Below are 72,089 nucleotides of genomic sequence, written 5' to 3' on the forward strand. Positions count from 1 at the left end.
GACTGATTTTGATAGACTTAGTCCTACTCAGCAACTCATGATGGAAAATGCCATCCACATGCAGAAAAAGAACTATGGAGTCTGAATGCAGAGTGAAGCAGACTATTTTCTTTTTTTGTTTTGTTTTGTTTTTTCTCTCGTGATTCCTCCTATTTGTGCTAATTCTTCTTTACAACATGACTAATGTGAAAATATGCTTAATAAGAATGCATAGGTAGAGCCTATATCAGATTGGGGAGGGGAGGAGGGGAGAGAGGCAGGAAAAATTTAAAACTCAAAGGCTTATGGAAGTGAATGTTGAAAACTAAAAATGAATTATTTAATTAAAAAAGGGAAATAATCTCTTCTTTAATATACCTTCCTACTTATTCACCTCTCTCCTTTCTTCCCTGTCCCTCCTTATTCCCTGTTGATTGAAATGTATTTCTGCACCCAACTCTGTTAGCTGCTACCATCATTCCCTCCTCCGTGTGTGTGTGTGTGTGTGTGTGTGTGTGTATGTGTGTGGTCTTCTACTTTCACACCCAAATTATGTGAGATAATTTCCCCCACTCTTTTTCCTCCTAAGGTATTTTTTTTCCCTCCCTTTCCTTTCTTCAAGATCATCAAAACAAAACTCCAAGGACCTCTGTCTTATTAGGCTGCCTTTATGACCCCTGATGATAATAGGGTTCTGAGAGGATACATATAGTATCATTTCCCCATATTTGAACGTAAAAAGTTCATCCTTATTTAGTCTGTTATGAGGATTTGCTCATATTTACCTTATTATGTTTGATTCTTGCATTTAGATTTCAAAGTTTCAACACCCCAATTCTGGTCTTTTAATCAGGAATGCTTGGAAGTCCTCTATTTTTATTAAAAATCCATTTTTCCCCTGTAGGGTTATACTCAGTTTTGCAGGGTAAGTTATTCTTGGCTGTAAACTTTTATCTTTTGCTTTCTAGAGGATTTCATATTCCAAGCTTTCCACTTCATTAAAGTAGTGACTGCTAAATCTTGTGTGATCCTGATTCTGACTCTTTGGTACTTGAATTATTTCTTTCTAGCTATTTCCAGTATTTTTATTCACCTGAAAGCTCTGGATTTGGGCTCTAATGTTCCTGGGATTTTTAAAGGTTTTTTTTGTTGTTTTTTCTTTTCAGGAAGTGACTGGTGGATTCTTTCTATTTTCACTTTGCTGTCTAAATCTAAGAGGCCTGGGCAGTTTTCTTTTATGATTTCTTGATATATGAAATCTGGCGGAGGCTCTCACTCACTGGAAGAGTGTCACTAGAGGAGACTCTGGGCAGCCACTGTTAAGAGCCTCCCCCAGCTTGAAAACCCAGATGTTGGTGTTTCCCTGGTAACTATGTACTGAGATGTTGGACAGAAAGCTAGAAGCCTGTCTACTGGTTTTTGAAGAACGCTTCATCAGTCTCTTTGCTTTGGAACACTGTGAAGGAAGAGAACTCCATTTAGGAGATGCGATCAACTCAATTCTCAATAAGGATCTCTACTTCTACATACAATCAGTGTGGGTAAAAAGTGGATTGTGGATTGCTTATGAAGGATCTAATTTCCTGGGAAGACAAATTTTTCTGAAGCCTAGTGAAATTTCAAACTGGTCAGCATTCAGTGGTTGGAAAACAATTGGTTCTCTCCACCCCATCAAACAGCCTTCCGTATACATCAGAATAAAGAACCGAGCCCAAGGTGACTATCTAACAGTCACTGGAAATCTGACTGATTTGAGGGCAATGTCAGTATGTATTTCTCCTTATGATGGAAAAAATACCCAAATGTGGTACTACTGTCTAGGACTCTTTAAATCCAAGGCAAATGATACATGTCTTGATGTTATTGGTGGAAAAGATGTACCTGGAGCTAAAGTAGCTGTATGGAATGAACATGGGAAGCTTAGGCAAAAGTGGAAGATGAACAAAAACGGAACCATCAGTTCTTACCGTAATGACCAGCTTGTGCTTGACGTTAAAGGAGGAAGTTATTGTGATAAGACCCATATAATAATAAACGAGCCTATGGAGGGGGAACCTACACAGCAATGGGACATTGAAATATTATGAATAAAATCACCATCATCACCAAGAGGAGTTAAGGAAGGTGGAACTGTCCCTCATTGTCTTAAGCATGTGAAAAAGGAAGCTACTGAAGTCACAGGCCACTTGAACATAAGCAGATAATGAACTTATAAAAAAAAAAGAAATATGGGATCACTTTTTTTTTTTGGTCATGGCTTTCAGGTAGTCCAATGATTCTCAAATTTTCTTACATTTATCTGTTTTCTGGGTTTGTTATTTTAGTTGTGAGATACATTATGCTTATATTTTTTTCAGTCTTTTGACTTTGTTTTAGTATTTCCTATCTCAAAGAGTCATTGGCTTCTATTTGGTGTATTCTAAATTTCAAGGAGACTTTCCCCAAATTCACAAGGAAGGTGAATTGGAAATCAGCCATACTGAAAAGTTAGCTTTCTCCTATATATCTGTCTTCTAAAATTGGTTCTCTCTTTCTGTGGTCGTTACCTGAAGAGAGTCTGAAACTGCACATGTCCTTTCTCAGAGCAAGAATGAAGTCTGTCCTCTTTCAAGCTCTCAAATGAACTTCATCTCTCACAAAGGCATTCAGAGAGTAATCATTCTTTGCACCAATCCAAAACCATGCCTTGGGAGCAGCAGATGAAATGTCACTGAGCAATCCAGGTTAGATTTATTATAGTCATCTTTCAACCTTTAAGTCATTTTCCCTCTCTCTTCAATGATAGTATCTGGCTCATGCTTTTCCTCTTTACTTCTCCTTTGTGGCTTCAATATTCATGTGGATGATCCTTTGAATATCCTGTTCTCACATTTCACCAGCCTCCATAACTCCATGCTGTTTGAGAGCAGGAACTATCTTACTTTTTTTCTTTGCATCACTTAGCATGATGCATAGTATATACTAAGTTCTTAATAAATCCTTTTCCATTTATTCCAATTTATTCCAGGGACATTTCATGGAATTTTACTGCATGTCTTTCATTCCATTTTATGACTTCTATCTCTACTCTACCTTGGCTACATCTTGGACTTTGCCATCACCAAAAGCTTTTCCATCTCCAACATCTTGAATTCTGAAACTGTTCTCTCAGAGCACAATCTCTTACCTTTCTACCTTTTTCACTGCCACATCCTTCCTAGAGCTACTCTTTTCTCTTACTGGGATTTTTGCTTAAACTAGCTGTAGATAAACATGTTGAACAGCACAAGGTCAAACATCCCTGGGACACTCCATAAGTGACATCTGTACAAGTTGACATTGACCCATTAGTGACTATTCTTTGAGTTTGGCTAATCATTGAGCTCCTAATAGATGTCTCTCCATCTTTTTTCAAAAGAATAGCATGAGAAGCATTCTCAAACTTACAGCATCGCCTTTCTTTACCAACCTAGTAACACTGTCAGAAAAAAAGAAATAACATTAGTTTGGCACAATCTCCCTTTTAAAAAAATTATTGATACCTTTAGTTTTATTACATTTCCAACATTTACCCCAGTATCCTTCCTTATCCCCCCTCCCAGAGAACTTTTCCATTGAATAAATAAAAAAGTAAAGAAAAAAAAGAAAAATAAGAGAAGATCACCTAAACTGAAAAAGTCTGAACATATGTGAAATGTACCATAGTTGGAGATATTATACTTCTGCAAAAGGGTGGAATAAGAATACCTTCTCATGTAGCTTGTTCTTTGTTATTTTACGATATTTAATTTTGGGTTTTCTGTGGTTGTTCTTTTCATTTACATTGTTGTAATCATTGTTTTGGTTGTTTTCTCATCTGCGCTTACTTAGCTCTGCATCATTCTATATAGATCTTATCATGCGTCTTTCTATTCATCTAGTTTGTCATTTCTTACAGCATGGTAATATTCCATTACATTTACTACTGCGACTTGTTTAGCCATTCCCCAGCTGATTGTATCTACTTTGTTTCAAATTCTTTGCTATCATGAAAAAATGCTGCATATGAGACTTTCTTCTAATTAATGGCTTCCTTGGGATGGATATAAGCCTAGCAGTCTAACCTCAGGATCTAAAGGTATGGACATTTTAGTTACTTTATTTGCATAATTCCAAATTTTGTTCCAACATGGTTGTGCTGATCCACAGCTTTATAAACAATGCTTCAGTGCACCTATTTTCTCACAACCTTTCCAGCATTGACCACTGTCATCTTTTGCCATTTTTGTTAATTCGAAGGATGTGAAGTGAAAGCTGGGAATTGTTTTGATTTTATTTTTCTTATTATTAGAGACTTGGAGCATTCTTTCATATGGCTGTTAATTATTTCTAATTCTTTTGAGAACTGTTTGTCTATACTTTTTGCTCACTTATCTCTTGGGGAATGGCTTTTGCATTATCTGTTCCTGATGAAGTTCCGCTGGTACTTAGTGATCACTTCTTTTTCTAAATATTCATTAACCATCCTTTTAATAATATATATATGCTAGAATTTTGCCAAGAAAAAAAGCAATTATAGATTGCTAAATCTGTTCTCTTATTTTTTTTAGGCTTTACATGCACATTCTTATTAAACATATTTTCACATTAGTCATGTCGTATAGAAGAATTAGAACGAATGAGAGTAAGCATAAGAAAGAAAAAAAAACAAAACAAATTTTAAAAAGAGAGCAAATGGTATGCTTCAATCTGCATTCAGACCCCATAGTTCTTTCTTTGGATGTGGATGGCATTTTGTATTCTGAGTCTTTTGGAGTTGTTTTAGGTCCTTGCATTTCTGAGAAGAGATAAGTCTATCAAAGTTATTCATCACATAGTGTGGCTGTTACTGTGTACAGTATTCTCTTGGTTCTGCTCACTTCACTCAGCATCAGTTCATATAAGTCTTTCCAGGTTTTTATGAAGTCTGCCAGCTCATCATTTCTTATAGCACAATAGTATTCCATTATATTTGTATACCACAACTTGTTCAGCCATTCCGCAATTGTTGGGTATGCCCTCAATTTCCAACTCTTGGCCACTGTAAAAAGAGCTGCTATAAATAGTTTTGTACATGTGGGTCCTTTTCCCATTTCCCCCCACCATTTATTCCATTCTCTCTCTCCTTTCACCCTGTCCCTCCTCAAAAATGTTTTGCTTCTGACTGCCCTCTCCCCCAGTCTGCCCTCCCTTCTATCATCCCCCTCCCCTTTCTCTTATCCCCTCCCCCCCACTTTCCTGTAGGGTAAGATGGATTTCTATACCCAATTACCTATGTATGTTATTCCCTCTTTGAGCCAGTTCTGATGAGAGTAAGGTTCACTCACTCCTCCTTACCTCCTTCTTCTTCCCCTCCATGGTAAAAGCTTTTTCTTGCCTCTTTTATGTGAGATAATTTACCCCATTCTGCCTCTCACTTTCTCTTTCTCCCAGTACATTCCTCTCATCCCTAATTTTATTTTTTAAATATCATCCCTTCGTATTCAACTCACACTTGTACCCTCTGTCTCTATATATTCCCATAATAATGAGAAAGATCTTATGAGTTACAAATGTCATCTTCCCATTGTTGCAACAAGCCAGCTAGCCTCTACTGTGGGGGTGTAAAACCAACAACAACCAGGTCACAGTATGCTGCAAGCCCAAGTTCTTTTGATCTGCTTTACTAAGGAAAGCAACATTAAGGGGTTAACAATCTCAATTTAATCCAGCATACAAATATCATTCACTTAGTTCAGGGGAAAAAGCCAGCACCCTGAACTTCAGAGCAAATACAAACAAATTACAAACATACATTTATAAACAGACCAAATACAATTCATAGTTACCAACATCTGAGTTCAGCCGGGAGCTCGATAATGGCTGGCTCAGTCACGCATCACTACTGCTGCAGGTCAGAGCTCTGAAAAAGAGAAAGCCAACCTCTGGTTTTATATCTTTTTCAGGGTCAAGGGTGAGTTGCACACGTGACTCACCCACATGACCTAAAATCATCACAAAAACGTGACTTAAACCCAAGAGTGGTCTAAAAGCCTCTGATGTCACAAACATGTCACTAAAACCCATGTAAACTAGGCTTTCCCTTGAGGCAAGGAGTTCATCGAGGACTCCTAATTTAATCAAGGAAATAAAAGCCAAACTCTTCAAGGGCACTTGGCTGAATTAAGTGCTAAGAGCCCGTTTTGATTGCCAATACACCCAAGTAGATATAAACAGTTTAAACTTATTAAGTACCTTATGATTTCCCTTTCCTGTTTACCTTTTTATGCTCCTTTTTAGTCTTGTATTTGAAAGTCAAATTTTCTATTCAGCTCTGGTCTTTTCATCAAGAATGCTTGAAAGTCCTCTATGTCACTGAATGTCCATTTTTTCCCCTGAAGAATTATACTCAGTTTTTCTGGGTAGGTAATTCTTGGTTGTAATCCTTGCTCTTTTGCTCTCTGGAATATCACATTCTAAGCCCTCCAATCCTTTAATGTAGAAGCTGCTAGATCTTGTGTTATCCTGACTGTGGCTCCATGATACTTAAATTGTTTCTTTCTGGCTGCTTGCAATATTTTCTCCTTGACCTGGGAACTCTGGAATTTGCCTCTAATATTCCTGGGAGTTTTCATTTTGGGATTTCTTTCAGGAGGTGATCATTGGATTCTTTCAATTTCTATTTTACCCTCTAGAATATTAGGGCAGTTTACCTTGATAAATTCTTGAAAGATGATGTATAGGCTCTTTTTTTGATCATGGCCTTCAGGTAGTCCAATAATTTTTAAATTCTCCCTCCTGAATCTGTTTTCCAGGTCAGTTGTTTTTCAAATGAGGTATTTCACATTGTCTTCTATTTTTTCATTCTTTTGGTTTTGTTTTATTGTTTCTTGATTTCTTATAAAGTCTCATAAAGCTTCAATTTGCTCCATTCTAGTTTTTAAGGAATTATTTTTTTCAGTGAGCTTTTGGACATCATTTTCCATTTGGCCAATTCTGCTTTTTAAAACTTTGGCTTTTTGGACTGCTTTTACCATTTGGTCTAGTCTGTTTTTAAGGTGTTATTTTCTTCAGTATTTTTTGTCTACTTTATCAAGTTGTTGGCTCTTTCCTCATGATTTTCTTGCATCACTCTCATTTCTCTTCTTGATTTTTCCTCTACCTCTCTTACTTCATTTTCAAAATCCTTTTTGAGCTTTTCCATGGCCTGACACCAATTCATATTTTTCTTGGAGTCTTTGGATGTAGGAACTTTGATTTTGTTGTCTTCTTCTGAGTGTGTGTTTTGATCTTCCTTGTCACCATAGTAACTTTCTATGGTCAGAGTTTTTTTTTTCCCATTGTTTGCTCATTTTTCCAACCTATTTCCTGACTTTTAACTCTTTGCTAAAGTGGGGCTCTGCTTCTAGGGTGGAGGGAGCACTGTCTCAAGCTTTAGGGATTTTGTGCAGCTGTTTTCGGAGATACTTCTAGGGACCTGTAAGTTTTCAGTTTTTCCAAGGTGGTATGATTTAAGGAGAGGTGTTTTACTACTCTCTTGGCCTGAACTCTGGTTTGTGAGTGAGTGACCACAAACATTCTTTTATACCCTGGAACTGTGAGGAGGGTCTCTCCTCCACTGTGGACACAAGCTCTGCTATGCTAATGCTTCTCTTTGCCCTGGGACTGCCACCCAGGACCTGGATCTGAGTATGGGCAAAGCAACAGAGTCCTGCCTCAGTGCTAGCAAAAATACCCCTGTAATCTCCTTCTGACCAATTTTTCAACCCCCTTACCATTCATGGACTGAGACCTCTGGAAGCAATCGCTGCTAATTCAGTTACTCCCAAGGCCTGTTCCTGGTTTGCTGTGGCCAGCGCTGTGCTGGAGTGGCCTGTGCTGGACTGGGCTCCACTCTCACCCAGGTGCAACATACCTTTCCTGCTGACCTTTTAAGTTGTCTTTGGCATCTGTGGGTTGAGAAGTCTGGAAACTGCCACTGCTGCCAGTGATTCAGTCCCCTGAGGCCTGCTCCAGGTTTGCTGGGAGCCATTCTATGCTGGCAAAGCCTGTGCTAGACCATTTTCCTCTCTCACCCTGGTACAACAGACCTTTCCTGCTGACCTTCCAAGTTGTCTTGGGATGGAAATTTGTTTCACTCCATTTTTGTGGGTTCTGCTGCTCTAGAATTTGTTTAGAGTAATTTTCAAAGGCATTTGGAGGGGTTTGGGGGAGAACTCAGGTGAGTCCCTGACTTTACTCCACCATCTTGGCTCCGTCTTTCTTGTTCATATCTTTTGACCACTTATTTATTTGTTGTTTTTCAGCTGTGACTGACTCTTCATGACTCCATTTGGAATCTTCATTGTAAAGATACTGGAGTGGTTTGCCATTTCCTTCTGTAGCTCATTTTACAGATGAGAAAATTGAGGCAAACAGGATTAAGTGACTAGTCCAGGATCACAAAGTTAGTAAGTATCTGAGGGCAGATATGAGCTCAGGAAGGTGACTCTTCTTGACTCCAAGCCCAGCATTCTATTCACTGTACCCATAGCTGCCTCACTTATTGAGGAATGGCTATTAGTCATATATATGCGTAAATGTGTGTATGTATTTTATATATAATATACACACATATATACACACAGATGCATATGCACATATACACACACAGGCATGTGTGTATGTGCATAGTATCTTGATACCAAAACCTTATCAAAGAAATTTGATACAAAGATTTTTTTCCCCTTTCTACCACTTCCTTTCTTATCCTAGATGCATTAATGTGTCTGTGCAGAAGCTTTTCAATTTCAAGTAATAACATGTATTTTATCTCTTGTAATTGCCTCTATCTCTCATTTTGTTAATACATCTCTTATCCACAGTTATGAAAGGTACATGATCTGTTTTTCTTCTAATTTTTTTTATAGTATGATCTTTAATATTAAGGGTACATACTTGTTTAGAATGTGGCTTAAGATGTTTATCTAAGCGTAATTTCTGCCAGTTTTCTTTTCAGATTTCCTAGCAATTTTTGTTAAATGGGGAGTTTTCCCCTAGGTGATTTATATTTTCCAATTTTTCACACATGCATGCGTGCGTGTGTGTGTGTGTGTGTGTGCGCACGCGCGCGTGCACTTGTGTGTGCATAGTATCTTTTATCAAGCTCTCCTTGGATTTGATTGGCATAGTATTAAAAGTATGAATTAATTTTGGTTGTTTTGTCATTTTAATGATATTGGCACATCCTGGACATAAACAATGAACACTCCTTTAGCTATTTAGGTTGTTCTTTATTTCTTTATGGAGAGCTTTGTAATTAAATCTATACAAGTCTTTTGTGTGCTTTGGGAGGTTGTTTCCCAGATATTTTATGGATTTTGTAGTCATGTGGAATTGAATTTCCCTCTTTATTGTTGCTTCTTATGTTTTACTATTATTATATAATAATGCTATTGACTTTTGAGGATTTATTTTGTTGCCTACAATTTTGTTAAAGTTATAGTCTCAATTAATATTTTTGCTGATTCCCTGGGGTTTTCCAAATAAGCCACTATATCATCCGCAAACAGGAATAATTTTATCTCCTCTTTACTTATCTTTATTCCTTTAATTCCTTTCTTTTTTCTTATTGCTAGTACTAGCATTTCCAGAGTGGGCGTCCTTGCTTCATTCATATTTATTGGAAGAGATTCTAGTGTATCTGCATTGCATATGATGCTTTCTTTTCATACTTTTTATGATATTTTAAAAATATACCTCTATGCCTATACTTTGTAAGGTTTTTAGCATAAAAATGTTGTACTTTGTTAAAGTCTTTTTTTGAATGTATTGAGATAATCATGTGGTTTGGAATGCTTTGGTTTTTAATATGATTATGTTGATTGTTTTCCTAATATGGAACCTGACTTGCATCCCTGGTATAAATCTTACTTAATCACAGTGAATCATTTCTTGGCTAAATCACTGCAGTTGGTTTGATACTTTGAATTGATGTTCATTAATGATATTGGTGTATAATTTTCTTCTATGTTTTATCTTTCCCTAGTTTAGTTATTAGGACTATACTTGTTTCATAGAAGGATTTTGGTAGGGTGCCTTCTTTCTCAGTTTTTCAGAATAATTTGTGAAATATGGGTACTAACTGTTCTTCAAAAGTTTCATAAATTCTCCTATGAATTCTAGGTTTAGGAATTTTTTTTTGGTTGATCCTTTACAATTAGATCTATTTCCTTTTCTGAGACCTTAGCCGAAAGGAAATGGGAACTTCCTGAATACCTCCAAGGGGAGAGAAGGACTTCTGGCAATTAGAAGCTATGAGTTACCCCCTATGAGCCCACTCTCCCCTTGTACTCCATCTGTACTAATAGGAAAGTGTGTCAAGTCAAATAAAGTAAACAAGCTTTTATTAAGTACCTACAAGTGAAAGGCACTTTGCTAAGTGCTAGGGATTAAAAAAAAGGAAAAAAAATCCCCCTCATTTTAAAAAAGCTCACAGTCACAGGGAGAAATGTTATGCAAACAATACAAACAAGTTATAAACAAACAGGATAAATTGGAGATAATCTTAATGGGCCTTTAAGGCCCTTGTATTAAGGGAGAATAGGAAAGGTTTCTTGAAGAAGATGGAATCTTAGCTGGAAAGATAAGAAGGAAACGAGCATTTATTAAGGTAACGTTTATATAGCATGTTAAAGACAAAAAACAGTACATATATGCTAAATAGACACATGGGATTTGAAAAGACAATAGCAACTGGGGAAGGGGGAAGGGAATCAAGAAAAATTTCATGTAGAAGTTGGCATCTACTGAGTCTTAAAGGAAAGTAGGGCATAGGTGAGGAAAAGTATATTTCAGGCATAGGGGAACAGCCAGTACCAAGGCACAGAGAAAGGGGATGGAGTATACTACATGAGGAAGAACAACCAAAAAGTCAGTTTAGCTAGATTGTAGAGTTTATGAAAGTGTGTGGGTGTGTGTATGCATGTATATACACACAAACACACATACACACATTTTATACATATATACATACATACATATATATGTATATATGTGTGTGTGTGTATATATATATATGTATATGCATATATATATATATATATATATATATATATATATATATATATATGCACAGTAAGCCTGAAAAGGTAGGTTGGAGCCAGCTTGTTAGGAGCTTTAAATACCAAATAGAGGAGTTTGTATTTGATCTTTGAGGTAATGGGGAACCATTGGACATTATTGAGCAAGGGTGCGAGAAAGATGGATTGGAGAGGGGAGAGGCCTGAATCAGAGAGATCAATAAGGAGTCCACTGCAGTAGTCTCAGGAAAAGATGATGAGGACCCAAAATAGGATGGTGTCTGTGCGAGTAGAGAGAAAAGAATGGATGTGAGAGATGTTGTGGATATAGAAATGACATAATTTAGCAACTGATTGGATATGTGGAATGAGGGAGCTTGAGAAGTTGAAAATGACTGAGATTAAGAACCTGATTGGAAGGGTAGTTTTTTTTTTTTTTTGGAAAGATAATGAGTTCTATTTTAAGTGCTTGGAGTTGGAGATGGCTATAAGGCATCTAGTTTATAATGTCCAGTAGGCAGTTGGCAGGCGAGACTGGAGCTCAGAAAAGAGACTAGGACTAGATATATAACTCGGGGAAATACGATTCATAGCGGCAATAATTGAGCCAATAAATTCACCAAGAAAGTGTAGAGAGGAAAGAGGCCTGAGGACAAAGCCTTGGGGTTATACCTACAGTTAGAGGGTATCTAATGGTTATCTAGAAAAGGAGAATGAGAAGTAGTTAGAGAAGTAGGAGAATCAAAAAAGAGTAAAATCCTAAAAAAAAAACAAACCCTAAACAGACAGATAGGAGAGAGTATTTAGGAGATAAAGACCAAGGTCAAATGCTGCAAAGAATGAAGACAGAAAAAGCCATTGTTCCAGGAAATGCTTATCAGGTGTTTAGCAGATTTGCAGATTATTCAAAGACAGGAGGGATAGTTAATCTGCACTGGATAGATGGATCAAGATCTTCACAGGCTGGAATGTTGGACCAAATCTAATAATTAGAAATGTAATGAGATAAACATAAGTCTTCCATTTGAGCTCAAGTGGTTTTTTAAAAAAAAAAATCATCTTTACAAGTCAAGAGGAGTTCATCTGGGAAAGATCTAGGACTTTTAGTTGGACTGAAAACTTAATATGAGTCAACAGTGAGATATGACAGCCAAGGCTTCCAGGGATAAGGACATGCTAGTCGTGCTACATGCTGTTTCAGAGCACATCTGGAATGCTGAATTCAGTTTCAGGAACCACTTTGTAGGAAATATATTGATAAACTTGATTGGGTCCCAAGGAGAGTGCCCAGGATGATGAATGTCCTATGAGGTTTGGTTATAGGAACAGTGGGTGTTTAGCCTGGATGAGAGAAGATTTAGTGGGGACCTGATAGCTATGTTCAAGTATGTGGAAGGGGGATTCCTCTTGTTCTCTTTGGCTTTAAAGCAGAGGTGTCAAAGAGCTGAAGCTCAAGGGCCCATTGCAGACCACAACCCTTCTGAGTGTGGCCCCAACCACATCAAAATATAATTGGAAAATATTTGACAAAAAAAATACGATAGAACATAGATAATGTAAACAGATAGTATTAGGTTAGATAGATAATGTTAATAAGTGGTTTTCTAAGCTGATATGCCTCCTATTTGAGTTTGACACCACTGACCTAGGCTAAGTAGAAGGTAAAAAGAGGTGGAAGTTAAAAAGCTTTAAATGTAGGTTTTATATAAAGAAAAAACATTCCATCAAATTGGCAATCAGAATTTCAAATAATCATATGTCAAATTGGAATGACTGCCTTGGGAGGCAATGAGTTCCCCTTCACTGGATGTCTTCAAACATAGACTGGATAGCTACTTGTCATGTTTGCTGTAGTGGAATATTCTTTTCCAGGTATACCTTGGCTTAGATGGTCACTGAGATCTCTTCCAACCCTTGAAATGCTGTGAAATTCTGTGAATTCTTGTTTCCCTCACCATATACTGTTTGCCAGGTTATACTGGTTGCTATTTTCCATGGGATCTGGCTCTTCGCTCTAATTTGGAACCTTAAAAATTAGATTGCAGGCCTTGGATTGCTACCAGTGATGGAAATGTAGTGGTCAGATATACCTCTTCTAGTCTCCTTGAATAGAAAATTGAGGTTCAGGGAACTTGGAAATCACTGTTTAGCAAACAGTAGAGGTAAGACAGAGAGTGTGTGGGGGGGTCTCATAATGAGGAAAGAATTAAGGGAGAAAATGTTGGGAAGGAGAGCAGTCCACAAAACTGGAATTTTCTTCCTTTTCTGTTTCTAGCCAAACCTACAAAAATAGCCATTTGTAGTCTATAATTTTTCATAGTTTATCGAAAACTTTCTGTGCGGTAGGGTGATGCAAATGTTATTATTCCCCACTTTACAGATGAAGAAACTGAGGCTTGGAAGATGAAATGACTTGCCCCCAGTCACATAACTGTTAAATTTAAGAGCAGAGACTTTAACCCAGGTGCTCTGATTCAGTCCTGTGATCTTTTCATTGACACTGTCCTGCTTCGTACTGAATTGGAGGATGGTAGGAGAAAGCAGAAACAAGTTTGCTAAAACCCAGGCTCTTCTAAAATATAAGTTCTGAACACTGGAGTCCTAGGAATCAATGTTAATATTTCCTCCTTCTACTCTGAAACTCAGTCAGTTTATTTCTCCTCTCTCTTCTCACTTCTGAGCACATAGTTGGGTGCCTAATACATTATTGAATTAAAGTTTCAATTATAAGTGTGAGATTTTTTATTTTTAAGCTCAGATCATCTATCAGTTAATTGATGAAGTATATTTCTCCTTCACCTATTTGAGTCTCAATGTCCTCATATATAAAATGGGATTAGTAATATTTGCTTTCTGTTCTCAAGACAGTACAGTTTGCTTTGGGGATATGAAGAAGTATAAAAGTCACCTCTCTCAAGGAGCTTCCTCCAGAAAACACAACCAGTATGCAAAGGCCCATTCAAAAATGTGATCTTCCTGGAAGACCTGTTCTAATGCCCCAAATTAATAGGGTCCAGGTGGCACAAGTTTAAATCCTTTGAATAGAGAGGGCCACCATAAAACAAATGGAAAGGTAAGCACAATGGGTAGGAAATTAAGACACTAAATTACTATGTGATATTGCATTCGCTCAGCAAAGAAGACTGTCTTTGGAATTTTATTATGTTTCATGTACAATATTTTAAAGATATTCAGTGTAAGTTAAACTATGATGGGGAAAAAAAAACGCTTGAGAAACAACAATAACAAAATGGAATTTCCCCTAGTCTAGCTGAGAAAATAAGACCAAGGCACAATAGGCAGAAAACAAGAGTTTAAAGAACACAGGTGAATTACAGGCAGATGGGTGGTCAAATGAATAGAACATCGGACATGCAATGAAGATCTCAATTAAAATTTTACCTCACACATTAGCTGTGTGACTTAACCCTTCTTTGCTACAGTTTACTCACCTATAAATGGGGATAATAATAGCACCTACCTCCTAGAGTTGTTGTGAGAGTAAAATAAGATGGTATTTATAAAGCACTATATGCGGCATTCCAAAGATCTTGGTGGAGTTTTAAGCTATGTAATCTTTTAAGATATCATAAAAAGATTTTTTTAAAAAAAGATTCAAGATATCTTAAAGATTAAAAAATTAAAGATTTAAGATATCTTAAAAAGATTTAATAGCTTAAAACTGCATTGAGACACCCCGTATAAATGCTAGCTGTTATTATTATTAAATTTTTAAAAAACTGTATTTTTTCTAATGATATGTAAGAACAACTTTTAACATTTGTTTCTTTAAAAATTTGAGTTTCAGATTCTCCCTCCCTCCCCTCCCCTCTTCCTAAGAAGGCAATCAGTTTAATATGGATTATGCATGTATAGTCATGCAAAACATATTTCCATATTAGCCATGTTGCAAAAGAAAATACAGGCAAAAAAATAAAGTAAAATAAAGAAAGTAAAAAAATATATACTTTGATCTGCATTCAGACTCTGTCAGTTCTTTCTCTGGAGGTGGATAGCATTTGTTATCTTTCTCTTCATAATTGTCTTAGACAATTTCTGAGAATAGCTATATATCATTATATAATGTTGTTACTGTATACAATGTTCTCCTGGTTCTGCTCACATCATTTTGCATCAGTTCATGGAAGTCTTTCCAGGTTTTTCTGAGAGCATCTTGCTTGTTGTTTTTTATATACAATAGTATTCCATTATGATCATGATCATATACTACAACTTGTTCAGCCATTCCACAACTGTTGGGCATCCCCTCAATTTACAATTCTTTACCATCACAGAAAAAGTTGGCTAGCTATTATTATTAAAAGGTTCTGTGTGGCTTCTGCTGAAAAAAAAAAAACAAAACCTTGGACTTTTCTCCTTCCATTTGAATCTAGAGAAATTTCCTTTTGGAAACAAGGAGAGGAAGAAGTGAGTCAGGAGAGCTTGAGAGAGGACTCAGAGGGCTGGGGAGACACAGAAATGAAAAAGCAAGGTGGGGGTAGGGAAGTAGAGGTTGGGCGGGATATGCTGCTTAGTACCATGCATCACTGTCACTACCCTAACCAGGGTTGAGCTCCCACTGCTAGCCCTGGTTGGTTCACTAAGTGGATTCTGTCCTCTAGGTCAGGGGTCCTTAACCTTGTTCTCTCTCTCTCTGTCTCTCTCTCTCTCTCTCTCTCTCTCTCTCTGCATCATAGATCTCTTTGGCAATCTGGTCAAGTCTCTGTATCCCTTCTCAGAATTTTATTTTTAAATGCATAAAATAAAAGGCAGCTAAATGGTGCAGTGGATAGAGCAGAAAAAGCTGAATTCAGATGCAGCCTCAGACGCTTACAAGGTGTGTGACTCTGGGCAAATCACTTAACCTTTGTACCTCAGTTTCCTCAATTGCAAAATGGGGATAATAATAACACCACCTTCCTTCCAGGGGAGTAGTGCTTAAGGAAATGTTGGTTTATGGTTTCTTATCAATAAAATGAAGGATTTGAATTTGTTGTGAAGATCAAATGAGATAATAGCACTTAGCACAATGCCTGGCACATGGTAGGTGCCTGGCACATTTAATAGATGCTCATTTCCTTCCTAAAAGATTACAAATGGAGACCAACTATACAGAAATAAAGATGTAATTATTTTTCCTATCCAAGTTCAAGGGACCCCATGAAGCCTATGCACATATCCCCTGAGGGGCTGTGGACTCCAGATTAAGAACTCTGCTTCTTGTCTCCCATCATACATTATGGACAAGGTAATGTATGAAGTATATTGGACTAGGAAAGTATCCTGGAGTCATTTAAGTTCTCTGCCTGTGGGTTTCATCATCTGTATAGGGCTAATAATGTCCCTTCTGTTTACTTTATAAGGTTATTGTGAGGGTGTTGTTGTTCAGTCACTTCAGACTCTTCGTGTCCCACTTTGGGTTTTCTTGGCAAAGATACTAGAGGGCTTTGCCATTTCCTTCTCCAGTTCATTTTACAAATCCAGAGGCAAACAGGGTAAAGTGACTTGTCCAGGGTCACACAGCTAGTAGGTGTCTGAGGCTGGATTTGTCAGGAAGATGAGTCTTCCTGATTCCCAGCCCAGTGCTCTAGGAAAATATTTTAAAATATTATACAAATGTATGCTTTTATTGAATTCCCTTTCCCTGAGAGGGTCCCCAATGCTGGATTCTCTCATTCTTCGGGCTTGGGAGGAGAAGTTATTTTTTTTCCATCTGTGGAGAGAGAAAATTAGAATGTTGACCCTGGAACTCATCACTAGCAGGTGGTTACTGTGACTCTGAAAGGGCATATTCCACCTGGGCAAGGTCTCACCTGAAGGCAGCCTATGCCTGCCTGTTGGGTTAGGAGGGCAGCTCATTGCCCTCCCAGTCCCCTACAGCCAGATGGAAGAATCCTCCACCTGCCTCTCTAGGCAGGGAGGGAGTCTGCAGTTCCAGGGTCATTTGGGTTCCAAGCAACTCTCCATTCAGGAATATGGTAAACTCAGGCGCCCCCCTGTGGTTCTGAGTGGAATGGTTCTAGCTGACTATGGGGGACAGGCAATGATGGGGAGGAAGGGAAATTGGGTGTGTGTGTGTGGGGGGGGGTGTGTGTGTGTCCATCTGAGGTGAGTAGTGCTTAAGGAAATGTTGGTTTATGGTTTCTTGTCAATAAAACGAAGGATTTGAACAAGATAATCTCCAGGGTCCTTTCAGCTCTGATGCCTTATGATTCTTATGCATGGAGATTCTTTGATGTGTCTCAGTGGATAGAGCGCTGGTCCTGGAGTCAGGATGACCAGAGTTCAAATCCACCTTCAGATACTTACTAGCTCTGTGACTCAGGACAAGTCACAGACCTCTATCTGCCACAGTTTCCTCAATTGAGGAATGGAAATAAAGGTAGTGCCTATCTTTCAGGGTTATTGTGAGGACAAAAAAAAAAAGATAACATTTGTAAAGCACTTTGCACACCTTAAAGTGATACATAAATGCTAGCTAGCTATTATCATTACTACTACTGTTATTATTATTCAGTGACCCTTCTATCCTTGATCTGAGGGCACATGCTAAGGACTGGGAAAGAACTTGAAACTTGACACATGAGATCTATCCTCCTTGGGCTATGTAAGAGTTGGGAGTAGGGAGGAGACAGGGAGAAAAAATGGTCCATAACATAATTGAAGACCAAAATTTGATACTCTGACCCATTTCTAGATTTAGTTTACCTACAACAGCATTTGTGTTTCCTTTGGTCTTGGATCTAGATAGGGAATGCTGCGTACCCATAGGTGGAATTGCTTTGGGGTAATGGCCTAACCTCACCTCCAAACAATCACTGTAGTTTTTTCCTTTTGCACAAATAAATCCCCTTTGCAGCAGAGGGCCTGAGATCCAAAGGACTTTGTCTGCTTCACTGGAGAAAACTGTTGTAGGAAGGCTTGCTGGGTTGGCAGTCACAGTACCGAGGTTTGACTCCTAGCTTCATCACATACTACTTTTATAATAATAGGCAAGTCAGGTAACTACCTTTTTTTAAATTTTTTTTTAATTTTTAGTTTACAACACTTGGTTCTACATAATTTTGAGTTCCAGATTTTCTTCCCTCCCGCCCCAAGATGGCATGGAATCCCATATAACTTCCATGTATAACTTCGTATTGAATTAATTTACACACTAGTCAAGTTATGGAGAAGAATTGTGATCAATGAAATGAATCATGAGAAAGAAGAAACAGGACCAAAAAAAAAAAAAAAAACAAACCCAACCCAAAAACAAAAACAAAAGAGAGAAAAAGAAAAAAAAAGGGGGGGGGGGAGGGAAAGGCGAGCATGAAGTATGCCTCCATCTGCATTCAAACTTCATAGTTCTTTCTCTGAATGTAGATAGCATTCTCCATCGTGAGTCCTTTGGAGTTGTCTTTGTACCTTGTGTTGCTGAGACGAGTGAAGTCTGTCAGGGTTGGTCCTCATGGAATCCATATATCTGTGGTTGTGTATAAAGTTCTTCTGGCTCTGCTCCGCTCACTCAGCATTATGTCGTGTAGGTTTTTCTAGGCTGTTATGAAGTCTGTATCATCCCCATTTCTTATAGCACAGTAGTATTCCATTACTTTCGTATGCCACAACTTGTTCAGCCATTCCCCAATTGATGGGCATCCCTTTGATTTCCAAGTCTTAGCTACCACAAAAAGAGCTGCTATAAATATTTTTGTACATATGGGTCCTTTTCCCACTTGTGTGATCTCTTTGGGATACAACCCTAGAAGTGGTATTGCTGGGTCAAAGGGTATGAACATTTTTATAGCCCTTTGGGCATAGTTCCAAATCGCTCTCCAAAATGGCTGGATCTGTTCACAACTCCACCAGCAATGTAACAATGTTCCAATTTTCCCACATCCTCTCCAGCATTTATCATTTTCCTGTTTTGTTATTTTAGCCAATCTGACAGGAGAGATGTGGTATCTAAGAGTTGTTTTGATTTGCATTTCTCTAATCAGTAGTGATTTCGAGCATTTTTTCATATGCCTATAGATATCTTTAATTTCTTCCTCTGAAAACTGCCTGTTCATATCCTTTGACCATTTCTCAATTGGGGAAGGTAACTTTATTCTTTATTCTTTACTCTTTATTCTTCTTTACTTCTTTTTTTTTGAGAGGGGAGGACAAGGCAATTGTGGTTAAGTGACTTGCCCAAAGTCACACAGCTAGCAAATGTGTCAAGTGTCTGTGGCCGGATTTGAACTCAGCTCCTCCTGACTCCATGGCTGGTACTCTACTCACTGGGTCACCTAGCTGCCCCCATGCCTTACTCTTCTTTCCTGTAAAATGAAGGGATGGGATAATAAAGGGAGACTTTCTCCTTCTAAAGCCTTTGACCTTGTATGCTTACTTCCAGAGTAACCTGCAGCTGTTACCTCTTTCCAAGACTTGTACATCATACGCTTGTGCAGGTTCTACCCAAATTGCCTAGGGAGCTTGGATTTTCCTAAACTACCTTAAATCTCTGGGCAGAATCTGGGTTCTGTTCAGGAAGGTGGGGGCTTTTATGATGCTCTGGAAAGAACCAAGAACCATAATTTCAACTATCACCTAATTTCTCCTTCTCTTCTTTCCCACCCACATTTTATCTCAATCCTCTACCCCTTTCCCTATGCCCCCAACCCTCCAAGTAGCATATAGAAGCGATTTTCTCTAGCAAAGATATTGCCCTAAAGGAGTTTCTACTGGTTAAGAGGTAGTTCATTTGTGCCAGGCAATGAGTGAGGTAGGAAGCAATTCCCTTCTACTGGTGTTCAGTGTGAATCTCTCTCTGTAGGTGTGTATGTGTATGTGTGTGTGACACATATTCCCAATACATACACATATATAAATAAATATATGATGCATTTTAATATTTTGTATATTCATATATATTATATTCACATATATTTTATATATTAATATATCCTTGTCTTGGGTAGGAAAGGTCCAGGAAATAATTTAAATAACTTTATAAAACCCTTGATAACTGCAGTAGTAGTATCTGTGCAGGTGGGCCTACATGTGCATTTGTCAGTAAGTCTGGGTTCAAATCCTGACTGTCCCTTGTGACAGAAGTGACAAGTCAATTCCCATTTTTGAGTCTCAGTTTTCTCATTGATAAATTGAGTAGATTGGGTTAAATTCTCTACAAGACCGCTTCTCTAGCACTGTCACCTAACTCTTGACGTTACTTCAGACAAGCTATTTCCCATCTCTGGGCTTCAGTTTCCTCTTCTGCAAAGTGGCATGAGAAATTCTCTAAGTTCCCTTCCAGGCCAACATTCTATGGTTTTATTTGGGGATGTTTCGTATGTATGTTTTTCTAGACTGCTTTCATTTCTGAAGTTGGTTTTTGGGTCTACTTGTTTCCACATGTCAGCCACAGTATGTCTGTACATCAGCATGAGAGGGAGTCTGCATCCGTTCCCTGGTTTCTGTGTAGGCTTGAGTCTCTTGGTTTCTGTCTTTGTGTCCCAAACGACGTATGGGCTGGGGCTTAGTACAGCTGAATCTTCTTTCATGCTCTTTTTCTTTCTAAGCTGAGAATACAGGAAGCTAAAGTGTGAAACCCAAGTCATCGAAAATACCACACGGCCTGTCGTCATCAAGATAGACCAGTGAAGGGCCAGGGACTCCAGGGAGAGAGGAAACAAATTTGAGAGAAAAGGAGGAACCAGAAGGAGAGACGAGAAAGGATTGTAATAAAAGAGTTAAGCGGCAGGCAGGAACATCGCCATGGTCGAGACATGGGTGAGGTGATAATAAAGCAAGGCTTCCTGTACTTTCAGCAGCAGCAGACTTTTGGGAAGGTAAGAAGGAGCCTGGGAGTGGTCTGTGCTGAGGGCCGCTACAGAGGAGCCTCCCTGGGTGCTCCAGAGCCCAGGTGGATATCCTAGGGATACTGAGGGCTATCCCCAGGGCTCTGTGCAGACAGATCCTAGCCTCCAGAGTGAAGCTTCTAACGAGATGATCACCTTCCTCTCCCAAGTCCTCTGCCCTGCTCTTCGCTTTGCTGTGACTTAAGAGTGCCCACTGCCTTAGAGGAGAGAAAGGGGGCAAATTCAAGTGTCCATTGTTTTCTTGGTAGTACCTTCTACCCCTGGGGGGTGGGTGGGAGAATAGGCCGCAAGGGTGAATGGGATTGGGGGTGGCTTCTCTTCCAGCGACCCAAATAGCCGTGCTTGGGGTGCAGTTTGGACCATTGGTGCTTCATGGTTTCACACTCCTTGGAGACAAGTATCTTTCCTGACCTTATATCAGTGCCCAGGAGCTCCTTTTTCAGTGATTATCGGGGAAAGAAAGCAGAAAAGAACCCCAGGAGAGTTGAGGGAAGTTCCCTGAACCTGGATCCTTTTGTGAAAGTCTACCCAGGACTCGAGGACTCGTCCCTAGGTTCTCCCTCCATTTTCCTCATTCTTTTTTGGAGTTTGGGGCCTGAATGGTTCTGTGTCTTGATCTTTTTTTTTTTTTTGCCTTGGTTCTGGTATCTCTCTGAGCCCTGATCTGTCTGTGTGGGTTTTCTTTCACTTCGTGTCTGAATATTTTTCCAATTGACTGCCTTCCTTAATTTTGGGCAATCTTTCTCAAGCCAACTCAGTCTTCCTCAGATGGTCTTGGTCTCCTTCAGCTCATTGCTATGTGTGTCTACTTCTCGCACTCTCCATTATTCTATCTCTTTAATTGATGGTGGTGGCAGTGGTGGCAATGGCTACTCCTACTGCCTCTGCCTCTTTTTGAAAATTGCCCTTTATTTAGTCTTTCTTAGTCACAATGTCACTGTCTCTGGCCTGCTTCCATGGTTCTGTTTTCCCATGAGTCAGTGGCTGCCTCTCGGGGTGCCCTACATCACCTCTCTATCTTTGTCTCACCCTGACCTCAGAAGTGGCGGCGATTCTGGGCTGTGCTGTATGGAGAGTCCAGCTGTTCCTTGGCCCGGCTGGAGCTTCAGGAGGGCCCTGAGAAACCCCGCCGGGGGGAGGCTGCTCGTCGAGTCATCCGGCTCAGTGACTGTTTGCGGGCAGCTGAGGCTGGAGGGGAGGCTGGCAGCCCTAAGGATACCAGTCCCTTCCTGTTGGAGACCACTGAGCGCTTATGCCTTCTAGCTGCCCCCACCCTAGAGCGCAATGAATGGCTCCAGGCCATTTGTCACCTGGCTTTTCCGGTGAGGAGCCAAGAGGTTGGATCTTGAGCTGAGCGGGTTGGGGTAGGAGCTACAGGAGGGGGATTGCTAGATACTTCCTGGTGGGAATGACCCCCCCCCCAAGGTATATTGGGGTTGAAGAGACAGGACTGGGGGCCCTGGGAGGTAGCAGATTAAATTGGAAACAGTCTAAGAGATTAGAGGGATAGCTAGTCTGAAGAAGGGCAGATTTGGGTGTGGAGAATGGGCTTTACAGGCACTCTCTGGACACAGGTAAGAGATATTGGGCTTATTTTGGGGATTGGGACGAGGGTGAAGTGGCTCTCGGTGGACTTTTGCCCCTTTTCTTCAGTTGCAGAGAATAGATCGGAGGGAGCCAATAGGGCAGGAAGACTCAACTTCAAAGCAGCATGGTTTGCCATGCATGGAAGAGAATGTCCTGTATAGCAGTGCACCCTCAGGTGAGAGGGAGCTGGCTAGATTCCCCCCTGAATTAGTTCTGAGGGCTAGAATGCTCTCTGTGAGCATTGCAGGGGTCAAGGGATTGGGTGGAGGGGAGTGGCAGGGCCCCATCCATGGCCCACTTTCTTCCTGTCTTGTGGGTTTGGGCTTGGCCCTCTGCTTGGCCTCTCTCTAATCCCCCTTCCCCCTCAACTTATCTCTAGCTCACCATCACATCCGGGTATGGTCCAGAGGAGGGGTGGGGGGTGGGGACCAGAGACATGGACAGCAAGATCAATCCAAGGTATAGTTCCTTCACCTTGGCCCAGTCCCTTCACTCTTGTCTGTGCTAGTTTCAGGGTGGTTGGAATGCCAAGATGCCCAGGTGACGGTGGCAGGGTCATTCTGAAACCTTCATTTTCCTGATTTATTTTATTCTGGGTTGTTTGTGTTCCTGAAGTATCTGATGGTAGACTAAGCCAAGCCCTCTTTCTTCTCCTCTTTGCTCCAGTCCACACACCCTTTTTCATCCAATAGATGAGGGCAGTTGGAAGTAAAGAGGTCAGAGTGAAGACCCCTTCCCCCCCTTCCCCAATTGTAATCTTTCCCCAGGTAGGCGCCAGCTTGTATCTATGATGAATAGGACAAAAGCTTCACTTGCAGCTGGGCCCCTATGGATGGGAGTTGGAAGACTTGAAACCACTGGGGGTTCTGTCAGCGGCAGCAGCTGCAGGCAGGATGTGGGCTTGAAGCTTGGAGTGGATGTGGCTGGGGCTTGATGCCTGCCGGGGTGAATGTGTCAGGTTGAAAAGAGAGACTCTTTTCTGGAAGATTTGGGGAGTGTGAAATCATTCAGAGACATTCTTCTTTCAGGATAGTTGGGGAAAGAGTGTTGCTCTATGGACCTTCTGTGCCGCTCAGAGCAGAGGTGACTAAGGCCGGTTTATCCCAAATATCCTCTTTTTTCATAAAGTTTTAAAATACCTTTTGTTTTTATATCACCTTTATCTTTAGGAAATTTTATTAATGTCTTCTGTTTTTATTTCGTCTGTATTTCCCAATACATCTCTCCCCTTCCTAAGGAGTCATCCCTTATAACAAAGAATAAAAGAAGAGAAAAAACCAGACAAATAAAGCAATTCGGCAGAACTAGCCAACAAATCCACCGAATCTGACATTACGTGGTCCCCCACTCTTCTGCAGCTCTGCCTTATCTCTTCTTGAGTGTAACTTTGCAGCATTCCCACAATGAGCCAACAAATCCACCGAATCTGACATTACGCGGTCCCCCTCTCTTCTGCAGCTCTGCCTTATCTCTTCTTTAGTATAACTTTGCAGCATTTCCACAATGACCTCTTTCTCTTCCTTAGTGACCCCAAAGAAGGATTTTGTTGTGACTGTGAGACCCACAGAAGCAAGTGAGCGGTGTCGGCTTCAGGGGTCTTATAAACTTCGGGCAGGAGAGAGCGCTTTAGAGCTTTGGAGTGGCCGTGAACCAGGCACTGTACTATATACTTGGCCCTACAGATTCCTTCGACGATTTGGGAGGGATAAGGTAATAGAAGGCTCTGTGTGTGTGTGTGTGTGTGTGCTCATGAAGGGGGATGGGACATGATTAAAAAATTTGGGGGAGAAAGGAGATGAGATGAGAGAAGGAAGGTGATTGAGGGTGGTTAGAGAAAATATAAGGAAGAGGAGGATTAGAGAAAGGGGAGGGATGGACAAGGATGTGAGGGGAGTCAAAAGGTGATGGAGAAGGAAAAAAAGGGTGGGGGATAAAGAGACAAGAAATGAGGTAGGAGAGTGAGAAGAGTAGAATGAAGAAGAGAGAATAGGAGTGTGAAGGTAAAGTGGCAGATATAGGGGAGAGGAACCAGGAAAGGAGGATGAGGAAGAGAAAGTGATAGGAAGGAGAGGTAGGAAGTTAGGATCAGAGAGAAGGTCAAGGAAGAGAGAACTGGAAAGAAGGAAGTCTTTGGCTATTAGAGAAGAGTGGGTGTTCAGAGAAGAGGGCATAAATACTCGGAGAATGGGCAGAGCTGTAACTGGTAATTTTTTTTCGGGGCCACAACTACAAACCAACCACTTGGGGCAAGCAGCATCCTCAGTTAAGGATGAGACCAGGACACTGCCTGGTGTGGGGAAGACAGAGACCTCAGACCCTTTCGTGAGGCCATTCTAGGCAAGGTTGCAAATTAGATGAGGGGCAGGAGCTCATTCTGGTCCATCTGGTGGCCTATTTTTTTTTTTGCCTTTTTTGGCAGGGCAACTGGGGTTAAGTGACTTGCCCAAGGTCACACAGCTAGTGTGTGTGTCAAGTATCTGAGGCCGCATTTGAACTCAGGTCCTCCTGACTCCAGGGCCAGTTGTCTACTTGCTGCAGCATCTAGCAGCCCCATGCAGCCTTCTCTTTTAATGAGCTATTTTATTCTTGCTAACCATGTCCTAAACTCTTGTTTCTATACCACTCTAAATTTCTACCCCCAAGCTGGAAAAAAATGCCTCATCTAATTTACCCTAGTTACTGCTCTGGGCATGCAAAACAAAAGGAGAAGAACTCTTACAGGGAGATGGGAAATGGCAGATTGGAGAGGCAGGCCATTAACAGACCTCTTGCTCCCACCTCCACATCTAGGTCACGTTTTCCTTTGAGGCAGGCCGGCGTTGTGTCTCAGGAGAAGGGAACTTTGAGTTTGAAACCCGTAAGGGCAATGAAATCTTTCTGGCTCTGGAGGATGCTATTTCTGCCCAGAAGAATTCTGCCTCTTTTGGAACCTCTTCTCAACCAACTGTAGTATCATCATCCTTACCACTACTTGAAAATCCATATTCCCGGCCTCATGACTCCCTCCCCCCACCATCCTCAACCATTCCTCCTTCCCGTTATCCCAGAGCCCCAGAGGGTGAGTATGCTGTACCCTTTGATTCAGTGGCTAGGTCCCTGTTGGGGAATAGCTCCAGGGAAGCAATGCCCACCCCTCCCCATCCCCCTGTGGACCCACTCTATGACTGCATTGAGGAACGGTTGCCGCATCACCCTGATCACATCTATGATGAACCAGAGGGAGTGGCTGCCTTATCCTTGTATGACAGCCCCCAGGAACCCCAGGGTGAGGCCTGGAGGACACAGGCCACAGCTGATGATGGTCCCACACAACCCTATCAAGGTGGACTGGGTGACTTCTTGGGGGCTGCCCTGTCTGGCCGGTCTGAGGGAGCTGAGTATGACAATGTGGTCCTCAAAAGGAGCCCAAAGTGATGGCAAAGAAGGAGAATTCAAGGAGTCTAGCCCCTGGGATGGTCATGGGCCTTGATTATGGTACCAGCAGTAACCCTGAGGGGTAGGAAAGGAGGAGGAAGGGATTGAATCACTTTTTTTCCTTCCCCAGTCTTCTCTCATGCTTCCTCCTTGCAACACAAAGACCCTCCTCCCATCCTGGGAGAAGAGAATATTCCTCTTTAGACTCTTTCCACCCAGTGTTTTCAGGATGAGTCAATATCCTGAAGCAAGAAGGGTACCATGGAAAAAGCCACACCCAGTCACCCTCTTCCTCCCCCTCTTTTTCTTTCCTCCCCACTAGGAACTGTTACCCTAAAGCAGAACTCTTCCTTCCCTTATCTCTTAGTTTATACCCACTTCCTGCAAGCTAAGGGGACCCTCCTGCATTGTGGGAGTCTCACAGGCAACCCCTTCCTTGGTACTGAGGAAGATGGCTACAGTTTTCTGTGATTCTTGGACATTTCTCTGGTATTAAAATCCATCTCTGAAATGTGTATGTGTGGCCTGAGTACTGTGGGGAAGGTAAGGGGTATGGTTCTGTCAAGGGAAGTATTTTCTGCTGAGAGCTCCCTCTACCACCAAGGTTCTCCCTAGGATAGGAAGCATGTTTAAACCTCGGCATCAGAGGACCTGGATTCAAATTCTATCTCTGATGCTTCCTACTGTCTGTGTGACCTTGGTCAAGTCATCGAACTTTCTTGGGCCTCAGTTTCCTCAAATGTAAAACTAAGTGGTTAGATTAGATGGCTTCTCACGTCCCTTCCAGCTCTAGATTTATGATCATATGATTCCTTAAGTCTTCTGTGAATGATACAATATCCTTTCAAAGAGCCCAGTGTTCTAGAAGGCCACAGAATTGAAAGAATAGGAAGGGACTTAAGTGGTCCTGTCTCTCTGCAAACATCAGAGTTGGTCCTAGGCAAAATGCTGTGTGGTGCAGAGATTTTTTTTTTTTAACGCTTTTTATGTCATGGACCCTTTGGGCAGTCTGGTGAAGCCTATGAACCTTTTGTCAGAATAATATTTTTAAATAATTAAGGGAAATGCTCAATTTCAGTTAGAAGTTAGTGAAACTAAAGAAGTGTTTTTCCCCTCTCATCCAAGTTCATGGACCCTCTGAAATTGATTAGGATCTATGGATGTCAAATTAAGAATCTATGGCATGGTGGAAAGAACCCTGGGTTGGCCAATAGGAGACCTGGTTTCTCATTCTGTATCTGCTGCTACCTTCATGTATGAACTCTGATAAGCCATTTTCCTTCTCTGGATCTCAGTTTCCTCATCTGTAAAACATAGTGGTGTTGGATAATATGAGTTGTACGGTCTCTTTTAACTCTGGCATATTGTGATTCTAATACTGTGAAAAAATATGACTTAAGTCATTAGGTTCTTTCTCTGAGGGACAACGGCATTTTAATCCTCATCTCTAACAGTGGAGTGAATTGTTCTTAAAGGAATTTCAGATATTGGCTCAACAGCTAAGGATTGTGGCTTTCTTCAGACCCCTGAAACATATCAGTAGGCAACTTTATTTTGCCCATGCATAAGCCAATCCTGGCTGACACTCTTCAGGTCTAGTTTGGTATGTCACCTTTCTGCTTGCACACCTGCCACTTTAGTATAGATTCTCATCCCTTCTCACTTAGATGATTACAACAGGCTTCTAATTGGTCTCCCTGAAGTCTCTCCCTACTCCAATCCATCTTCCACCCAGCTGCCAAAGTGATTTCCCTAAAGTACAAGTCAGACCATGCCACCTTCCCCTCCAATTTAATAAACTCCAGTGGTTCTCTATTAGCTCTAGGAGAAAATATATCCTTCTGCCACTGAAAGCTCTTCACAACCTGGCCCCTTCCTAGCTTTCCAGTTTTTGTACACATTACTGCCCTCCACATACTCTCTAGTCTAACCATACTGGTCTACGTGCTGTTCCTCACACAAAATACTCCATTTCTCATCTCCATGCCTTTCACTGGCTGTCCCCTCCATTCCCAAAATGTTCTCCCTCATCACCTTTGGCTCCTTCAAAATTTGCCTCAAGAAATAGCTCCTGCCAAAAGCCTTCCCAGTCTCCCCACTGACAATTCCCTCCCCTCAAAAGTTTTTTCTTAGGTACCCTGTATATATATATATCCATATCCATATATATACATATATATAATATGTCTTTGTGTACATGTTGTCTCTCCCATTAGAAACTAAGTTTCTTGAGGGCAAGGAGCATTTTTACTTTTTTCTTTATATCGCCAGTGTTTGGCGCAGTATCTGTTACCTAGTAAGCCCTTAATGAATATTCGTTGATTGATAGGAAGCAGGTGGGTCTGTGCTTTGCCATGTCCCTTTGCCTCAAGTATGGGGCCCTTTCCCTTTTTCCTGGGTTCTTCCTTCTGGGTTCCAGTTGTAGATGTCATCTTAGGGATTTCCACTGGACAGCCGTCCAGGTGGTAGTCCCACTGAAGTCCAGAAGGGGCCAGTGTTGGATCATGGTAGAAGCTGCTGGGGGCTTAGCTGCTTGGGGATTTGGTCCAGAGGAAAAAAAAAAACCAAACGACCATCACAACTTCATGAACATGCATTCAGGAGCTAGCTACTGCAGATCCATAAAATCAAATCTAAAGGCCTGGGGATTCTGCCTCTGAGCGTGCGTGCGTGCGTGTGTATGTGTGTGTACTTAATTTGAGTTTCCCCTCTCTGTGTTTCGGTTTTCCTTTCCTTTCTGTTTTAAATGGGGGTGGGGGGTGGGGAGGGCAGGAGATGTCATGGGGAGAAATGGGTGCAAAGAGGTAGAGGGTAAAAGAGTGGGGAAACTGGGAGAATCAATGGAGTAATGGGACATCATTATTATGGAGTTTGCATCATGCTCCCCCGTCCTGGTTCAGTACCTTTGTCTTGGGTCCTAAACCTGTCCTGTGGTGCAGTGTCCCAGTGTTGAACCCTGATGCTCTATTCTTTTCTATTGAATCCTGGTCAACTTGTACAATGAATAGAGCAAGGGACCTTGGAATCAGGGGCCTCGAGTTCAAATCCTGCCTCCTGATACTTACTAGCTGTAAGACTCTGGATGAGTGCCTTAACCTCTGTCTGCCTCAGTTTCCTCATCTGTGAAATGGGGATAATAATGGCACCCCCTCCTCCAGGGTCGTTGCCAGGGTAAAATAAGATGACACCTATAAAGTGCTCTGCAAACTTTGAAACGCTCTGTGAATGCTGGGCTCTGTCTCTAGAGTGTGCTTTTATCTGGAGTCCTGCTGCTGTCTCCTTCTGCTGCTTTCTGGTGTTGTGTCTCAGATCTGTGCCTTGGCACTGTGTCTCGGTGCTGTGCCCTGGCTCTGTGCCCTGGCGCCGTGTCCCGTTGCTGTGTTCCAGTGTTGCCTCCTGGCACTGTGTCCCACAGCTGAAACTTGGCACCTTGTCCTAGGGCTGAGTCCCAGGGCTGTCATATTGGATCCTGGGGCTGAACCTTGGCATTGTGTCCTGGTGTTACTATATCATGGATTTAGAACTAGGAGGGATCTTTGAGCCTACCTCGTCCAGAGATGATGAGTGACTTTTCCAGGGTCACACAGGTAGTAAGAGGCAGAGTAGGTGGCTCAGTGGGTAGAGTGCTGGGCCTTGAGTCAGGAAAACCTGAGTTCAGATCTGGCCTTAGACACTTACAATCTGTATGACCCTGGGCAAGTCACTTAACCCTGTTTGCCTCAGTTTCCTCGTTTGTAAAATGAGCTGGAGAAGGAAATGGTAGATCACTTCGATGTTATTGCCAAGAAAACCCCAAATGGGGCCACAGAGAGTTGAACATGACTGAACAACAACCTCTAACTCCAAATGCAGACCTCTTTTCTGTATATCTTGTAGCCTCCCATGTTACGGTGTCATACCTCAGGGGTATATTTTGGGGCTGTGCTTGGGTCCTATACTCTTGTGTTTGTAGCTTCTGGAGCCCTCTTGACAGTCATGGGACCCTTGAACACTCTTATCAGTTTCAAGATATTTTGTAGGTATAGGTCAACATTCACTCAACATCACAGCTCAAAAGCCCCCACCAGAAGTGTACTTTTTAGTAATTCAATCAGCAACAACACATTATCTTAAAACAAAAGACATTTAATTAAATAGCTTAGTTGATTAAATGACAAGAAAAGATCCCTTCCTCTCTCCCCCCCCCCCCCACTCTCCCCAGGGATATACTCTCCAGTAGATTACTGTAATGCTAATGGGAGGAGTACACATATGCAGACAAGTGCATGGTCAAAGCACAGGGGTAAAGAGGCATGGATGCAGGGACTACATGAGGCCAGGGAATGCACATGAAGGTATACTTGCAGTATCTCTTGTGAATGGGGAGATACTTGAAAGGGAACATATGCAGGGAATGTGTATAGTTTGGGCACATGTATAGAGGCACTCACACATAGGGATTTACGTGACCAGAGCACGTGTGTGGTTCATACCTTTATTAATAGATACAGAGTTGATGATCTGTTCTATGGGTGTTATCATGTCGCCCTCTGCTAGATACTGTGTTTGCTCTTCCTCTTGGATGCTGTGCTATCTCTTGGCCATCTGCACTTGTCTTTAGTGTTCACTGAGTTGCTGTCTTCTGCTATCTTTTGATTTATGTCCATTTCAGGCCATTTGTTGCTCTCTCTGCTACTGTCTGAGTGATCTCTGTCTCTGTCTGTCTGTCCATCTGTCTGTTTTCTCACTCATTAGATGGTAAGCTCCTTGAGTGACTGTTTTTCTTTGTATCTCCAGTCCTTATCACAGTGCAGGGAACATCGTAAGCACTTAATAAATACCAGTCGTTTCATTGATTCCTTGATCTTGAAGTGAAGTGAGCTGTGGGTGGTGGGATGGGAGAATGATGTAGAATAGTAAACCTTTCCTTGGGCAGGAAGTATTAAAGTTCTTTTATTCTGTATAGCCTAAGGTCATAACAGTGGTGTCCAGACAGGCAGTCAGCAAAATCTAACAGATAGATTTAGTTCAAGAACTTTAGCCTTTTGACTATTTCTCTGCTGCTTTCATCAAAGGTTCCTGGCCCCAGTCCATTGGCTGACATGTGTTCAGAGAATTCCTTTTAATTTCTGGCAAATCCCAATTATTAGTATCCCTTCAACTCATTTCAAATCCCTTCAAATCAATTTCTAAAAAAGTTAACTCTAGAGGTGTGAAGTTGGCGTATAAAGATGCTCTCAACAGCCAACCACCATCCTTCTGGTTTAAAATGAATTGAGCCTAGGACACAGAAGAAAGGTATTAAGGGAAGCCTAGGGTATTTTGTTCTAATTCCCACCTTTACTGTGGATACCTGCCAGCAACAATATCTCTGGCCTTTGTTTAGCATGCCTGCCAGTGAACAAACCTCAATGGTCACCCTACATGTTGTATCACGGTGCTTTACTCTGGTGCTGTGCCCTGGTGCTACATCCTAGAAATATGTTCTGGCTTTGTGTCCCCTGCTCGCAGTTGCCTTGAAGCACTCTAAAACACTTGGTACGATGTTTGGGTCATTGTGGAATAGACACAGGACTGCAAATTAGCTATAAACAGCCTGAGATTATTTTGTATGTCTCACAGGACTGGCTACGGTGCAAATATCCCCAAAAGTAGAATATATTTTTATTGATTAGCTGAATATAGGAATAAACTAACCAACTAAATTCAGCAGACTTTTATGCAACACCTATGATGATCAGGACACCATGCTAACTGCTGTGTATGAAAGGATTAAAACCCAAAACATTTGCTTTTTAAACTTTTAAAATGGACATATTTTGTTTTTATGTCACCTTTCTTTCCAAATATACCCCCCTGCTCCCAACCATGGAAGCATCCTTTGTAACAAAGAACAAAAAAAGAAAGGGATATTAAACAAACATTTTTAGCAAAGCTAACCAGCACATCAACTGAGTCAAATAGTATATGCACTGTTCCACACACATAGCCCTTCACCTCTACAAAGAAGAGATGAGAAATGCATTTTCTCACCTGTTCTTCAGGGTCAGGCTTGGTTGTTATGATCATACTGCGTTGTTTCATTTTTTTATCTTCTCCATTTACATTGTTATAGGCATTTTGAATTATTATTTCCTTGCTTCTGCTTACCTTACCTTGTATCAGTTCATAAAAGTGTTCCCATGCTTCCTTTAATTTTTCATATTCATCATTTTTTTGTGGAATAATAACATTTCACTATGTCCATGTTCCACAGTTTGCAAAACATCTTTTTCAAAGCACTCCTAATGCAACAGGGGGATAAAATATATGAAGGTAATACAAGGTAGAATGATAGCTAGAAAGGCAAAGGAGGGCCTCTAATATACAGAAATATAAATATCTTCAATGCTCTTCGTTTGGTTTTTCATTAAGCAATCTAGGGCATGTTGACAGTTTCACATGCTAACAGTTAATAGATATAGTAACTGATCCAAAAGAATCAGTTGACAAATACACATATGCATATATATATATATACACATACACATACATATGTATGTATGTATGTACCTATATTTAAATATATCTATATTTATCTATACCTATATATAAATGAGAGATAGTGTGTTGTAGTAGCTGAAGAGCTATCCTCATGTTCAGGAATCAGCCAATCTATCAACAGAGATTTATTAAGTGCCTACTGTGTACTACATTAGGGGTGGCTAGGTGGTGCATTGGATAGAATGAAGTTAGGATGTTAGGAAGATTCATCTTCCTGAATTCAAAACTGGCCTCGGACACTTTGTAGCTGTGTGAACCTGGGTCAATCACTGGAGAAGAAAATGGCAAAACACTCTAGTATCTTTGCCAAGAAAACCTCAAATGGTTGAGATAGAGTTGGACACTACTGAAACAAGTGAACAATAACAGCAAGTATGTTAGGTGCTGAGGGTATGAATACAATGAATGTAACAATCTCTATTCAGAGGGATACTGGAGCCCAAGATCATCTTCTGACACATACTAGCTCTGTGACCTTGGGTAAGTCACAACTTCTTTGTGTATTGGGCCACCGTCTAAGACTATTACAATGATGGTGCTGACCTGAATTGGTAGAAGCCATTTCCTCGTCTGAGTATTCCCTATATGTATGAAACCACAGGTTGAGACTATTCCTATCTTCATATGAACAGAAATATATCACAAAGGATAAAATATCTTTTTTATATTTTGAAGAAGATACTCCATTTTGTAGGATTGTTTGATTGGCCTTTTAATTTCTTCACTTAATTTTTCTTTTTTTTCTTCACTTAATATTTCATACGTTACGTTCCTTACATTCCTTTGTGCTGTGAAGTGCTCTTAGAAATTTGAGAAGGGAGAGATGGCTTTTGGCTAGGAGATAAGGAAGACTTCAGAGAAGAAGCGGTTCCTACCTGTTCATAGGATCAGAGGGTTAGAGTTGGAAGGGTCTTTTTAGGTCATCTAGTCCAACCCCCTCATTTTACAGTTGAGAAGACAGAGGCCCAGAGAAGGTCATGGCAGAAGCAGAATTTAAATTCAGATTACTTGACTCTAATCCCAGTGATATTTTCACTGTACCACACTATTTCCCTAAGGAGAAGGATTTCGACGGGTGAAAATGTGGAGGTCTTTCAGTCATGGAGGTCAGCCTTTGAGATTGCCTAGAGGTGAGAGGGGGCAGGACAAGGTCAGGAAAGTGTTTGACTTGAAATTATAGTATGTGAAAGAGCCTCAAGTGAAGGAAGGCCAGAAAGCCAAGGTTGGAGCTAGATCATAAAGGGCCTTAGATGTCAGGCTACAAAGTTTGCTTTGTGTCATATAGGCAACAGGCAGTCACTGGAGGTTTCTGAGCAAGAGAATGACATGGACATACGTGTGCATTATTATTCCAGCTCTGTGGCAAGATTATTTTGGCAGCTGTGTGAAGGATGAATTGGAGGGGGAAGAGTCCAGAGGCAGAAGGAACAAATAAGAAGTTATTACAATAGTTTGAGGGAGAGAGGCAGGACCTGGTGAGAGAATATTAATAGAAGAGAGAGAGCCAAAGACAGAGTCTTAGGGAATACCTACCCCTAGAGAGTAGAAGGAGAAAGATAGGAACTAAGAAGGAGCAGTCAGAGAGAGGTAAGAGAAGAACCAGTAGAGATCCGTATCTCATAAATCAAGAAAGGTTAAAGGGTCAAGAAGAACCTTGTCAAATGCTATAAAAAACCAATGAGGAAGAGGTCTAAGAAAAGGTCATTGGATCTGACAATCTTACACATTGGTGAATGTGAAAAAAGAAGTTTCAGTAGATGGGTGGGAGGCTGGATTGGAGGCTGTTGAAGAATGAGTGGACAGTGACGAAATGGAGACAGTGAGTGTAGATTATGCTTGCCAAAAGTTTTGTGGGGAAGAAGAAAAGAGAACTATGACAATAGCTTGAGGAACTAGCAGGATCAATGGAAAGTTGGCTTGTTTGTTTTTCATTTTGTTTTTAAGACAGAGGAGACCTGAGCTTGTTTGTAAACTTTGGTAGGGAGCCAGTAGAGAAGAAGAGACTATAGGAGAGAGGCAGAGAGAAGGAGGAAGGTCTCAGAAGAGACCAGAGATATACTGTGAGCTCCCTCAATTTCCTTCCTTTATAATCTCAAAACCTTTCTATGATCTTATCCATCTTCTCCTCCCTTTTTCTTTATTCTCAGAGGTTGTGGTGGCCCATTATTCTTATCCCCTACTATCTTCTAGGACCTTGTGTCATGGATTCCCTCCTCCTTTCATTTTCAATATTCCTCTTTCTAGTGTCGCCTACAAAGATGTTCAGATCTCGCTTCCCATCCTAGACAAACAAACCCTTCTGTGACCCTGTCATCCTCTTAAAATACAGTCTCAACTTTCCTCACTCGGTGAAAATTTAGAAGTAGCCTACATCCACTGCCTCCATTTCTTTGCCACCCACCTACTCCTTAATCCCATGGAATCGGTTTTCTGTCTCCATAACTCTGCTAGATTCTTGCCAAGGATGCCAGAGACTTTTTAACTATCACATATTGTGATCTTTTTTAAAGTCCCCATTCTCCTTGACCTCTTGGCACTATTTGGCACTCTTGATTGCTTGCTCTTGGAGCCTCTTCCTTTGGCTTCTGTGGCTCCTTTGGCACTGCTCTCTCCTGGCTCTCCTATCTGGCAGGCTGGTCCTTCTGTCTGCTTCTCAGATTTAGTCACTCTTTTTGTCCACCAAGTAGCAGCTGCTCCCCAAGGCCTGTCCTTGGTCCTCGTCTTGTCTTTTCTCCATCCACACTCTATCTCTTGGTCGTTTCATCCACTCCCATGAACTCGGTTATTGTCTCTATGAGAGATGATTTCCAAATCCGTATATCCAAGTCAAGTCAATAAGAGCAAGTCAGTTACCATCAGGCACTGAGAATATAAATATAAGTAAAAATAAGCATAGTTCCTCTGCTCAAGGAGCTTACATTCTAATCCTTGGGAGAAGATAATACATAAAAATGTTGAAAAATGGGAACGGTACATGGAGAAGTACCCACGTGGAGGTTGGGGGTGGAGGAGGATGGAGAAAGAAGTCCAGAGAGTTAAGAGTAGAGCACAGAGAGGAATGAAGGAAGAGTGAACGTAGCTGGCTTAGGTACTTTCCCTTAAAGTGGAGGTTAGGAGGAACTGCCCAATCAGAAGAGAGGGCCAGGGCAGAGGTGAGGTGGGGTGATCTTCTGGGGTGAGAAGGCTGTTGGGAGAAATAAACCCAGAGGATCAGAAATAGATCCCAGAGAGAAATGAAAGTCCTAACCTCTTCTAGTTCCAAATCTCCAACTGCCTTCTGGACAGATTCACCTGGAAGTCCCATTGGTATCTCAATTTCTCAGATTGGAGTACTAGACTTGAAGTTAGGAGGACCTGGGTTCAAATCCTGAAATAGACACTACTGTGTGACCCTGAGAAAATCATTTAACCTCTCTTTGCCTCAGTTTTCTATGATATGATTCTGTGTTTAAAATCATCTTTTAAACTTTCCCTTTCTCCCAACTATCCCAGAATTGTCTTCGGCTCCCTCTTTTCTCTCTCTTGATATCAGTTCCCAAGGGGGCCAATTATTATGAAAATCATAGTTTGGGAGCTTCCTGAGAGAAGCCCCCCACCCCCAGTCTTTAAATCCTCAGCACTGTTAACACAGTGCCTGGTACATGTTGTTGCTCAGTCGTTTCAGTCGTGTCCAACTCTTTGTGACACCATTTAGGGTTTTCTTGTCAAAGAAACCATTTCCTTCTCCAGCTCATTTTTCATATGAGGAAACTGAGGCAAACAGGGTTAAGTGACTTATCCAGGGTCACACAACTAGTAAGTGTCTGAGGCCAAATCTGAACTCAGGAAGATGAATTTTCCCGACTCCAGGCATGGCACTCGATCACTGTGCCACCTAGCTGCCTGGCACATGGTAAGTACTCAATAAATGTTTTTTGACTGACTATTGATTGATCTTTATACAGTTGATTTCCAAGTCTTAGTATCTATTCCAAGTTTCTTAGGACAAATGCAGTCCACATTGACAGGTGTCTTGCTGGACATCTTTATCTGGCTTTCTCGCTGACATTGTGAAATCAACAAGACCTAGAAGAAATTGATTTCCTTCCCTAAACTGACCACTCCTCTAAACTTCCAGATATCTCTCAAGGGCACCAACACATTACAGAAGTCCAGAGCTAAAGGGAACCTCAAAAGACATGTAGTCCATCTCATACGTGAAAAGAAATTCTGCCTACAGCATACCTGACAAACCTTTGCTTGAAGATCTCTGGCAAGGGAGGACTCACTACCTCCTGAGGTAGCCCATTTCACTTTTCGATAGCTCTAACTTTGAGGAGATTTTTTCACCTGTCAAGATTAAATCTGTCTCTCTTGGACTTCTAATCATTGCTGCCGGTTCTCTATCTGTTGGGGTTAGGCAGATCAAATCAATTACCCCTCATCGATGTGGGTCCTTTGAATGTTTGAAGCTAGATGTTGTGTGCCTCTCTTTTGAAAGTCTTATCTCCTCCAGGCTGTCCATCCCCAGTTCCTCATAAGATGTTCTGGAAATCCTTCATTTCCTGGTTGCCTTCTTACAAGTTGTTGTTATTTGTCTTTTGTTCTTGAAGAGGACCATGACATCAGGGAGGTGATGCCATGACATGCAAGCGGATTTCAGTGAGGGAGGGCTGTGCAAGGTCACCAGGCTTACTTTCTCCTCCAGAGCCATCTGGGTCCGGTGGCCAGATATACCTCAGGACACCTGTAGATGGCCTAGGATGCAGTGGGGGACCTTGGCCTTTTCAAACTAAGGCCTTTACCGGGTCTCAGCCTGACTGAGACAATACCCATTCGATGATTAAGGCTTAATAAGGTTTTTCAATTATCAAACCTTATTTAAACTAACCAACTTATCAATCTTAATTAAGCTTTATCAATGTTTTTCTAAAACTGTAGTACCCAGAACTGATCACAGTATTCCAAGCATGGACTGACCAGATAACCATGAGACTATTGTTCTCCTAGTCTTGGATTTTATTCCTCTTTCAATGTAGCTTAAGGTCATATTAATTCTTTTGGCTGCTATATCACACTGTTGACTCATAATGAGCTTGCAGTCCACTCAGATCCCCAGATCTTTTTTGGAAAACTGCTGTGTAGTCACATCTCCTCCACCCTATACTTGGTGAAGTTGACTGTTGGAACCTAAGTATCTCACAGTGTTGTTGCAAGGCTCAAATTAGATAATGCCCGTGAAACATTTTGCAAACATTCGAGCATTATATTTCAGTTTTTATTAATTATTAGTATACCCTTGCTAAATTTCACTTTGTTAGATTTGGCCCACCATTCTAGCTTCTTGAGATCTTTTTGGAGTCATGACAATCAACAATATATGAGCTATCCCTTTTATTATTTTGTCACTTGAAAATTTGATAAGCATGCCATTTGCATCTTTACCTAAGTAATTTATTAAAATGTTAAATAGCCAAGTATAAAACCTCTGGGGTATTCCTAGAGACTTCCCTCCAAGTTGTCAAAGAATCATTAAAGGCTTTGTTTTTCTAGCTTTCTCAATGGGTGAAGGAGGAGAAAGAGAATAGGAAAGAATTAAGAACTGAAAAGAAAATCAAATTAAGAAAAGAAAATGAAACATTAGTAACTAATCTTTTGGAGCTACCATTCAAACAGTTCTGAACCAACTTAAATGTAGTATTGTCTAAATTGCATTTCTGTATTTTGCTCACCAGATCAGCACTCAAGGCTTGTTAAATGCTTTGCAAGAATCTAGGTAAACCTATTTACGGTATTTCTCTGATCTGGTTGTCAAAAAGGAAATGTGGGAGGTCTGGTATTGACCTATTCTTGATGAAGCAGCATTCTCCCTTTATGATCATTATTTTTTTCTACACGTCCACTAATCATCTCTTTAATAATATGAATTTTGCCAGGAATTGAAGTCAAACCTAGTGGTTTATAGTTTGCAAGTTCTATTGTCTTCCCTTTTTGGGAAGTCCAAATATTTGCCCTTTTTCAGTTTTATGGTATGTTGCCCATTCTCCATGATTTTCCTAAGACCGTTGATATTGGTTTAGCATTCTATCCCATCCCATTCAGAATACGGAAAGGACCCCAAGATGTAATTTTGTTAGCTGCTGACTTGAACTCATCAAGGCCAGTTATTTGTTCTTTCATCATCTCCCTGCATACTTCGGATCTCACCTGATTAGTCATTTTTGTTCCATCCTTTTGAATCCAAAGATCGTTCTCCTTGGCAGGGTGAACACAAGTAAACTAACAGTTGAGCATTTTTGCTTTATCGCTGTTGACTGTGAGTGACAGTCCTATCACTTCTTCGACTCTCCTGTTTTCCCTACATAACTAGAGGGAGTGAGGTTGCCAAGTGAATAGAGTGCTGAGCCTGGGATGAGGAAGACTTGTTCAAATCCTTTTTCAGACACTTAAAAATTGAGCGACTCCTGGGCAAGTCGCTTAACCTCTGTCTGCCTCAGTTTACTCAGTGGGATAATAGCACCTAACTCTCAGGATTGTTGTGAGGATCAAATGAGGTAATGTTTGTAAAGCTCTTAGAGCAGGGCCTGGTACATGGTAAACACTTAATTTCTCTTCTTCCCAGAAACTCTGAGGGTCTGCCCCTCCCAGATTGATTCTTTCGGGAAGGCAAGCCAGGCCATCTGTTGCCTCAGTTCTTACCTAGCCTTTAATTGCCAAATGGGCATTACTTGAGAACCGGGAAAGACCTTAGCACAAAAAGGCTAAGCTCTCCCCCTGCATCTGGGGCTATCGCTGGTCATCTTGACCTGTGTCTTGCCACTGGACTCCGATGACTCTGGAGGAGAGAGTAAGGCTGATGACTTTGCACAGCCCTGCCTCACTTAAGTCCAATTCACTCGCAAGTCAAGACATCAGCCTCCTGATGTCATTGGTCTTTTTTGAGAACAAAGGATGAACAATAGTAAATGCTTATTCTCTTTTCTAGAACTGGCTCTAGATCATATGTTAGACATTAGTACCCAGAAATGAACCTTAGATATGGTCTGACCATGGCAGAATACAGTGAGACAAACACTTCTCTTGTTCTGGACACTGTGCTTTTAATGCGGTGTAAGATTGAATTGACTTTTTTTGGCTGTTGAGTCACTTTGTCAACTCCAGCTTGCCAGCTCACTTAACACCCCCACCTCCCCATCAATCTCTTTTGATATGATGCTGATCTAAGTGGTCAGAATGCATTTGGTTAATGTCCGTACTTTTGAGTGAGGAAGGTCCTTTCAACACTGCTCTTCCACAGCTCCTAAAGGAAGAATCAACAAGGCCAGCACCCCCAGATGGAGGCCCATTTTAGCTCATCTACCGCTCCCACTGTCACCAATGACAGGAAAATAATTTGGTCTCAGGAGTGAGCCTGATAAACATTTCCACTGCTGGTAATTGAAGACAGCATCCATTGGGGAAGCAGGAAGCTATATACTTGGGCACTCTGGTAGATCGGCCATGACATGGAAATGATGTTACAAGGACAAGTGAATAATTTACAGAGTTTGTGTACTTGACAAACTCAACAACCTGCCATGCAGTCTGAGACCAGGACCAATTACTGATAAATATTATGTGAATCCATCCATCCATCCATCCATCCATCCATCCATCCATCCATCTATCCAACCATTTTTCCATCCATCCATCCATCAATTCATCAGTAAGCATTTATTAAGATGTCCTATCCATGAGGAACTGAGAAGCTTCAATGTGGTCAGCGACACCAAGCAACTGAGCTCAGCATCTGATTGGAGATAACTCTAATCAGTAGCATCTTGGAAGAGTCAAATGAATGCAGTTCAATGAGCTTTTATGATGCGCCTGGTGTGTGTAAGGCAAGGGGAGAGATGCCAGCTATCGGCCTAGGCAGTTATATAATGGGGCATTCATTTGCTTGTCCAGCCATCCATCTATCTATTTAACAATTTAACAAATATTTATGGAGGGCTTATTGTGTGCTAGGCACCAGACAACACCAGATTGGTTGGATTCAATAACAGACTCCTGGTAGCCAGTGAAGAATGTTAAGTGTTTTTTATGTGCAAGGCATTGGGGTTACAGAAACAAAATAGTTTCCGCCCTCAAGGAACTTACATTCTACTAGTGGTTGAAATATAATATATACGTAAATAAGTAAATACAAGGTAATAGGAAGGAGAGAACGCTAAAGCGTGGTAGGAAAAGACAGGTTTCCTGTGAGAGGTAGTGGCTCAGTTAAGCCTTGAAGAAACCAAGGCTCTTATGAGGTAGAAGTGAGGAAGAAGTGTACATTCTGGGCATTCAGGACGACTTGGACAAAAGCAAGGAGATAGAAGATGGAATGCTGAGTTTGGGGAACAAGTAGACCAGCTTGGCTGGAACATACAGGACATGAAGGGGAGTAATGGGAAATAAATATGGAAAGGTAGGCTGTAATCGGATTGTGAAAGGCTTTAAGAGGCGATTTGAGGAGTTCGTATTTTATCCTCAAAGAAAGCCCCTGAAAAATCTTGAATAGGGGAGTGACATGGTTGTCGTGCCTGACTCTTCATGACCCCATTTGGGATTTTCTTGGCAAAGATACCGGAGTGGTTTGCCATTTCCTTCTCCAGCTCATTTTACAGATGAGGAAACTGAGGCAAACAGGGATAAGTGACTTTCCCAGGGTCACACAGCTAGTAAGTGTCTTTTGTTGTTGTTGTTTGTCCTTCCTTCTTGAAGAAGACCACGACCTCAGGGAGGTGAAGTAACTGTCTGAGGCCAAATTTGAACTCAGGAAGTTGTGTCTTCCGGACTTTAGGCCCCACAGTCTATCCACTGTGCCACCTAGCTACCCAAATGACGTGGTTATTTTGATGCTGTGTAGAGAACAGATAAGAGAAGAGAGCTAAGGTAAACAGGAAGTTCAATTAGGAGGCAACTGAAGTAGTTTAGGTGAGGGCCGATGGAGGACTAAACTAGTGTGGTGACCACAAGAAGGGAGAGAAGAGGATGGTCACCAGCTATTTTTTACAAATTACAATAGCTGTGCCCGATGTGATCCTCCATTATCTGGCTCTAACTTTATTTCTTAGTATTCCCCAACATAGCTTATACTGGAGGTATCAAAAACAAGGCCTGTGGCCTGCAACACAACTGAGTGCAGCCCAAACCAGATGTAAGCGTGAGCAAAGTGGATTCTTGTTACTATTTTTTGGAGTTTGGTTTTCCAGGATCCATGGCCATGACAATCTCTTGTTCCCAGGGGTTAGATATGAGTTCTATGGTTCAGAACATCACCATGACCCATGTAGATTGTAAGGGCAGATGTCTCCTGTTTAGGTTGTAAAGGTCAGGACCCTGGAAGGGTGGAGTGTAAGTATAAAGCAGGTGGGCGCTGGTCAGTGGGTGAGGAATCTTTAGGGTTGAAATGCACAAGCGAGGATGCTGTGTGTGCCTTGACTGGCCCCCATCAAGGCTTGGGGGGAATCTGTGTTTGCCTCAGCTGGCCCCCATTGAGGCTGGAGGGGACTTAGGGGAATGCACAAGTTGCACCTGTCTTGATTGGCCCCATCAAGACATAGGGGGAGTTGCCCCCCACCTTCTCACTGGCCCCTGCAAGAAGGAGAGCTGTAGGAATCAGTGCTCAGCAACCCTTGTGAAGAGGTTGGATAAAATAAAGTCTGCATTGTTTAATTGTTAGCCCCTTTGAAGTTGTCTTTCCTTTATAAAAGCAGATCAAAGATTCTGTGCTAGCAGACCATCCTGGGTGTGCTAGGGTGCTTGCTAATACACCAGATTAAAATGCAATTGGAAAAGTTAACAAAATTAATTAAAATACAGGGGCAGATAGGTGGCGCCATAGCGCATAGAATACTGGGCCTGGAGTCAGGAAAACTCATCTTCATGATGTCAAATGTGGCCTCAGACACCTACTGTGTGACCCTGGGCAAGTCACAACCCTGTTTGTCTCAGTTTCCTCATCTGTAAAATGAGCTGGAGAAGGAAATGCCAAACCACTCCATTATCTTTGCCAAGAAAACCCCAGATGAAGTCATGAAGAGTCAGACATGACTAAAAATGATAGAACAACAAAACATAGATAATATTACATTTTGAAACTAAGTCAATATGCACCCCGCAGGGATCCTTACATATGGCTTAGTGGGCTTTGTTTCTATTTGACACCACTGGTCCGTACTACTCTGGCCAGGCTGGCTCTTTGCACATACTCCACCCATTCTCACCTTGATACTCTTGCTCATGCTGTTAGTCTTTGACCGCTTACATTTTACCCATCTTTTTCTGTGCAAATCAGTTTCCTCATCTGTAAAATGGGGATAATAATAGAACCTATCTTTTATGGTTGTTGTGAGGATCAAATGAGACTGTACCTGGAATTATATAAATAAGCATCATATAAATATTGACTATTATTATTATTATTATTCATATAAGTTGTAGGGGAGATCCTACATGAATGAAGTTGCAGGTATGGGTTAGAAAAAGTATATTTTTTTTATAGTTTATAAAATTTTACTTCTCTAACCAGTGGCCTAGAGCCCTAGTTTTACATGGACTAGGTTTAATATTAACAGGTTTCCTACAATTCACTTGTTTCGCTTATCCTTCTCCCTCCCCCCATGGTTTTCTCTGGGAAACCCAGAATTTGGCTTGTTTCCCACCTCAATCCTCTCCAGAGATTGGTCACAAGGTCTACTTCCCAATCAGACTCACTTTATGCCCTAGTATTTGGGTCTAGCCCAGCAGCCTTTGGTCATTTGCTCAGTCTCCAGTTTTGAACAACTCCTTGCTAATGCTTCCTGGGTTGGAGGTAGCCGAGTTTGTGCAGCAGCAGCAGACAAGGACTGATTATAACCCAGGTCTCCTGACTCCCAGTTCAATTCAATAAAACATTTATTTAGTGCCTACTATGTACCAGGCAATGTGCTAAGCACTGGGGATACAAATAAGAAAAAGAAAGACAGTCCCTGCCCTCAAGGAGTGGGGAAAGTCAACGCATAGAAGGAAGCTGAAAAGGGGGAGCTTACCAGGGGGTATCTAGGGCAGAGGAAGGATGTTTCATGGAGTCAAAACTAAGCAAGACTGCTGATGGAAAATGGAGAGTTACCCCAGTCCAATGCCTTTTCCAATCTGCTGAAATTCTTAATCTGGGGTCCAGGAACTTCAACAAACAAACAAACCAACACATATTTTGATAACTATTTCAATATAATTGATTTCCTTTGTAATCCTATGTATTTTGTTTTATGTTTTAAAAACATAACTCTGAGAAGGGGTCCATAGTCTTCACCAGACTGTCAAAGTGGCCCGTAACACCAGAAAGAGCCCCCCCCCGCACTGCACCCATCTACAGAAGTCTTGGATAGTCCCCAACTAGCCTCACTGTGTATTCTCTTTGCTGAAGCAGAGGCTTAATGTCTGAGGTAAAGTCCTCAGGTCTGTGGCTGACTGTCTATAACCTGTGAGCAAAGGAAGGGCTGTTGGTTATTGTTTGTATCTTATGACTCATGGTGGCCAAGGCTATAGTTGGGCCTTTTTGTGTGTAACCTCTGAGCCAGCTTACATGCAAGAACCCTGGAAAAGTTAATAGGTTCAAGAGTTCAAGGCATGTTTTGGGTCATCCTCTACTCAAAACTTAGTTCCCAAGCTTCCACCAGTATTTCTTTTTTACCAAACCAGAAGACACCTTAATTCAAAACAAAAGCCATTTAATTAACAAATACACAATCAAATAAATGATTAAGACAATTTTCCCACATACAGAGGTTCATTCTGTGGGAGAGGGAACACACATGGGAAAAATATATAGTATTCTGGGGATCACACATGGGTGAGGGAATTTAAGAAGCCAGGACAATTCGTGTTCTCAGGGCTACATCCTAGTTGGAATATCTCTCTGTAACTAGTTAGCATCCTACCTAGAACTGCTGATACTGTCTGCTAGGGCCTGCTGTGCTGGGACGTTCTGCTGCCTTATTTTCTCTGATGCATTGCCATGTGCTGATTCTCTGTGGGTCCTCTGCTGTTGGATGCTCTTCAGCCACTATACAGACTTTTTCCCTCTATGGGGAAGATTAGAGAAAGGATAGTGTAAAGAGTCATGGAGAACCAGGTTTAAATCCCAGCAATCTACTACCTACGTATTCAGGTACAGTAGCTTATGCAGATCAAAATAACTCAAAAATACAGTCTTAATGCCTAAGAATTTATCTGGCTGTTTATCCTTGCAGCAGCATGCAATGTAAGCTCTTTGAAGGCAGGGACCATTCTTAATTTAGTCTTGATGTACTCAGCACCTGACACAGAACAGAGTCTTGCACATAGTAGACACACTTGATACTTGTTTCTTCAGTTGGATTGGATTGATTTGGGTCTAAATCGCTAAAGGCCTAGGGTAACCTCTGGGATTATGAGCTAATAGACACATAGACCATAGGCCTATAGACATTGGAAGGGACCTTAATAATCATATAGTCTAACTCCCTCATTTTTTTAAGATGAGGTCAAATGGCTTGCTCAGTTGTCACATAGGGTGTTAGTGGGAGAGCCTAGATTTCAGCCAAGGTCTAAGTCAAACCCAGGTCCTCTAATTCAAAATCTAGCACTGTTTCCATCGCCCTATCCTACCTTGCATAGGAGAGTATATAAATATATATACATGTAAATATCTATACGTGCATACATACACACATATGCGTGTAGATAGATAGATATAGATATAGATACAGATACAGATACAGATACAGATATAGATATAGATATAGATATAGGTATAGATATAGATATAGATATAGATATAGATAGATACAGATGTAGACATACTTGTTGGTATAGAACCTCGCTTCCCCATAGAGGGGACCAGGTAGTCTCCAAATGGGCCGTGATGATGCAGATACACAAACATATACAAATATGCACAGGTATAGGTAGGTACTTCTATGCTTATACATACATTTATAGACATTCTGTCTTTCTGTTTCTGTGATTTGACTTTTTTTATCTATCTCTCCCTTCATCTCTCTCTTCTCCTTTCTGGGAATGGGTTTGGGAGCAGTTTGAAGCCCAAGTGGGCCAGCTCACCACTGGGCAGCCAGAACCCTCTGGGAATCCTTTCTTGGGTTTTTAGCTCCCTAGTCCAGCCTTCTCAAACACCCAAGGAGGTCCTTCTAGTGACTGGCTGCTGCTACTATCAACTTTCTGCCTTGATGCTCACAAGGTTTCCTTCCCCCCCACTTGCTCTCTAGTGAATTATCCCCACACCCCCATCCATTGGCAAAAGCTATTAAATCAACTTCGGCTGGCTCAAGAGCTTGGGCAGGGGTCTGGATAAATATAAGGGAAAAAATCAATGAACAGGGAGGAGGTGGGGGAATGGTCTGGGGGAGTCTGATCTGATTAGAGGGCCAGCTGCTCTCCTGGTGTCAGGCTGCTATAGATCACTGATGTACTCCATTCCTCAACTCCCAGTTGGATCAGATTAGTGGCTAGAATGGAGCACAGCTCTTTAATCTCCAACCTTCCTGGCAGACTCAACATCCCTTTGGTAATACCTTCTTCTCCAGAGCCCTCTTCTTACCACAGCTACTTCTGATTTCCTAGACCTAGCCTGGCCATGACCGAAAGGGAAGGAGGGGAACCCATTTTCCTCCCAGAGTGAATTGTGGGGAGTCAATTGACCCCAGGGCAGGCCTAAGTCATTCTGACCCTGGTGGTTAGAGAATGATGAAAGGAAGCAGTGGTGGAGAGAATGGAAATAGCTTCTCCAGCTAGTGCTAAAAAAGATATGAGGCTTGTGTGTGTTTCTGTGTGCATGCATGTCTGCATTTATATATATATATATACACATTCATATATATTATAGATAAATACATATATGCACACTCAAGATGTTCCCAAAGTCAGTGCAGTTTTTAGCTATTATGTGTGGGTCTATATTTATACAAACACACACTCCATTTGGTCTATAAGCATCACTTCCTTAATGCTCTTTGCCATCCAAACAAAACCCTTTTCCTTTCCTGGTAAAGCCAGGATTAGAAGCTGGGTATGTTGATTCCTAGATGCTGAACAGTACCTTGCATTTAGTGGGCATTAAATAAGTGTTTGTTGAATTGAATTCCTTTATGGCATACTGCTTACCGGTCTTGCTAGTGTGAGCCAGGGGACCTCCTATTTCTTGGTAATGAAATTCCAAACTCCTTATGATGTTCTGTACCTGGAACAGGTGCTAGCACAAAGTAGAAAGTCGGGGAGTTGTTTCCTTAATGAAATTCCTCCTCTACATGCCCCTTCGTCAATCTGAATCTGTACCATATTGTGAAAACCCTGGGAGATAACTATATAACTTTAATTATCCTGCTTTGAATCCTGCAAAACAGTAAAGGACTCTTCTCCTAAGGTGTAGAGAAGAGAAGGGAGCTTAATAGAACTTTTTGAAGAGCCTTTCCTAGGAGGGTGTGGGACCCAGGGCCATTTCTGAAGGTTGGGGAGAAGGCAAGGATCAGGGCAGGTTCCACTGTATACTCTTCTACACATATTTTTATCCAAGTGAAACCATCTTACAATGAATATCAAGGGCAGACTTGAAGAGAAAAAAAATCACAAAAAAGCAGCTAAGGGGTACATTAGGAGCCGTGGGGGCATCCCACTCTTTCCTCTGATGCTAGCTACTAGGGTTGATGGGATAATTGCATGGGAAGATCTTTTTTATTATCAGTTATGGGTTTGGATCCTCCCCCACTGGCTGTCTTCTAGGCAAAACTTGTGGCCAAAGAAATGGCCATGTACACAGAATCCTATTCAGATGGCACGTCTATGTCTTCCTCTTTTCCTGTGAAAAACTGCCACTTTGCAACTACCTCTCTCTATCAAAAGAGGGAGACGTGGAACACACATTCCATCAAGCTCACAATTGTTTTGTTACTTGTGGATTCTGGGAAGATGGACTGAATGTGAGTGACAGCTCCACCACAGGAATCCTGTTAGCACAACAGGAAAAGCAGGGCAGTGGAGGGATGGAGTGTGTAGCAGTAGTGATAGCAGACCCAGAAAGTCAGGGGGAGGAGAAACTGTAATTAGCTCATAAATGCTGGGAACAGTGCACATGCTTAGTGTTTGATCATGAAACTAGCTTAGGAATTCTACTGCTGCTGCAGAATGAATGATTTGGAATTAGACAGGTAAGGTTTGCTAGAAGGTCATAGTATTCTAGACTTTCTTCCTAAGGTCTTTTCCTTCTGTGTCTGTATTGTTCCATGCTGAGATGCTTCTCCTTTGTGGATGTCCATGGACTACAAATCTTTCATGAGTTCTCTGTGGTTAAGGCATATGTGTGTGTGTACCCTGTCAGCTGAGCAGCTCAGGGCTTCAGGCATCGAGAACCACTTACTGGGAATTGGCCGTGATGAATCCTTGTGAAAAGGTCAGCAAAAGCTTTGTTTTTGACAGCTCCTTCAGAGCCTTTCCCTCTTCCTCAGGGCATGTCTTTTTCAGAGTTGGGGACCCATGATGGGTGTTAGCACTGCTGTTGGGCCTTACCAAAAGGGCTGCTCACCTTCCAGCTAGGCATGATGTCACCTGTACACATACCAGTGCCGTGTCTTCTTCTTTGTCTCAGTCAGCATTGCCCACCCCACCCCCCAGAACCATGTGAATGAACACAAGACTACATTAAATACAGAGGCAGCTTGATAAAGTGGAGTGTTATACCTGGAACCAGTACAGACCTGGCTGTAACACTTGGCTAGTGACCATTGGCAAGTCATTTGCCTTTCTCAGCTCTGGTTTCCTTTTCCGCTTAAGGAGAACACAAATACCTATAGTACTTATCTTGCAGGGGTTATTATGAGGCTCACATTTTGCGGACTAGTTTATTATCAAAGCCAGATTTTCCCACTGCTGTTCTACGACCATTCACATCATCTTCTAGACCTGGCCCGGTGGTCTTGCTTGGTTCCCTTCTTTAGTTTCACCCTGAGAAGCAGCTGCTATTATTATCCCCATGAGGCAGCTAGGTGGAGCAGTGGAAGGAGTGCCAGTCCTGGAGTCAGGAAGATCCGAGCTTAAAACTAGCCTCAGATCCTAACTAGCTGTGTGACCCTAGGCAAGTCACTTGACCTCTCTGCCTCAATTCTCTCATCTGGAAAACAGGGATAATAATCATACCCGGACAGCTAGGTGGCACAGTGGATAGAGCACTGGGCCTGGAGTCAAGAAGACTCATCTTCCCAAGTTCAAATCTGGCCTCAGACATGTACTAGCTGTGTGACCCTGGGCAAGTCACTTAATCCTCTTTGCCTCAGTTTCCTCATCTGTAAAATGAGCTAAGAAGGAAATGACAAGTCGCTTTAGTATCTCTGCCAAGAAAACCCCAAATGAGGTCACAAAGAGTCGGACGCAAATGAAAAGCAACTGAGAAAAAGCTGGCACCTACGTCCCAGCGTTGTCGTGAGGATCAAACCAGGCAGTAATTGTAAAGTGCTCACGCAGAGCCCGGCACACAGCTATCATTCTAGAAATCTTAGCTATCATTATTATTATAATTATTTTACAGATGAGGAAACTGAGGTAAATAGGGGTTAAGAGATTTGCCTAAGGTCAAAAGCTAACGTCTGAAGCTGTATTTGAGCTCAGGTTGTCCTGACTCCAGACTCTGTGCTGTATTGGCTGTGTCCAGGGCTCTATCCACCTAGCTACCTTAAACAAGCTCAGAGCTAATACTCCAAACATGATCTGACCAGGGCAGAGTACGGTGGGACTATGACCTTCCTCTTTTGGATCATTATACATTTCTTGAATCAGATCAAGATCCTATTTCTTTTTTTGGATGTCCATATGGCACTGTTGACTCCCAACAAATTTTCAATCCGCTAAAATCCTCAATTCTTTTTCACACAAGAAAGAAGTGTTTAGCCCTATCTCCCCCATCTCATACTAGGGCATTGTTTTTAAACCCAAATGTAGGACTTCAAATTTATACCTATTAAATTTAATATTGAGAGGGTGTGTAGTGTAGTAGATACAGGGGTGGCCTCAGAGCCAGGAAGACTTGCTAGTGACACATACTGGTTGCATGACCCTGGGCAAGTCACAGCCTCTCAATGCCCAGGCCATACTCCAAGGATATAAATTGCAGAACATATTTTGATCTGCTTTGGTAGAGGGAGTTTTTTTTTCACCAGAAGTTCCCTACAGCAGATCATAGGGTCAAAGGAAAATAAAATCCTCAGCTTATTGTTTTAGTAAATTATTTTGATCCTGACTCTGTCATCCAATATGTTAGATGTCTGTCCTATCCTTGTGCTATTTACAAATTTGGATAAGTATGTCCCATCATTTTGCCTCCTCTATTCCCACTCACACACTACAGAATGGAGCTATCTTTAACTTGGCCCTCACTGCAAACTTTTACTCTTCCCCCATTGATTCTCCATCCCACTCCCCGTAGAGGCTGTTCCAAACTCTCTCTTCCTTCTTTATCCTCCTAGGCCTCCCTCTCCACTCACATTCTCTTCTAAAGATCTAGACTCATACTCTACTGAGATAATAGAGGCAATTCATCATGAGCTCTCTCTTTTCCCCTTCTCTTCATCTCAGAACCCCTTGACACCAGCCCTCCTTCCCTCCACCACTCTCTTCCTTTGTATTGTTTCTGATAGTAAGGTAGGTGGCTCTTTTCCTTACCAAGGCTAACCCCACTAGAGACATATGACCTTTATTCCATTTCCTCCCTATGGGAAGCCACTCTTCAATTTTCTTTTTCAGTCAATTGCCCCCTTAATCATCTCCTCTCTCCCTTTAATCTTCATTTTCTCTCTATTTACTAGTTCCTTCCCTGCTGCCTACAGACAAGTCTCCCTTATACTTAAAAAATCTTCACTAGACCCCACCATCCCTTCCATCAATTCTCTATTGCCTTGTATCTGTCCTTTTAGAAGCCACGTTTCTAGAAAAAAAATCTGTCCTATCCTCTGTCTCTACTTCTCTTCTTGCTAATTTCTCCGCCTTTTGCTATATGGCTTCAGATCCCATCACTCTATTGGAAAACGCTCTTTCCAAAGTGACCATTGATCAAGTCTTAATTGCCAAATCTGGAGGTCTTTTCTCAGGACTTGACCTTCTTGACCTCTTTGCATCCTTTGACATGCTTTCATCTTGGAGACTTTCTCTCCTCTGGGTTTTTGTGATATTCCTCTCTCCTGATTTTCTTTCTAGCTGTCCTGCTTTGCCGGACTATTCATACCAAACCTTCTAGAACCACCTGGCTTCTCTTCTCTTTCTTGCCTCTCTCACTTGGTGACTTCATTAGCTCCCATGAGTTTAATATGTAGATGAAGCCATGATCAATATCAAATTCCAGTCTTTTTCCTGAGCTCTGTTCCTACATCATCAACCGCTTCCTGGACATTTTGAACTGGATAGCCTACGGACATCTCAAAATCAAAATAGCCAAAATATAACTCATTGTCTTTTCCCCCAATCCAGGGGTGTGCTGGAGCCAGCTCAAACTGGCTCTCTTGACAATTGTTAAATTTTCAGTGTAAGCATTTACACCTTGAAAGTTGACAAATGTTACAAATTAGGCCATGATTTACTATTTTATTGATTACCTAGCCTTAAGAAAGTGATGGAGATGTTAATAATGCAGTTTAACTTAAAAGCTGTGCACACATTCTCCCCCAGAGAGATAGTTCTTATTTTTTTGTTTGTTTGTTTTGGCAGGGGAATTGGGATTAAGTGACTTGCCCAAGGTCACACAGCTAGTAAATATGTCAAGTGTCTGAGGCCGGATTTGAACTCAGGTCCTCCTGACTCCAGGGCCCATGCTCTACTCACTGCACCACCTAGCTGCCCCAAGAGATAGCTCTTAAACATTTACCAGCATACCCCTGCCTCAAGCCTACCCTAACTCTAAATTTACATATTTCTGCTGAAGTCACCATCATCTTTCTAGCCTCCAAGGTTTTCAAAGATTACATTTATATGAATGTAAGCTCCTTAAATGCAGGAATTGTTTTTTGTCTTGAATCCCCAGTGCCTAGCACATCAACTGACACATAGGAGCCACTTAATAAATGCTTGTTATGCCTATAAGTTCATTCAAGTCATTAATAAAGATATTAGCAATCCAAGGGCCAAGGATAGCTCCCTGAGGTACTCAATTAGAGACATAACCCCAAGACTAAATTGGTCCTCTAATAACTATTCTTTGCCAGGAGTCTTTCAATCAGTTTTAAATCCCTCTAATTATACAATCAACTAGCCCATATTTCTCCATATTTTCCCTAAGGTTTTCAGGAAAAACCTTGACATACGCCTTTCCATAATCCAGGGATGTATGTGGCATTCTGCTGAACTTTAAGAAAAAAAATCCTCAGTGTAGGGACATCTCTGTCTTGGAACTCCCTCCACCACACCCTCCATCTACGCAGCAGATCAGCAACTCATGACCAATTTATAGTCTGAGAGAGATGCTTGGGGCCACTGGGGTCAAGTGACTTGTCTATGGTCACAGTCAGAGGAAGAACTTGGACCCAGCCCATCCTGGCACTAAGATTTGCCCTTTTCCACTGTTCTATGCTGCTGTTTTCTCCGATTTGCCAGTTGAGAAACCCTAGCAAAAGAGAAAATGAGCTAACTGGTGTTACTGATTAATTCTCCCGATGGCAGCTAGGAGCACAATGGAGTGCTGGACCTGGAATAAGGGAGCTGTTATTCAGTCCTGTCCAACTTTACTTGACCCTGAATGGGATTTTCTTGGCAAAGATGCTGGAGTAGTTTGCTATTTCCTTCTCCAGTTGATTAAGGCAAATAGAAGGGTAAGTGATTTGCCCAGGGTCACACAACTAATGAGAGTCGGAGGCTGGATTTGAACTCTGGTCTTCTTGACTCCAGGCCCAATGGTCTATTCACTGAGCCATCTAGCTGCAGCAATAAGGAAGACTGGAGTTCAAATATGACCCCTGACACTTAATAACTGTGTGACCCTGGGTAGGTCATATCAGAACCTGTTTGCCTCAGTTTCCTCAACTGTAAGATGGGGATAATATCAGCACTTACCTTGAAGGCTTGTTGTGAGGATCAACTCAGATAATACTTGTAAAAAGTACATAATACATTCTACAAATGTTTATTCCCTTTTCCTCCCTCCCCATACCTATTCCACTAGAAACCTGACCCCATGGCAGAGCAGCCTGGAAGCTTTGACTTGTCAGAGTGGTTTGCCCCACCCTAGGCAGTCTGGTGGGCCTCTTGCTTCCAGGGGCCCACCATATTGGTGCTAGATTTAGTACAGGCACCAGATGGACTTTATCCCTTTACTGAAAGTTTTGTTGACTCATATCCCATAATTCCCAGGCCTACTTGTCAATCAGTCTTGGAGGAAGTGTCACCCAGTCCCCTGATATTGGTCACATCACCAAGTTATCCACTACCTGTGATCTTTGTACCCCTACCTGCAAATTGTCAAATTCTTGCTATCTTGGGGAGGAACTGAGATGCAAGGGCCAGACCTCTTTTACTGTCCTGCAGCAGACCTATCTGAATTGTCTTAAAGCCGGCCCTACCTAGAAGCCATCCCTGGTATTCAGTGATCAGCCCATCAACATGATGCTACCTTGATGTACTTGTAATAAACTCCTTTTAATTCTCTTTGCCTTGAGTTTTGCCTCATTAATCTGGGTGAAAGCCCAAATGAAGAATTTTCCTTTCAACACTTTCTGGAGTTTAGAACTGTGTGGGAGAGAACCAGAGTTCTCTCCAGGTAGAAAAAGAAAACTTCTTTATTATGATCTCCTTGAGAAAGGGCGGTCTCCGAACCAATAGACAATCGCTAGGGAGAGGCAGCGCCCAGAGGGCAGAACTTAGCTTTATACCCTAAAGCAAACAACCCCCACCCCATCACTGACCTTTACTCTCATTGGTGGAGTCCAGGCTCACAATCTAAATGTGGAAATCTACTATCCCAGGTACAATTTAGCCAATGCCAACTCTTAAAAACACATTTATCCTTATTTGGTGAAGATACAGTTCAGGTGATTTTAGTAACTCAAAATTTAGGCCTAGCTGTCAATCAGAAGCCCTGATTCATGCAGAAAGGTCCCCACCCCTATTCATCCTACTTAACTCACAGAAAGGCAGAGATCCAGATTTCATGAGAGGGCTTCACCATCCCACTCAGAACTTCCCAGCTCTGTAGAACCACCAGCCTCAGTCTCCCCACGAGTAGGAATTATAGGCCTGCTAGACCACAACAGAATTGATTCTTTCTATATGCTTGTCAACCATTACTAAGTATTTTACAAATCGTGGGGGAAAAGACAATGCTAGCTATAGACATTCAAAATGGCACAGGAAGTTGAGTGCTCTACTCAACTGGTCTGTCCATCTCACTGGCACAATGTTCCCCAGTCTAAACTGCCTCCAGTCTGGGAATAGGGCTGGACTTTTAGCAGGTCGGACCCCCAGTTTTGACCCAGGAAAGGTCACTGTGTGTACTTTAAATTTTCTTAGCTCCTTTTCTTTCCCAAATAGTGCCTGTGAGGTCCTCCGCACCTGCCTTATGGTCCTTAGGCCAAGAGTCACTTGGCAACATTTGCATAGTCCCTCCCAGGTGGCTAACACATCATGACACAGACCTCAAGGGTACCTGTGACAGGTTTATAAAAACATACATAAATAATATCTACAGCAGACCATTCCCCAAAGCACATTGGAAAAAATGATCTCTTTACAAACTGCAAACCCAAATCACAAGGACAAAAGCCAACTTCTTGGTCTTGAAATTACTCCTCCAAGTGCATGGGAATTTAGTCCTAATTAAGAACATGGCACCATGGGAGCTCTTCTCCAAAGTGCAGAGGAGCTTCTTCTTTCACAGCATCCTCCAGCCTTTCTGATCTTCCCAGGTCTCTGCAGGTGTTTCCAAACTGCTCCAGCAAAATAACAAGGGGTGGTGGAGGGGTGGGGAGGGCCACCAGAAAGAAAGACACCAACCACTCTCTACCCAGACAGATAATAAACAGGAGTTACCAGTTCACACACAGAACAAAGCTGTCTAGAAGCCAGGGGACTGAAGCAACATCCTCTTCTCAAAAAAACAATAGCTTATAAATGACTTCCCATTCATAATCTGCCCAGGTCTATTTACATTACAATTGGCCATTCAATTCAAGGCAGCTTCAGTCCAGTCCCCAGGAGAGGCTTCTCCCTGCACCACGGTAGGGAAAAGGAAAATAAATAGACAACAGAGGAAAAAAAAAAACCCAACACACACACTTGCCAGCTTGAAAAACAAGCCCAGTACTTACCTTGCATTTGCTAGCTCTGGCTCCAATTCTACATCTCTGGGAGAAAATAAATTGTGGGCTTTGAACCCCTGGGTCCAGATCCTGGCAAAGCCACTTTGTGACCGTGGGCAAGCAACTTCACACTGATGTGCCTCCACTTCTTCATCTGTAAGATGAAGGGATCATTTGTTCCCTTCTTTTTACTTATACATCCAGCCGCCAATGGGTGTCAGCTAGGTGGAATTGGAGTCAGAAAGACCTGAGTTCAAATCCAGTCTCAGATCTTTATTAGCTGTTTGACCTTAGGCAAGCCATATAATCTCTGCTTGCCTTATTTTCCTCCACTGTGAAATGGGGATTATAATAGCATCTACCTCCCATCATTGTTGTGAGGATCAAATGAAATAATACTTATAAAAGGTACTTAGCACAGTGCCTGGCACATAGTAGGTGCTTAATCAATGTGTGCTTCCTTTCTTACTTCCACTACCCTAGTTCAAGGCCTCATCACCTTTTTACTACTACTCCTTAGGGAAGGCAGAAAGGAATGCTCAAGGCAGATGGAGCAAGCAGGATACAAGATGTGACTAGCTATAGACTATGCACTGATGCCCCCACCATGGACTTATCTGTATGCTTTCACAAAGCGCCCTCCAACTACCTGACATGCCAGAACAGCTCTCCCCTCCCCCCTTTCCTGTTCCCCTTGCTTATCTGTATGACAAAGACACCTCCAGACTACCTGATATTCCAGGCATTCCAGAGCAGTGCTTAGCCCTCTTCCCCTTGTCCTGATCCTCCTTTCTCCTATCCCATCAAACCGTATATAGACCAGATGCCTAACCTGGCTAATTGCTTTGTCTCCCACAGGGAGCAGGCCTGCTGGGTGTGTCACCCTAATAAATGCCTTTGTCTTTAGCAAATTCTTTTCAATACAGACCCTGTGACCTATGTATCTATTCCTCATCATTCTGGTACACCCCAACATTTTGGAGTACCTGTGAACCCTGATACTACTGTAATAACCTCCTAATTTTCCTTATTCCAATCCCTCCCCTCTTTAGTCCATTCGATTGACAAAATAATCTAAGGTTCATATTTTACCATGTCATTACCCTGCTCAAAAATCTCCGTGGCTCCCCATTGCCTTGAGGATACCATTCAGTAAAGTAGCTCACCACATGTATAAATAAAGGAAGGAATAATATCAGGCAGGGGGAAGACAATAAACTTTGTCCTCTTCCCCTACCCTCTTTTATCCTTTTCTCTTACTTATTTTCATGGGAGACCAAAAGAGTTTGGAGTGGAGAACCTGGGATGCTGTGCTGTAAACATCCAGAGTCCTTGGTACTTTACTAGAATTGGGTCTTCTAAATCAGATGCAGACAGGGTACAGTTTACTAATTGGAAATTAAATAAGGAACCCCAAAAAACTTTAAGTCAGAGAGAGAATGAGGTCTCTGATAGAGAACTTTCCTTAGTGATCAGGAAACCCAGGTTAAAAGAATCCCCAGAAGCCTTAAAAACATTGGTTAGCTGGGAGTAAGTCTGCGTTCCCAAGAGCTTGGTGTCTGTTGTGATGAGGAACAATGCTCTGGAGAGAAAATCCTTATTCCATCCAGGGCTTGGAGAGACAGCTCTCCCCCTCCCAATGGGAAACAAGACATTAATATTTTTTTCTCTAACTGGTGGCTGGATGTACTAAGGCTTTACTCTCTTACAAAACTATATCAAAAAGCCTTTGGGCTTTACTGAAAGGGCATGGCAGAGCCTACTTCTCCTTTTATGGGGCAGAGGTAACACTCAACTGAAGGACTCTATATAAGGCAGAAGCTGGAAACAGAAGTCCCACAACTTTGTGCCCAGTGGAGCCAGGCCTGGCAATGCTCCATGGAATTAGCAGAGCACAAGCATTAACCTTAGTGGCCACCTGAGATCGGTGGCAAGAAATGTCCATTGGAGATTACGTGCCATCTGCACACATACTGACCCCTTAACTTGGCATTTAAAGTCCTTCAAAACATGGTTCCCATCGACCTTCACGGCTTTAGTTCATACTTCTCCCTTTTATGAACTCAACATTTCAGCCAAACTGAACTACTAGAAAATCCTGAGACTTTTTCCTGAATATTCCACCTTTATGAAATCTCATAAACCATCCCCTATGCAGATACTCCCTTTGCATTTCTGCCTCTCAGAATCCTCTTTTTATTTCAAGCCTCACCTTGGATTGTATCAAGAGGCAATGTAATGTTGTAAAAACAGTGTGGGGTTTGGAGTCAGAGGACTTAGGGTTTGAATTTTAGCTTTGCCACTTACTAGTTGTGTGACCTTGGACAACTCACTTAAACTCTCTGGATCTCAGTTTCCTCATCTGTAAAAGGAGGGGGCTGGGCTGGATGACTCACCAGTAAAATATGAGTTCTTTGATAGCAGGGATCATCTTGTTTTTGTTTTTGTATCTTCAGCATTTAACATAGTGGTAAATAATTATTTGTGAGGAGGGACAACTAGGTGGTGCACTGGATAGATGTAAGGGCAAGCAATGGGGGACTTTTTACTATTTTTTCTTTTGGAGTGCTTCTCAGCACCAGGGCAATCAAGTGCCTTTGACTGAGTCTTGCCTTTGTTTGTAGGAAGGTCCACACCCTTTTGCTAATTAGGTCACAAGAGGTGTGAAGTCTTAGAGAGGTGTGAAGCCCTTGGGCCTTGAAAAAGAGTATATATACTTTGAGGGTAGCCCTTAAGGTAGAACTCTCAGAACTGTGGGAGGAGAAGTTTTGCTTTGGGGGCTCACTCACTGGAAGAGTGCTCCTGTGATTTGATCAGATAAGACTCTGGGTAGCCATTAAAAAGCTCCCTCCCCCTGCCCCCCCCCCCCCCAGCTTTGAAAACCCAGATGTTGGTGCTTCTCTCTCTGGTAACTACGTATGTATTGCTATGGACAGACAGAAACCCTATCTACTGATTTGTATCATTTGCTCTGTTTATATAGTTTCTGCTTATAATTTCTGTTTGTGTTTTCTCTGAAGTTCAGGGTGCTGACTTTCCCCCCCTGAATTAAGTAAATGATATATGTATGTTTAATTAAAGTGAGCTTGTAAACCCCTTAAAGTTGCTTTCCTTAGAAAAGACGATCAAAGAACCTGGACTAGTAGCCCTCCTGTGTGCTGGTGTTATTGACCTTACATAGCCACAGTAGCGTCAAGTAGCATTGTTGTTACAATAAAGCATCAGCCCTGGAATCAGGAAGACCTAAGTTCAAATCTAGCCTTAGACACTTACTAGCTGTGTGACCCTGGGCAAGTCACTTAACTCCATTGTCTCTCTCTCACTCTCTCTTCCGCATCCCGCCCCCCCCCCCCCATGAATACATTTTTGTCAGATGGGATTGAATTGAACGGAATAGAATTGAAAAAGTTGGACAAGGAACTCTGAGGATCCTTTTAGTTTTAAATTCTATGTTCCTATAATATATGAAGTTTCATCAGGGCTATTCTGTTTTCCTTGAGGGAGTTTCTTTGTAGGGTTGGTCTGTCTGTTCCTGCATTTGGAGTGGGGTAACCCAACTTTACTTTCTTAGCCCTGTGATGGAAAGTCATAAGGGGACATCTGCTGGTTTCACGAATCCCTTCTACTTTGGAGAAAAATGCTTACTTTGGCTTTTGATGGAGGTTTCACAGCATAGGGGATGCATTGTTGGACTCAAAGTCACAAAAACCTGGATTCCAAATCCTGTCTCTCACTCCTACTTACTGTGTGACCACTCAGCATCTCTGGGACTCAACTTCCTCACCTGTAAAATGAGGTTAGTACCTTATAGGGTTGCTGTGAGGATCAGATATGATCCTGTATGTAAAGTGCTTTGCATACCTTAAAATGCTACATAAATGTCAGTTATTACTATGTCAGACAGGATCCGACTGCTATCCCTAGTGTCATATAGGAAACAAACATTTATTAAGTGTCTTCTATATGTCCAGCACTGTGCTAAATGCTTTACAAATCCTCACAACAACCGTGGGAGACAGATGCTATTATTATCATTTCTATTAAGGAGAGTGAGTAAGACAGAGATTAAGTGACTTGCCCAGGGTCACGACTAGAAAGTATCCAAGGCTGGATTTGAACTCAGGTCTTCCTGATTCCAGACCTAGGTCTCTATCCACTGTATAACCTCGCTGCATTCTGGTAGGTCAAACCCGAAACTACTTCATCCTCAGAACAAAGTAGTTGTTTAGATGTTTTTCAGTTGTGTCCACCTTTTTTTTGGGTTTTCTTGGCAAAGATATTTAAGTGGTTTGCTATTTCCTTTTCCAGCTCATTTTACAGATGAGGAAACTGAGGCAAATGGGATTAAGTGATTTATCCAGGGTCACACAGCTAGTAAGTGTCTGAGGCCAGATATGAACTCAGATAGATGAATCTTCCTGACTCCAGGGCCAGCTCTCTACCTGCTGTACCACCTAGCTGCCCAGTACTACTTAGCTCCTCAGAGCTAGAACTAACTGGAACCTGCAACTCATCCTTGTAACCCGGGGTCACAAAGTCTGTGCTCCCACTTGAATTCTCTCTTCATCAGCCAACCCAGCTGTCAGCCTCAGGGACAGCTAGTTTGTATAGACTTGCCTGTTCCATGCAGTTAACCAACAATACGAGTTACTTATTCTTTCTCTCCAGTGACTCTTGGATCTCCAAAGAGGCATTTCTGGTCAGAATCTTGGTTGGAAATCCTTTCTAATCTATAGAAGTGCTGGCTAAATCAACCCTGTAAGTTTTATTGGTTTGAATGTTTGGCTTGGGAATGAGTGTTTTCATGCTAGAATAATAGAGTACGAGTTGAATACCATCTCATTTATCTAGAGGCAGTGTGGTGTGCTAGTAAATGTTTAATGACCAGCTCTCTGAAAGCAATGTACTCATGACACACACTTAAATTTAACAACATTATTGACATTTTCTCCACTTGTCTGGAGTCAGAGATATAGAATTGGAAAGGTTGTTACAGTTCTGTGGTGGATAGAACTCTGGATCTGGAGTCAGGAAGGCATGAATTCTTTTTTTTAATTTTTCTCCAACTTTTTTTGTTGTTGTTGGCAATCAGAGTTAAGTGACTTCCCCAGGGTGTCACACAGCTAGTAAGTGTTTGAGGCCAGATTTGAACCCAGTTCCTCCTGACTCCGGGGCCTGTGCTCTATCCACTGTGCCACCAAGCTGCCTGTAGTCATGAATTCAAAAGTAGAGTCAGACTCTTATTAGCTATGTGACTCTGGGCAAGTTGTTTAACCACTTTCTGCCTCACTTTCCTCAAATGTAAAATGGGGATAATAACGCCTACCTCTCAGGGCTGTTATGACAAAACAAATGAGATAATATTTATAAAATGCTTTGTAACCCTTAAATTGATATATAAGCGCTAGCTATTAATATTATAATGATCACTTTTAGATGAGGAAATGAGTCATAGAGAGGTTAAGTGATTTGCCCAGGGTCGCTCAGTTATTAAGTAGCAGAGCTGGGATTCAAACCCTCTCTCCACTGTATCACGCCGTCAGATGGAATTTCTACAGGTACAAATTGGACTAGATCCCCTTTGGGGTCTCATCTTAGTCTGAGATTCCTTGAGTCTTCTGTTTTCTCTCTCTCACTGAATAGTCATGGTTGATGAAGTCTAACCTGTAACTCAATTCAATAAACATTTATTATGGGCCTACTTTGTGCCAGGCACTGTGCTAAGTGCTATAATCTGCAAATGAAGCTCTGGCTTTTCATGGAAATGTATTGGGTTAAGTTTGGGAGTCATCTCTTGACCAAATATTCTTCTTTGGTTCATTTTGTCCCAATTCGGGGTTTCTTCTGGGAAGATCAGAATTTTCCTCATTTCTAGGTCCTTTCCCACAGAAAGCAAAAGGGCTCTCAGCTCCCATGCAAGCATTCAGGATGACAAGATGTTAAATATGGGACAGGCTTATTTAACCTGATGAAACCCCCACAATGGACTCATGCTTGAGTATGACCCAAAACATCTCTGCTTCCCTCTTTAGTGGCTTTCTACCTCACTCAGATTCATTAGATAGTCCTCTGAACTGAATTATCTAGCCTCTGCCATGTAGTTGAGTCTAAATGATTTGCACTGGATCACACAGTAAATGTCAATGTGAAGCAGTGTAGTAGAGAAAGGGCCCTAGATTTGGAGTCAGACACCTTGGATTCAAATGCTGTCTTTATCACTTACTATATGGCATTGGGCAAATCATTTAACCTCTGAAGGCCTCAGTTTCCTCATTTGTAAAATGAGATGGGTGGACTAGGGATCAATCATTCAATCAATAACATTTATTAAGTGATTACTATGGTCCAGGAATACCTTCCATCTCTAAACCCATGAGCCCATGAATAGGGACAGTCAATGAAGAATCAACAGGTATCTTAACCTATTTAGAAATAAAACATGGTACCATGGAAAGACTTGACTGGCCTTGGATAGAGATTTCCCCAGCTTTAGAGCCATGTGCAATGAGTTATGATGGGTACTGGATAGAGTAAGATTTCTTTTTTTTAACGTGTGCGCTTTTATTCGAACTGGTCTTAAGTCAGTGTATAGGTAAAGCTCCTCCCCTCCCCCAAGTACTGGCACCAATCTCAAAAAACTCGCAGGGAGATTGTAAAGTCTTCATTCACATCTATGTTGGGGACAGGGAGGGAATTTAGGGGGCCATTCAGTATGGCTGACAATTAAAAAAAAAAGGAACAAGTATTAAGGCGGAAGATACAAAAAGTTTTTTTGTTTTTTAAAGGATTACATAATTTACATGTAAAGCAATACTAGTACCTTCCTCCCTCCCCCCTCCCCATCTGGATTTTTGTTATGTAGCTCCTTTGCTCTAGCAGAGGACAGCCTTCACAGAGGCTTGTAACTCTGTAACAATGCATTATACAATATTTGGAATGACTATTAAAAAAAAAACAATGTACAATCCGAGTCCTGAAGACGCACTGTAGAACTTTGGGGATGTTTGCCTCCAATATGCTTAGACTGCTGATCACCTTCACCATTCCAGTTTTTAATTCCTGAGTCAAGCGCCAAAACAAAACAAAACAAAAAACAAATAAAGCCATGCCAATCTCATCTCTTTTTTGGGCAATTATCATGTCACACCCTTTGACAAAAAAAAAAAAATCAAAAAAACACAAACAGTCCATTTAGAAGCATTTGCGGTGGATAATGGAGGGCCCAGATTCGTCACACTCCTGCTTGCTGATCCACATCTGCTGGAAGGTGGAGAGAGAGGCCAGGATGGGTCCTCCAATCCAGACAGAGTATTTGTGCTCAGATGGGGCAATGATCTTGATTTTCATTGTGCTGGGAGCTAGGGCTGTAATCTCCTTCTGCATCCTGTCAGCAATGCCTGGGTATATGGTTGTACCACCAGACAGTATGGTATTGGCATACAAATCCTTACAGATGTCAACATCACACTTCATGATTGAGTTGAAGGTGGTTTCGTGGATTCCACAGGATTCCATACCTAAGAAAGATGGTTGGAAGAGGGCTTCTGGGCATCGGAACCTCTCGTTGCCAATGGTGATGACCTGACCATCAGGGAGCTCATAGCTCTTTTCCAGAGAAGAGCTAGATGCAGCAGTGGCCACCTCCTGCTCGAAGTCTAGGGCGACGTAACACAGCTTCTCCTTGATGTCACACACGATTTCCTTCTTGGCTGTGGTAGTGAAACTGTACCCTCTCTCGGTCAGGATCTTCATGAGGTAGTCCATCTGATCACGGCCAGCCAGATCCAGACAGAGGATGGCATGGGGAAGGGCATAACCTTCATAGATGGGCACAGTGTGGGTTGCACCCTCACCAGAGTCCATCACGATACCAGTGGTACGACCAGAGGCATACAGGGACAGCACAGACCGGATGGCAACGTACATGGCTGGGGTGTTGAAGGTCTCAAACATAATCTGAGTCATCTTTTCTCTGTTGGCTTTGGGGTTTAGGGGGGCTTCTGTGAGCAGCACAGGGTGCTCTTCAGGGGCCACATGGAGCTCATTGTAGAAAGTATGATGCCAAATCTTCTCCATGTCATCCCAGTTGAACAATACCATGTTCAATGGGGGTACTTCAGGGTTAGAATACCTCTCTTGCTCTGGGCCTCATCCCCCACATAGCTGTCTTTCTGGCCCATATCCACCATCATACCCTGATGTCTGGGGCACCCAACAATGGAAGGGAAGACGGCCCGAGGGGCATCATCTCCTGCAAAGCCAGCTTTGCACATTCCGGAGCCATTGTTGACAATGAGAGCAGCAATATCGTCATCCATGGTGAACTTTGAAGTGGCAAGTTTAAACCCTTAAGAGAGAGAGGAGGTGGTGCCGCACCTGGAGGCAAGGGGGAGGCACGTGCACGGAGCTCACAGCTCTAGAGTAAGATTTTTAAAAAGAAGATAGGAGGAAGAGCACCGAATTTAGAGTCAGAGGACCTGGGTCTGAATTCTTAATCCACTATTTATTTGCTATGTTACTTTGGACAAATCACTTCACAGCTCTGGCCTCAGTTTCCTTGCCTGTAAAATGAGGAGGCTGGAGTCAATGATCTTTCAGTCCCTTTCAGTTGCAGATATATGGCACTGCAATTTCTGCCTATACTCAGGGAAAATAATACACGTATGTTGTTGTTCAGTCGTTTCAGTCATGTCTGACTCTTCATGACCCCATTTGGGGTTTTCTTGACAAAGATACTGGACTGATTTGCCATTTCCTACTTCAGCTCATTTTATAAATGAGGAAACTGAGGCAGGATCACATAGCTAGTGAGTATTTGAGGCTGAATTTGAATTCAGGTCCTCACTCTATCCACTGTTCCACCTAGCTGCCCCAACTATATGTATAAAGAAATCTATAATTCAAGTTTGAATATGATAATCAGTCAACAAGCTTTTATTAAGTACTTACTCTATGTTAAGTACTGTCTTAAGTGATGGAATTCAAATAGAGGCAGAGAGACAGTCTCTGCCCTTAAGGAACTTGCTTTCTTTTTCTTTTTTTTTTCCATATCTTTTTATTTGTTTTTACACATTTTGGTGTATTTTTCATGGGCTGAAATAGAATTCCGGTTAAATAAATACAGCCATATCAGAGCTAAAAATTTAAAATCTTGGTTCCAGTGAGCACTACACCCGCTCTCTCGAGGAGCATAATAAAATGCCTTCTTCTGCAAAAAAAAAAAAAATTTAAAATCTAGGCTCTTTTTAATATTTAGAAAATAATTTTTTTGTCTTTTGTTATATGTAAAACAAACATCTTGTATAACCATTAATAGTTTCCTGGTAACAATTTTGCCAAAATTAGGCAGAAGGCCTGACAGACATTCCAGACAGACTGGAAAATTTAATAGGACTTTTGGTTGGAGAACTCATATATTATTGCAGATGAAATATTTTCTTAATATTTCACTTAATCTGCCCATGGACTTTATTACCATCTCTATGCTAATGATTCTTAAATCTACCTATCCTGCCCTAGACTCTCTGCTGACCTCTAATCTCTCATCTCCAGTTGCCTTTCAAGTATCTCAAACTGGATGTCCAATGGACATCTTTTTAAAAAATTATTATTAGTTAATTTATTCATTTTTAGTTTTCAACATTCACTTCTATAAGTTTTAAATTTTTTCCCCTTCCCTTCCCTCTCCCTCCCCAAGATGGCATGCAATCTGATACAGGCTCTACATATACATTCCTATTAAACATATTTTCACATTAGTCATGTTGTATAGAAGAATTATAATAAATGGGAGAAACCATGAGAAAGAAAAGAAAAGAAAACAAAACAAAAAAAGAAAATTGTCTGCTTCGCTCTGTATCCAGACTCCATAGTTCTTTCTCTGCATGTGGATGGTGTTTTCCATCATGAGTTGCTGAGTAGGACTAAGTCTATCAAAATCAGTCATTGCATACTGTGGCTGTTACTGTGTATAATGTTCTCCTGGTTTTGCTCACTTTGCTCAGCGTCAGGTTGTATAAGTCTTCCCGGTTTTTTTCTGAAGTCTAACTGCTCCTCATTTCTTATAGCACAGTAGTATTCCATTACATTTACATACCACAACTTGTTCAACCATTCCCCAGGTGAAGGGCATCTCTTCAATTTCCAGTTCTTGGCCATCACAAAGAGAGCTGCTATAAATATTTTTGTACATGTGAGTCCTTTTCCCATTGTTATGGTCTCTTTGGGATCAGCCCTAGACATGGTGTTGCTGGGTCAAACGGTATGCACATTTTTATAGCCCTTTGGGCACAGAGGAACTTGCTTTCTAATAGGGGAAGATAAAAGGAAGCTGAAGTCGGGTTGGAAGCCGTGAAGGTAGGTGGTGTTGGGGCATGAGAGAAAATCCTGAGTGCTGCTTGGAGGGACAAGGCTGGTCTGGTTGCCCTCCTTAAATGGAGGCTCTGGGAGGATCCATCCAATCAGATAGAAGAGGCATGGGGGCAAAAGTCCAGGGATAAGTGAGCTTCCAGGATGAAGAGATTTTTGTGGCATGAATGGAAGAGAAAGTCTGGGCTGTAGCTTGGAAAGGAAATGTGTATATGATAAGTATATACGAAGGGTTCAACAATCAATCAGCAGGCATTTATTAAATGTCTACTGTTTGCCAGGCAATGGTCTAGGCATTGAGAACACAAAGATAAGAATGACACATAAGAAATACATCCCTCTCTGTTGTGAAGGCAGAGATTGCTTCTGGGTTGGGGATGTCAGAGAAGGGCAGCAAATCTTATTCTTCTTTGGCATGGAAAAGAATCAGTGAAATTCTCTTATGAAAGACAGATTTGGAAAATGGTGGAAATTAAATCTGACCACTTCAGATAAGATAGCCTGCATTAAACCAACTGGGCCTTAAAAGTTTCAACAGGCTGAGGTGTATAAGGAATGCATTTTAGATAGCACTATGAGCGTGTGTGTGTGTGTGAAAGAGAGAGAGAGAGTGTGTGTGAATTGTGAGAATGCAGAGAATAAGATGGGGCAGCTAGGTGGCATAGTGGATAGAGTGCACTGGACCTGGAGTCAGGAAGACCTGAGTTCAAATCTGGCCTCAGACACTTACTAGCTGTGTGACCCTGGGCAAGTCACTTAATCCTGTTTGCTTCAGTTTCCTCATTTGTAAAAGGAGCTGGAGAAAGAAATGGCAAACCGTTCCTGTAGTTCTGCCAAGAAAACCCCAAATGGGGTCACAAAGAGTTGGACACAACTGAAATGATTGAATAACAACAGAGAATAGGATTAAAACTGGAGACAAGGGAGTAGTCTAGTTTGTTTAGAGTGTAGGGTGCTTGAAGGAGAGCAGAATAGAAATGTTGAGGATCAGGGGCACACAAGGAATAGACATGTAGGTTGCAGTATCTTGAATGCATTTGCTCAGACTGTCTCCAAGTTAAATAAAGGCATTTATTGTTCCTTATGGGAGGCCAGAGCACCCAGCAGGCCCTGCTCCCTATGGGAGACAGAGCACTTAGCCAGGTGAGGTGTCTGGTCTATGTACAGTTTGATAGGGGAAAGGGGAGCAGGAGGAGGGAAAGCTCAGCTCTGGAATGCATGGAATGTCAGGTGATCTAGAACATCTTTGTAAATGCAAACATATAAGCAAGGGGAGCCAGAAAGGGGAGGGGAAGGGTTGTCCTGCAATGTCAGGTAGTTGGGGGTGCTTTGTGCAAGCACACAGATAAGCAAGGAGAACAGGAAGGGGGTACAGATAAAGTCTGAGTTGGGGGTATCAACGCATAGTCTTCCTGATCATTCTGGTTGGTCACAGCCTGCATTTTATCTTGTATCTCACATCCTGGATCCTGTTTGCTCCATCTGACTTGAACCCTCCTGTCTGCCTCATCAAAATTAAGTTGGAAATGGAAATGAAGGTTGGGGCTACGTTGTGGAAAGCCTTAAAAGTTATAACTTCTCCTCCTCCTTCCCCCAACTCCGTGATCCAGTGATACTGGCAATCTTGCTGTTCTTGGCGCAAGACATTCCCATCTCCCAACGACTATGTATTTTCATTGGTTGATCCCCAGGCATGGAATGCTCTTCTTCCTCATCTCCACCTCCTGGCTTTCCTGGCTTCCTTCAAGTTCTATCTAAAATCCCACCTTCTACAAGAAGCCTTTCCTGATCCTCCTTAATTTTAGCATCTTCCCTCTTAGACTATCTCCCATTTATCTTGTCTATATCTGGTTCACATGTAGTTTGTACGTTGTCTCCCCAATTAGACTGAGATTCTTTTTTTTATAAGTTAATTTATTTTTAGTTTTCAACGTTCACTTCCATAAGTGAATCGCTGAGAAGACCTAAGTCTATCAAAGTCAGTCATGGCACACTGTGGCTGTTCCTGTGCACGATGTTCTCCTGGTTCTGCTCACTTCACTCTAGACTGAGATTCTTTAAAACAGATTTGATTTTTGCCTTTCTTTGTATCTTGAGTGCTTAGCACAGTGCCAGACACTTAGCAGATGCTTAAATCCTTGTTGAGTTGACTGTTTCTTTTGTGTTTTGAGTGGAGGATTAAGGTAAGCAGACCTGTGTTTAGGAAGATTACAGTGGTAGTGGTGTGAGAGATGGCTTAGAAAGTGGGGAGGGAACCTGAGAGCACGGTGAGATTTCACTTTTCACTGGAGTTGTTACCCTCTGTCCCAAACCTCCACATTAGCACAGTCCTTCCCAAGTGTTCCCATGCAGCCCCTCCTCCAAGGACTTCTATTTCAGGTGAAAGACTCAGTTATCAGCAGTGGACCTGTACGCAAAAGCATATCAGAATAATCATTTCTTTACACTCTGCTTTACACATGACTAGGTGGAAAGAATCAAATATTTTCTTGCAGCTGACTCACAAGTCTTCCCAACTCAAATTCCCAGGGAAATCAAACAAAATGAAAACAACAAGGAGATGTTGAACTTTTGCAATTCAATAAGTAGTTATTTGGGGTTTATAATGTACAAGGCACCGTGGGGAATACAAAAGGGTAAAATATGGTCAGTAGTGGAAAGAGCTTCTAACTTGTAGTTAGAAGACCTAGTTTTGAGCCCTAGTATCGGCATTTGTTAGCTTCATCACCCTGGGGCAATACATCGAATTTTTCTGAGCCCCAGTCAACAGTGAACAAACATTTATGAAGTATTCATTATGTGCCAGGAATGTGTTAAAGTCTGGAGTTACAAAGAAAGGCAAAAACAGTCCCTGCTCTCATGCAGCTCACTGTCTATTGGGGGAGACAACACATGAACAACTACGTTCAAACAAGATATATATAGAATAAATTGGAAATGATCAACAGAAAGAAGGCACTAACGTGCCAGACTGGAGATACAAAGAAAGGTAAAAAACATTGTCTGTTCCCAAGGAGTTCACATTTTAATGGGGAAGACAACATGCAAAAAATTGTACTTACAAAATACATCTCATTGGGAAGACATGGCTGGGTGGGGTAGAGAAAAAAAGCCTCCCGCAGTTGGCAAGATTTGAGGCAAGTCTTGGAGGAAGCCAGAATAGCCAGAAAATGGAAGTAAGGAGGGAAAGTATTCTAGGAAGGGGATACAGCCAATGGAAAGGTATGGAGTTAAGAGATGGAGTGTCACGTGCAAAATTCTGTCATTTATAAATGGACATTATAATATCAGCACTACCTTCCTCATAGATTTGTCGGCGAGGCTAGCACAAGATCATATACGAAAAGTACTTTATAGTCATATGGTGCTATACTGATGTAAGTTTTACTCTCACTGACCTTGAGGTCTAATTGGGTATTTAACAGCTATTCTACTGTATTTCATATCACAAGAGTAAATATATATCTCTATATATCTCACAGGCTACTTCCTCCTTATTATGTAGAGACCCAGAATACTACCCTAGGCTTAGGGAACTCTGTGTCAGACTCTTTGTAGGTGACCCGGGTTCTATATGGAGGGTTACTCAACATTCTTTGGCCCATTTTGCCCCCATCCCAATGGCAACTCCATCTGGTAGAGGTAAACTGTTAACATTCACTGAGATTTTAAGTGCAAGATTAAACAAGTAGTTTAATTAAATTAGGAAAATGTGTGGTAATACCAAGGAACTACATCAGCAGTAAGCACTTTCAATACCTGGGGCCCAAGTAGGTCGCCTCTTCTCATCCCAACTCCTCTTCTCTTCCAGCATGGGATGGCTGCGAGTCTGCTCTCTATCAGCTGCTGACACAGAAACCAAAATGGAGAAAAATCCCAGTACTATAAATTCTTATGCAAAACAGTTGGATAAAAGTATGAGACAGTAATTGAGTTGGTGACTAAATGAGTAGTAGAGACAACAAGGGCAGAAGGAGGAAGGGATCCATTTGTGTTGGAGATGTGAGGAAGGGTTTCAGTCAGTCAAGACTTGAATTATAATGAAAAAAATTGGGATAGACAGAAAGGAAGGCTGAGGACTATAATGACAATTGCTGACATTTATAGAGTCCTTAAAGGTTTACAAAGGACTTTGCATATGACTCAGAACAACTCTGTGAAGGAGATACTGTACATATTATTATCTCCATTCTGAGAGATGAGGAAATGGAAGCCCAGGGAGGGTAAGGGTGGTCTATGGTCATACAGCTAATACATCTTAGAGACAGGATTCAAACTTAAGGCTGACTCATAAAACTCCATGGCTATCCTGCACTTTCACTTGCTGTACCACCCTGTTTTTCTACAGTTTTTCCATTCAGCGTATAGCAGCACCATTTTTTAAGTGCCATGTTAGCATAGATTAATTTATATGTCTGGGTTAGGGACTTGCTTTGGTGGGAGGATTTAAGGGGCTTTAGGGTAGAGAGAGGATTGGAAGGTTGTGGAAGAGAAGAAGCTTCTAAAATTGGTCTGAGGCATAGGGCAAAGAATAGAGAGATGCCTGAAAATAATCTGCTCTTTCTAGAACCCCCTTTTTAAAAAAAATCATTGGAGATGGTCTATTTACTCTGATTCAGTGTCAGGCAGTTGGCAAAAAGCATATGCCGGGGGTGGAGAGTCTGCCTTTTGGAGACGGGGGACAACCGAGGAGTTTGACTGACATGGCTTGTGCAGGGTACAATCAGCATTAATGTGTGTAGTCATTATCTCCTGGAGCTTTAGGGAGAGGACAAGGAGAGGGTCTAAAACAAAAGTGTCACTAAGGCAGAGTGACTGGGGTTTTGTCCTCAGGATGCTAATCTCCCAAAAGGCAAGGGAGATACTTCTTCTCTATTCTTATCCCAACACCTCCCCTGTCCCTCACTTTCTCTAGGGTTTGCTTCATGCAACTGAACCCAACTGTCTTGTGCTAGCATTCTGTGTACTCCATTCACTTTCTCCCCAGGATAGCCAGTGCAATTGCTCCATGGAATGGTTCTTCCCCTCTCTGAGGTGGACACCTTACTGTTAGCTGTTAGAAGAGTTCTGCCTTGCCACCTGTACCATTGTTTTGCCTGCCACCTTTTGAAGATTGCCAACTGAATTTCTTCTCCTCCTTTTGTCTTCCATGGTGGGGGGGCGGTCTGTCTGGTGTGACTAGAACTGATTTGTAGGGGAGGTGAGGTGAGTAGTGGTTAAGGTAGGACACAGAGGGACAAATACTTTCCCCCCAATCTACCACCTACCTTGTATCTAAAACACTTGTGACAATCACAGGCATGTACATACATTCAGAAATATGACTTTCTACTGTCCTTTAGGGAAATAACTAATAAGTAAGAAAAATATAGATATATTTGATATACAGAATTGTATTCACTTTAATGTAATTTGATCCAAAACACTTAGAAAGCTCATATCTGTTCTAGGTAGTATGCTAGGTGCTGTGAATTCATAGACAGGAATGAAAATAGTTCTTGTCTTCAAGACTCTTACCATTTATAGGGGATGGGGTAAGGTGAGGAATAATATGCTTAAAAATAAGGTGTGTACTGGGAGCTGCAAGAAAACCAGTTTCCTAGAACATAGAATGCATGATGGGGAATAATGAGAAATAAATTTGGAGAGATGGGCTGGGGCAAGATTGTGAAGGACTTTAAATGCCAAACAGAGCAGTTTATGTTTTAACCTAGAAACAACAGGGTACCATTGAAACTCCTCAAGCAGGGGAAAGACACAATCAGACCTATGCTTTAAGACTGTCAGTTTGGCTGCTGTGTGGATGGCAGATTTGAGGCAGGGAGACTGTAATAGGGGGTTACTGTTAATAGTTTGGGTGAGAAGTGATGGGAAGGGGCTCTTCTAGGGTGGCTGTGGTGTTGGGGATCGAAGGGTACTATTTGGAGAGATATTGTGGAGGTAATATTAAATGAGAATCAGAAACTGATTAGATGTAGATGGCGAGGTGGTGAGGAAGAGAGAAAAGTTGAGGATAACTCTTAGGTTGCAAATCTAGGTGCCTAGAAGAATGGCGATGCCCTTGGTAAAAACAGGGAAGTTAGATTAGGTAAATCTCACAGATTTCCCTGTTTAGATACCTCTCTGTCCAGCTGGATTTACCTTCCCCTGGCTATGAGGGAAGTCTCTCTTGCTCAGTTAGAATACAAATTGCATATGACCTTAATTATTTTCTCTTTCTCTAACTCTTTTGTCTTTCTCTTCCCTTTTTGTTCTCCTACCCAGTCCTGAATATAGTAGGCCTTAGATCATCCAGTCTCCTGCCTTCATTTTAGAGATGGGGAGACTGAGGCCTAGAAACTTGCCCCATATCACACAGGTAGTAAGTAGCTTGAGCCAAGATTTAAACCTTTACCTTCTGATTCCAAATCTACTTTTCCCTCTGTGCTATGTTGATAACGAACAGTACTCTTTGTTTTTCTCTCAAAGTGAGTTGTCAGCATTATGGCATCTCTTCAGGGAGGGAGGGCAAAGAGCAACTCTTGTTTGAATCACAATTGGACACTTCAGCTTGTTTCTGTCATTATCTCTTAGTCAAAAAAGCCCAAACAACTACACATATGATGTTGTGAGCCCACTCAGGTCTAAGACACATGCTTAACTACAGGGATGATCTTAGCAATAGGAAAAATTGTTAGTCTATAAGAGGTGTGATTTGAGGGGGCACTGAGGTATTTTCCATGATTGGGCACTGTTCCTGAAATGTCAAATTTTAGTGTTTGAATCTTCAGGGCTTTGCAATCTTCCAGAGTCCTCCTCTATTGATATTCAAATATACCTTAGGAAGGTCATACTTTAAAGTTTAATCAGCTACCTTGGGAGAGGGGGTTAATGAAAGGGGGATTAGTTTGTGTTCAGAGCAGGCTTTTAGGGAATAGGAAATTAGATAGACTACAGTATGTATGGGCTAGTGGAGGAAGTGAGGAGAGAAAGGTGGGAGAAAGATGAGGTAGGAATGGTGTTGACCAAGTACTATAGAGAAAAAATATTTGACCAGG

General features: G+C 41.8%; 1 protein-coding gene and 1 pseudogene across 1 annotated transcript; one reads left to right on the forward strand and one right to left on the reverse strand.

The window, feature by feature from the left end:
- Window positions 1–20,617: 20,617 nt before the first annotated feature.
- DOK2 (docking protein 2) lies at window positions 20,618–26,369 on the forward strand. Its single transcript, XM_036751460.1, has 5 exons — window positions 20,618–20,827; window positions 21,898–22,179; window positions 22,511–22,619; window positions 23,970–24,154; window positions 25,235–26,369. Exons 1-5 carry the CDS (start codon window positions 20,765–20,767, stop codon window positions 25,856–25,858), a joined length of 1,263 nt encoding a protein of 420 aa, XP_036607355.1. The 5' UTR covers window positions 20,618–20,764; the 3' UTR covers window positions 25,859–26,369.
- Window positions 26,370–61,845: 35,476 nt separating this feature from the next.
- On the reverse strand, window positions 61,846–63,002 carry LOC118842955 (annotated as a pseudogene).
- Window positions 63,003–72,089: the final 9,087 nt, after the last annotated feature.

This window comes from Trichosurus vulpecula, chromosome 3 (genome assembly GCF_011100635.1).
Source record: "Trichosurus vulpecula isolate mTriVul1 chromosome 3, mTriVul1.pri, whole genome shotgun sequence".
NCBI classification, from domain to species: Eukaryota; Metazoa; Chordata; class Mammalia; order Diprotodontia; family Phalangeridae; genus Trichosurus; species Trichosurus vulpecula.

Excerpts from the sequence above, each read along its gene's own strand:
- DOK2 (XM_036751460.1), top strand. The coding sequence starts at position 20,765 with ATGGGTGAGGTGATAATAAAGCAAGGCTTCCTGTACTTTCAGCAGCAG. Across the intron at positions 20,828-21,897 it reads AGCAGCAGACTTTTGGGAAG|AAGTGGCGGCGATTCTGGGC; the intron begins GTAAGAAGGAGC and ends CCCTGACCTCAG. Across the intron at positions 24,155-25,234 it reads GACGATTTGGGAGGGATAAG|GTCACGTTTTCCTTTGAGGC; the intron begins GTAATAGAAGGC and ends CTCCACATCTAG.